Source organism: Pongo abelii, chromosome 15 (genome assembly GCF_028885655.2).
Source record: "Pongo abelii isolate AG06213 chromosome 15, NHGRI_mPonAbe1-v2.0_pri, whole genome shotgun sequence".
In the NCBI taxonomy this organism is placed as follows: Eukaryota; Metazoa; Chordata; class Mammalia; order Primates; family Hominidae; genus Pongo; species Pongo abelii.
Window position 1 is genome coordinate 31,271,634 of NC_072000.2, and position 72,089 is coordinate 31,343,722.

A 72,089-nucleotide genomic window follows, 5' to 3' on the forward strand; every position below is an offset into this window, starting at 1 on the left:
TGTTTCATTGCACATATTCTGCTTTTTGTACTCTACAATATTTATCATACTTGGTGCTGCGTTCTCACATTGGGGAGTGTTAACTGACCTGGGACAGAACAGCTGGAAATATCCCGAAATCTGGAGCTAGATTTGAGATAATATGAGAGAAGACAGTGAATTGCAGATAGGATGCATCGATTCTCAGGGAAGTTGCTCAAAAGCTTTACATTTTATGGGTGTTCATGCATTTACATGTTTAATCTCTGTGTCTTTAGCAGCCCTGTAAAGCTTTGAAATGTGTTTCTAATAGGGTTAATATGTGAAGCAGAAGACAGTGTCCAACTAACACTTGAGATTTCTGGGTGGACACTGGTCTGGGCACTAGTTTCTGCCCAAGGAAACAGAAAAGGCAGAGAAAGGTTGACCAGCTGCTTCAATGGAGGAACCTGCAGATTGCTGCTTAATATCAGTTGTACTTCCAATGTTTGGGGGATAAAGAATACATGATGGTTTCTTGTGGAGTAGATGTGGGCCCTGTGGCAGAGAGAGCCAGTGTAGAATTACCTTGAGTCTTTACTAGCAGACTTATCCAGATGGATAAAGAAATCTTCACAGAAAGTTCTTGGATTTGAGGTGCCTGGACTAAGGGAATTTTAAGAGAGAGAACCCCAGTAGGGACCTGTGCTGAGTTCAAAAAAAACTTCCCACAAGAAATGGAACTCCATTTTTAAATACCTACCATCACCAGAAAGGGCAAAATCATCTCAGAAACATTTAGGTCAAGTATAATCTGTTCTCCTTATTCCTTACTCTGCTCCCCAAATGCTGGCACTGAAAAGAGTTAGCAATCTGGGAGAAGCAAGGCTAGAGACTGAAAAAGAAACATATATGTCCCTTTTCCACAACAAACTTCCAGTCTGAAGCACGTCCGTCAAAGCAGGTAAAATATGCTATTCCTGGTCATTTCAAGTTGTAATTATTGTTTGAGACTAGGCTCTCTAAATTTTTACTTAGGTCTTTCTGGTTTACTGTAATGGTAGGATTGTCTGTTACCTAAGAGTGAAGAGAAAACGTATGGGTTTGTCAGAATATAGATTTAATGGCAGGGAAGGATTATTTCCACCGAATGAAATTTAATAGTATGGCAGACAAAAAATAAAATTGCATTTTGATGTCAGTTCTTGTGTCATATTTATTCAATATACCAGTTACATAGGCTTTTCCACTGTCTTTCTATACTACCCAGTAGAAAATGTACCATAAAATGTATTGCTAATTTACTTGTCTGCCTCACTTAGAAGATGAATGATAAAATAGAAACTCATTCTAAAGAAAAGCCAGTTATAAGAAAATAGTTATGCTTCATAGGAAGTTTTCTACCAGGAATTAGGCTTGCTTGAAAACAGGAAAGAAACTCTGATCTGCAGACATCTTTAGTTAGGAAAAAGATTACTTGTCTTTGTCAGAATATAACAAAAAAGAAATTTTGAAACCACTGACAAAAATATTTGTGTAGTTTGTAGTGTAAACTTTTCCTAATACATAGGTTTAGCCTCAAGCATTCTTCTAGCGGTTTTCTACTGCTCTTCTTAAGAAGATGCTCGGATCAACTTGTATTCATTACTTGATCTTATATTTAAGTTGTAGAGATAGACTTATGAGACTGGTTTGCCTGGAAAGTTTTATGATCCATATCAAACTTACTTTGAGTTTTAATACTACTAACAACAACAAATAGGAAAATGTAAAAATCAATGACATGAAGTCTTCAACATTATAAGCAAGCAAGTTGTTACATATCTAAATATTATGAACACTTGAAAATGATACTATTTGTTAAAAACAAATAAGATTTTCAAGTACTAGTTTACCCTTCTTATTCTAAGATGAATTACCACACAGATTTATTTATTGCGATACGATAATATTTTACAAGGGAAAGGTTGATCTCAAGCAGAGTCATCTCTGGTAGGTTGCGTTCTCCAGAATTAGACATTCTGAGATGGAGATGGGAATGTCAGTTGTTTATCAAGATTAACACTTGTGAAGAGAAGGGAAGAATTAAGATTTGGTAGAGTAAAAAGTTCTGACAAAGGCAACCCTGTGGGAAGTTCTAGAGCATGTAATAACCATCAGATTGTCTCAACTTAGGCCAAAGCGATCAGACAATTATATTCCCATCTTGCTTAGTCAACAGATGAGGGGTGCCTTGGGAAGAGTATAATGTTTGTTGAGGTAATCCTCTGAAGCTGTGGCTGATGCTAACATTACTGACAGCTAAAAGGCTACCTACTGATTACCCTCTTTTCAGATGGGCATTTCTTGATCTTTATCCTGATCCTCAGAGGAACCTGGGCAATACATTTATAATCTACTGCCTATCTGTTACAAGTTTTAGATGCAGGAAGTTTAACCAGGACAGATATATGTTTATTGAAGATATTTCTGTGCGTTCAATACTCAAGATAACTGAGTATCAAATTCTTTGAGAATTAGGAGTCTTATTATTTAGAAGTGTTTACTTGAGGTTATTCAAGGAAATGCATAGATAAATCAATCTCTAAATTTAAAGCATTCATGACTTCATGATGTATCTGTTCAATGAAAAAATCAATAAATTGCAAAGACAGAAGAAACTGGAAAAACACTGAACCTGAGACTATGTGTAAAAACTATGGGTCATTACAGTCAGTTCTGCTACACCATAATATACACATTCTAAAATCATTGTGTTGTGCAAAATAGCACAATAAACACTAGATACATTATGGAGAGAGAATGGGATGATTTAATACTCACAAACATCATCAGTGAAACATAAGATATAATCAACAAAGTTTTACACGTATCAAATGATTAGGAAATACACAAATACTAAAATGAATATGGAACTTTACCTTGAAAAAGATTAAAATTTCCTTGCAGAAGTGGCCTAAGGAAGGGTGCAGCTTGTGAGTACTAATAAGTGTTAGAAAAAGGGTTATCTAAGATCAGACAGAAAGTCTTAATACCAGGTGTGGATGGGTGTGCTGTACGTGTGTTTGCCCCTGTGTGTGCGAGCACGCACACACACACACACACACACAGTGTGTTTGAGCTGAAACTCTGAATTTCAGTGCAGCTTGATTTAGCTAGAGTGCAATTTTCTGCATTCACCTACTATTTCTGGTGCCCAGAATTATGTATAAGCAAGCTGTAAATTTGCTTTATGCTCCAATTGTTCCAAGTACCAATTTCGTTAGCATAAATTTGCATTTACAAAACAAGTGCAGTAGCAGAAGGGACTGTACTTTTAAGACATGTTTGTTCTTTCTTCTTTGATGTGAAAACATAGTTAGTAATGTGCTAGGTGTTTTTAGTTAACAATCATTTAATCATTTTATCTCATTCAATTTTCTGGATAGTCCTGAGAGGTAGCTGTTATTGTCTTCGCTTTTATACATGTGGGAATAAACTGACAGTGGTGAAGGAAATTTCCAAAGGTATTAAAACCAATCAATGGTGGGAAGAAACAAACTTGTCTATCAGATTACAAAGCTTATGTTCATTTGTCCATACTGCTAGACTAAGTCTCCATTACTTAAATAAAGAGAAGTGTGAAGCAAACAGGGTAAAACATTTTTCATTTTCCACTTGGATGGATCTACATTTTAATGTAATAGGTTACTGTCCTTTTATACACTACAAACATTAGCACACTGTTATAATTTTTATGTTATTTTCATTTTTAGCCATTTCCAAAGAAGCTATTTCCCCAAATGACATTAAAAATTTTTCTGCTGAAAATGCTTTTCCTTATCTATTCAATTTACATAACTCTCAAAAGTAAATGAAATAATAATATATAATGTATGAGATTGTGAAAAAGGAAGACCTTTCCACCACATATATACATTTTGCTCAATTTTTAGACATTATAAATAAGTTGTATTTTACACTGAGGAAAGAAATGCTACGAAGAGAGGACTTAAAAACCCATTATTAATACAGCTCAAATGACTTGAAAATTTCTAAATTCCTCACTTCCCATAATCTAGTCTATAAAATATAATGACACTGTCTTACAGCTACCATCATTCTTTATGTGCCTATGTGCAGGATTTTAAGACATTTTAAAGCACCTTTTTTATGTAATTTGATTCCCTAAGTGATTGAGTCCATGATTACAGCTACTGTTTTGCTGCAAGACCGTGTCAAAATCTCAGAAAACATTGCTTTTTTAATATATATGAAAGTGCTTACCTGAACATATATTACTTCTATAAGTCCTCCTCCAGACAGAAATCACAATTGGACAAAGTTTGGGGACATTACCGTACAAGTATCTGGAATGCAACTGGGTTTTTTTAATCTCAAAAAGAAACTTTAAACAACTGCCAATTACAGTATCCTAATTGAGAAATTCACCTGAACAAATACACTTAAAAAATACACTGCAGCCTGGGGACGCTCGCTCATGCCTGTAATCCCAGCACTTTGGGAGGCCAAGGAGGGAAGATAATCTGAGGTCAGGAGTTCGAGACCAGCTTGGCCAACATGGTGAAACCTCGTCTCTACCAAAAACACAAAAATTAGCTGGGCATGGTGGCAGGCGCCTGTAATCTCAGCTACTCGGGAGGCTGAGGCAGGAGAATCGCTTGAATCCAGAAGGCAGAGGTTACAGTGAGCCGAGATCGTGTCACTGAACTCCAGCCTGGGCAACAAGAGTGAAACTCCATCTCAAAGAAAAAAACAAAAAAACACTGCAAATTATAATGCATTAAGTGGCTATAAACCATAGCTATCTTCATACTACTAACTTTCTCATTTGTACTATGAACTTATATTTCTGTATTAACATGCATATATGTAAAATATAATAATTATATTAAAACGCACTGTTTTGAAACTGTTCTTTATCCATCTTTATAATTTATGCCAATAAATATTCAACACTTTCTAAAAATGGAATATTATTTCATTATATGGAAACATAATTTTGTAAGCAAGTCTCTATTCCGATGTTGCCACTATTTTCTAATTTCTAAATGTTCTGTACCACACTATGAACAAGCAAAAATATCAATATTTGCACAAATGAATTCATACTTGTTTTTTACTAAATACCAAGAATAGAATTGCTAGGTCAAAGAGGGCACATTTCCTTGTGGTTTTTGAATAATTTCTGAAAATGTTTACCACAATTTGACCAAATGCATTCCTATAAATATGAGACTATTCATTCTCTCACATCATCAACAATAATGGGTAGCGCAATTTTAGAAATTAGATACATTGCTTTGGTTGCTGATTTAATTTGATGCCTATTTTTGCATGTTGCCTATTTTTATCTAAAAATTTCACCAATTTTTTTCATCACTCTTTCCAAATAGATTTTTTTCTTAGTTTGTCTTTATGGATTTGCCTACAAATTAGAAATGCAAATTCCATTTACATTTCATGTAAATAGAATAATAGAGTATGTGGTTTTTTGTGACTGGCTTTTTTCACTTAACATAATGTTTTCAAGGTTCATTCATTCTGTAGCATCAGCAGGACTTCATTTCTATTTTTTTGTTTTCTTTTTGAGACGGAGTTTCAGACTGTCTCCCCAGATGGAGTGCAATGGCACGATCTCAGCTCACTGCAACCTCCATCTCCCGGGTTAAAGAGATTCTCCTGCCTCTGCCTCCCGAGTAGCTGGGATTACAGGCGCCTGCCACCATGCCCAGCTAATTTTTTGTATTTTTAGTAGAGATGGAGTTTCACTATGTTGGTCAGGCTGGTTTCGAACTCCTGACCTCGTGATCCACCCGCCTTGGTCTCCCAAAGTGCTGGGATTACAGGCGTGAGCCACCGCGCTTGGCTGGGGCTTCATTTCTTTCTATTGTCACAGAATACTCCATTGTTCAGATATATCACATTTTATTTTTCCAGTCATAAGATGTTAGGCATTTGTTTTCCCCCCACTTTTTAGCTATTATAGGAAATGTTGCTATGAACATTCTCGTACAATTTTTGATTGAAAATATGTTTTAATTTTTCTTGGGCATATGTCTAGGAGTGAAATTGCTGGGTTATAACTATGTTTAACTATTTAAACAATTGCCAAACGGTTTTCCAAAGTAGCAGAGCCATTTTAAAATCCCCTCAGAAATAAATGAATGTTCCAATTTTTTATATTGTCATGAAAATTTGTAATTGTCTGCTTTTTTAAATTTTAGCCATGCTAGTACCTATGAAGTGGTATCTCATTGCAGTTTTAATTTTCATTTCCCTGATGACTAATGATGGTGAGCATCATTTCATGTAGTTCTAGGTTATCTGTATATCTTCTTTGGAGTAAAGACTATTCAAATCTGCCTGTTTTTAAATTGGGTTATTTGTCTTTTGGTAATTAGTTGTAAGTATTGTTTATATTTTGTAGATAGAAGTCCCTTATCATATATGTAACTTGGAAATCTTTTCTCCCATTCAGTAAATTGTCTTTTCATTTTCTTGATGTTGTGTTTGAACCACAATTTAATTTTGACGAATTTCCATTTGCCTATTTTTCTTCTGCTGCTTATGTTTATGGAGTAATATCTAAAAAAACTATTTCCTAACCTGATTATGAAGATTTATTGCTATGTTTTCTTCTGGAATTTTATAGCTTTAGGTCTCAGGTTAATATCTACGATAAATTTTGATATAATCTTTTATTTAAATAATCTAACATTATTTTTTTGCAAGCGGATATCCAGATGTCCCAGCACCATTTATTGAAGAAGTTTTCTTTATTGAAGTATCTCAACACACTTGTCAGAAATCAATTGGCCTTAAATATGTGTTTATCCATGAAATCCAATTTCTATTCCACACTGACTGATTACCATAGGTTTTTAGTAAGTTTTAAAATTGGGAAGTATAAATGTTCCAACGTTTTTCCTTATTAAGATTGTTTAGGCTATTATTGGTTTTTTGCAATTAAATAGAAATTTTAGAATGCATTTGTTAATTTCTGCATAATAGGTGGCTGAGATTTAGAAAGGGATTGTGTCGAATCTGTAGATCAATTAGTGGAATATTGCCATCTTAACAATAGTAAGTCTTTTGATCCATGAGAACCGGCTGTCTTTCCATTTATTTAGGTCTTCTTTAATGACGTGTGTGTGTGTGTGTGTGTGTGTGTGTGTATATAATGACATATATATGGGTGTGTGTATATATATACATATATACATATATATACACACACACATTATATATAAATGTATATTATGAGAACCATATATTTTATAACAATACATATATTAGTTTTCAGTATATAACATCTCCATGTTGCATCAGCTAGAAAATTGTCTTTCCCTGTCACAGACTTAACAAAGAGGTGGCTGGGGCTGGGTATGGGGTCATAATACAGCTTCTCTAAGCTTTAATTAAGAAGTAAAAAAGGTTACTTCTGTCCATAGCCTAATGGCCATAGCCAGTTAGATTACTCTGCCTGACAGCAAGGGGTTGGGAATGTGTATGAGTAGATGGGATATTTGGTTAGAACCTCTGCCATGACACAAAGCTGACATAAGAAGGAAATTTAAAAAGGCTTTATTGCTACAAGCGGAGAAAGAAATGAGAAACCATGTGTTTATTATGCTAACACTTGTGTAAAAATAGATTTGAATGTATTGATATGTTTTAATTTGTGTAAAAATAAATGTCATGATACAAACCAGGCAACTACATTTGCCTCCAGGGAAGTAACCTTGGTAACTGAGGGACAGGCCTAGAGATGAAATTTACTTTTAGCTTTATGTCATATTTTATATTTTGAGTTTTGTGCATTTTATAACAGTTAGTAGTATAAAAATGTTAAAACCTGGTATATTTTCATTAAAGTCCAGAACAGCCATTGATATGCAGCAACTTTCAATATTATTGTAGATATTCTAAGTAATAATATTAGATGAGAAAATATACTAATAGGTGTAAAGGCTGGGAAGAAAAATGTTTTTATTTACTAATGATCTAATAGGTTTTCCCAGAAAAATTCAAGAGTTTTAAAAATAATTATCATAAAATCAATTTTTAAGTGTTGGTAATTTTATTAAGTAAAATGCATAAATTCAAAACCAGCAGACTTTCTCTTCACTGGAATTAATTTGATAAATTAATTAAAAATTTATAAAATAATAACTAAAATTTATTTAAGTCATTAGAAATACATTTAACATAAACGTTATAGAATATGTATGTAAAAGTAATAAAGCCATTGTAAAAGATATAAACAAGATTTCTTTGAAGAATCAACATATTATGCTCCAGAAAAGGAAGAATTATTAAATGTCAAGTTTGAGAACTAAATATAAATTTGAAGCAACTCCACTCAAAATTTTATTTGAATTGCTTTAGTTGGAAATTAAGAAATCTTTTTACTCTTCAATGGTTTTAATATTAATGTAGGTTTGAGAACAGTAAAAATAATGTAAATGGAGGAAAATAATTGGGATTACCAGTTACCACAACTTGATACAATGCTATAGCGACTAAAATTATTTGATTATGATATATAAATGAACAAGTCTAGTAGAAGAACAGCGAAAAAAACCTCTGGAAACATAACCAAATGTTCAATATGTGATAAAGTTTATACTTTCATTTCAGAAAGAAAGGATGGTTTATACAATAAAATCATGAGTATTGTTATTCTTTTGCAAGAGGATAATCAAACTCTATTACAATTTTACATAGATTTGTTTAATTTGAGTGATACTTCATTATACAAGGCAACAAACCCAGATGCCAGTAAAAAATAATACTGAGAAAGAATGAATCAAGAATTAGCCCACACTCAAATAATTCTAGAATCTCTCACAAATATTCTTTACCTGTCGAATTAATGTATAACAACTATGAAGAAAACTTTCTCATGAGACTTCAACTTACATAGCCAAATATATATACATGCCATACTTTAATTTGTAGAGAGAAAAACCTATGGAAAAAAAGCTTCCATGTAGACTACATATGAAATCATAATAAAATATTTATGTATGTTATGTATTTATGTATGTTATATAAAATCTATGTAAATTAATGTATGTTACATAAAATAACACACATAAATTTACATATATATTTGTCTTTATTTTAAATACATATAAATATATACAATTTAAATATATATTACATAAACCTATATATTTCATTTAAAATCTATTTATATTTTTATATATAATTAAAATGCATTTAGTTTTACTTAATAAATTAAAATCAATGCATTATTATATCATAATGCTTCATTTTATCTACAGCAAAAATCGAAATGAGTTCTTTAAAAATATAAAAATAAACTACAAAATCTGTTTAGAAATGTTTATGTTGCATTTAAATTTTGGAATCTTTAATTTTGTAACTAAGTTAATACTTCAGAAAACTACTTCCTAATCATTTTCAGTCTTTAAATTCTGTTTTTAAAATGTTAGAAATTCTGTAACTCCTACTTCCCTGCTATACATAATGACAGAAATATCAATAGTAAATAATAGAGGGTACACAAATAGACTACTACATACATACAGTTACTTTAATTATCACAGAGGTGATACTTAAGGGGAAGAAAAAGTGATCCTTCAATGAACAGAGTTAGGCCAATGGCTTTTCATATGAAAAAAAAAAAACTGATTTCCTATCTCACACCATATGAAAAAATCAACTGCACAGGAATTGTAGTTCTAAATGTGAAGGTTAGAATAATTCATATTTTAAAAGAAAACATGAGAAAATAAATATGTTTATAGCAACACAGTATGTAATAAATTTTTAGCAAATGAGCAAAGCTTTGTCTTTTACCTTCTTTTTTTGTTTTTTTTTATGAGACGAAGTCTCGCTCTTGTTCCCCAGGCTGGAGTGCAATGGCGAGATCTCGGCTCACTGCAACCTCTGCCTCCCGGGTTCAAGCGATTCTTCTGCCTCAGCCTCCCGAGTAGCTGGGATTACAGGCACCTGCCACCAGGCCTGGCTAATTTTTGTATTTTTAGTAGAGATGGGGTTTCACCATGTTGGCCAGGCTGGTCTCAAACTCCTGAACTCAGGTGATTCGCCCGCCTCGGCCTCCCAGAGTGCTGGGATTAGAGGCATGAGCCACTACACTCAGCTGAACAAAGCTTTAATTATAACCAAAACAAAAATAATTTAATGGACTACATTAAGTTCAATTCTCTCCAGAATGGGAGAGATAGGAAGTTTAATTGCAAGAAAAAATGTTTGTCATAGATATATTTGGAAATGACTTGTCAGAATATATATAAAGAAACCCTAGAAATCAAGAAAAGAAATTCAATTTAAAAAAATTAGGTAGAAGACTTGAGCAATCACAGTAACAATCAGTTAAATGATTTACCAAATAACAGATAAACACATGTTCAGATATTTTAATTTATTCATCTTAAAGAAATTGCAAAGTATAACTGTCATATGCTACCACTTTCATTAAACTGAAACGGTACCCACTGCCAAATGTTGCTAAGTTTGTGGGGAATCTAAAGGGACAAAAGGACTTTGAAAACCAATTTGGCACTGTTTAGTAACAATGATCATTTGCATTCAATATGGGTCAGCAATTATACTTCTAAGTATATACCCGATAGAAATGTACATATATGTTCTATAAAATATATTTATTAAAATGTTTATAGAAGCTCTATTTATACAATAGCTAAAAATGGAAACTACATATATTCACATCAGCAATAAAATGAATTTAAAAATGACATTCACACAAGGATAGTAATATACAATGTGAAGGAGCGTACTATAACTGTCCTCACTAAGATGGATGAATTCCACAAATGCAATGTTGCATGAAGGAAGTCATAACTAAAAGGGCTCATATTGTAAGAGTCCAGTTATACATAAAAACAAAAGAAGTGTTAATATCTATTTAAAGCCTGATTGCAGTCCTTTGGAATAAAACCTCCAAAGTAGAACTGCTTGATCATTTAGTCATTCTCTTTTTTATTTTTTGAGAAAGCTCCATACGGTTTTTTGTAGTGACTGCACCATTTTCATTTCCACCAATATTGTGTCAGGTTTCCAATTTCTCCACATGATCACCAACACTTGTCTTTATTTTTTTTTTAATAACGGCTATTCTAACAGGTGTGAGATGATACTCCATTCAGGTTTTCATCTGCATTTCTACGGTGATGAGTGATGGTGATCATTTTTTCATATAACTATTGTTGATTTGTATATCTTCATTGGAGAAATGTCTATTTATTTGTTCATTTTTAAATCAAGTTCTTAGTTGTTTTGCTAATGAGTTGTATGAGTTCCTTACATATTTTGGAGATTAACCCCCTATCAGGTATGCATGTGATTTGCAAAAATTTTCTCCCATTTCATCGGTTGTTTTTTCACTCTATTGAAAGTTTTCTTTGCTGTGCAGAAACTTTTTAGTTTGATGTAATCCTATTTGCTTGATTTTATGTTCTCTGTGTTTTTGGTATTAAATCCAAAAAATTATAGCCAGAAACAATGTCAAGAAGCTTTTCCCTATGTGTTCTAGGAATTTTACAGTTTCAGATCTTTTATTTAAGTCTTTAATTGATTTTGAGTTTGTTTTTGTTTATGGTATAAGGACCCATTTTCATTATTTTGCATGTAGATATCCAGTTTCCCCAACATTATTTGTTGAAGAAACTATCATTTCCCCAACTGTGTGTGTTTAGTACTCTTGTAGATCAGTTTACCATAATATGTGGATTTAGTTCTAGGTTCTCTATTCTTTTCCATTTGTCTACATGTCTGTCTTTTTTCAAGTACCATACTGTTTTGATTACCATAGCTTTGTAATGTATTTTGTTATGAGGAAGTATGATGCTTCCATTTTAGGTATTAAAAACAACAACAACACCACCACCACCACCAGTAAAGAAGTACTCTCACTGTGTTAATAGTCTGAAGTGGTTAATCTTTGTTATGTGATGGCCTGCAGAGGAGTCCTGGGAATATCGTTGTTTGATCTGTATGCCAGCCACATGGGTGTGTTAAGTTTATGAAAAGTCATCTACCTTTACACTTATGATTTGTACACTCTTTTGTATATCTTGTTCTTCAATAAAAAGTCCAAAAAATATTAAAAAGTCTGGCACACAATAATTTTGGAAAAGTATTCTCTGCCTATAACTATTTAGTCATGCAGAAAGACTTGAAGATTCCAAACATAAAAGGAAACAATGGAAACATTTGGAACTACTGTTCTGTTAGCATAATACAAATTTTCACTTCACAGAGTGAAATTAATTGGAAATGTGTATCTCAGATTAGCCCACTGTGTCATTTTTGTACTTAGCATCAGATTTTCTTATTGATTCATAAATCTTTATCTATCTTTTAACTGTTTTGCCATCTTTTCATTAGCTGTACCATACTGCAGCAAATCCATCCATCAGGGCAACAGATGTGCATACTGTTATGCACTGAAACAATGATCAAAATGTGGGAAGGTAAAGCATAAATAAATAGATAAGGCTTGTCATATCAGAGCTCTTACATCAAAACAATTTTTCAATGGAAAGAGTTCTTAATAATAATTCCATCTTCTAATATATGGGAAAAATTCCATTTACTCTACCTGCTATGGATATGAATTTACAATCTGACTTTCACATTAAGGCTGTAGTGAACAAATTCTCTGTGATGAACCTCAGTAATTCATTTCTCAGACCAGTTATAAAAACCCTATCAAACTTGACTGAACTAAAAATAACACTTGGTAATCTGTATTCAAACTTATGTGATATATAGGTTTTTCTAAATCTGATGATCCACTTAGGTCAGTAATCCTGGCTTTATATTTCACTACTAATAATGCTGAGAAACTGGATGGAAATAGACTTTCAGATCCAATCTGGAGTAAATAGATGTACAGATTTTCTGAGTCTCCTTAGGCATTTAAATGCAAGTTAAATAAAAAACTCATCATTATATTCTATTCTAATAGTTTTTAGTGTATAAATAAAGTTTGCCATTAGCCCCTTCATTTTTTAAGAAGAGCTCAGCAAAATAAATTCCTTGAGTTTTCAATTTTCTGTAAAATATTTCTATGTATTTATAATTAAAGAATCGTGATTCATTTTAGAGCTATTGGGAGACTAAACTACTGGAATTTAAAATGCTAATTTCAGCAACTAGAAAACTATACTGACTTCTTCATGTGTTATTTTCAGACAGAATATGATGGGCAAAGGTAATGAACCTATGCCCCCCAAAATTAATAATACATGATAGCCTTTGATGAACAATACCCCATATTTTTCACATTCTACTCAACTATAGGTTATATCTGAACTGTTTGGCAGTTCCAAAGAGTGTCGTGCTTTCTCCATCTCATCGTTTTGCGCATTCAGATCTTTCTGACCAAACAATATTTTTTAGCCCATTTCCTCATTGTCTTTTTCTTTCCTGACTCTCCTCTATTTTAATGAAAAGCATTTTTACTTACTACATATTTAAAAACAAAAGAGGATGAGCATACCTCCTTACAAATCCCTTTTATTCCAAGGGGTAAATAATATTACCTTGTTTTCCTTTCAAAAGTATACCATTTACATGATAAATTATGTGACAGCATTATCACCTATGATTATCCTAGAGCTAATCATCATATCCTATCAATTGCATACCTGTAATGTATCTGGAATCCACCCTCTTCCTTCCATCTCTACTGCCATCATTCCAGAATAGCTACCAGACCACTGAAACAGCTCCTATCCTTGCTTTAACCCTTTCCCTCTTATAACCTACTGTGTACACAGTGGACACAGTAATCTTAAAGCAAAGCAAATGACTGTCTTTAGTCATTTCCATTGTTCTTCCAGTAAAATCTAAGCTTTATATTATAATACCCATTTCACCTGGCTTTTGTCGCTCTCTCTGGCCTCACCCTAGGCAACTGTTTTCTACTGTTTTTTTTTGTTTTGTTTTCATTTTTATACGTTTAGGGGATAAAAGTGCAGTTTTGTTATACGGATATATTGTGTAGTGGCAAAGTCTGGGCTTTTAATGTACACATCACCCAAACAATGTACATTTTACCCCATAAGTAAATTTTATTGTCTCACCCACTGCTTCCTCCCTCCCACCTTTTGGAGTCCCCAGTGTCTATTACTGCCCTCTGTATGTACATGTGTACCCATTGTCTCACTCCCATTTATAAGTAAGAACATGTGGTATTTGCCTTTCTGAGTTATTTTGCATGGGATAATGGTTTCCAGTTCTATCCATACTGCACAGAAAACATGATTTCATTCTTTTTTTATGTCTGAGTAGTATTCCGTGTGTGTGTGTGTGTGTATTCTGCATTTTATCCAATGATCCAATTATGGACACAGATTGATTCGATGACTTAGCTATTGTGACTAGTGCTGCAACAAATATAGGAGTGCAGGTGTTTTTTTATATAATGACTTCTTTGCCTTTGGGTAGATACCTGGCAGCTTGCTCTTTTCTGTGTCGAGTCCCACTACACACTGTTTCCTCTTTCTACAGAGATATTCCCCCATGTTTCTATATGGCTGCAGCCTCTTCCCTAAGGTTTTTGTTTGTGTCACCACCTCACAGGTCTTTGCTAAAAAATCTAGAAACATACTCATCTTATTCATCCCAGAACTATATTCCTTCCTTTCATAATTCCTATAATCATTTGGGGAAAATGTTATTTTGCTCATTTTCTTTTTATCAGTTTCATAGAGCAAGTTGTTCACCAATGCATAATCAGCAGTGAGCATAGTGCCAGGAACACAGTGGTCAGTTAGCAACCTGTAACTAGATTTTGAACATCTAATTTCCACTGGACTCTCTTCTAAGTAATGTAGTATGGTAAGGAGGAAAAGTGTAATCTTTACCCTCAACACACTTGAAATTCAGTATGGTAAAAGTGATATATACTATGAAGGACAACAGTAGAGTATATACTAAAAAAGACAGTGAAGGAAGCTTCTGCTTTCCCTTCTATGCTCAGGGAAGGCTTCAGTGAGAAAGTGTCTTTCAATGTGGGACCTACGCAATGAGTAAGGGGCATCTGGACAAAGAAAACTCCAAGAAGAAGAAAGAACAAAGCTCATGAACCCCGAAGGGACTCAGCCTGTTAAAAACAGAAAGAAGGTGAGTATGACTGTAATATGATGACCAAACAAATAATCCATTCATTCATACAACTGAGTTGACATTTATCAAATACTTACTGTATGCCAGGCACTGGTGTAGAAACTTGAGATACTTCAGTGAACATAATGAAGGAAAATCTCTACCTTTAAACTCTTCACAATTTTAAAGAAGGAAAAGTAAGTTATGACATTTAATAGCAAAATAACTAGGTATTTAATAATAAATAATTTTCAGTGGAGATTTGGATACTCATAAGTTCAAGTTTTTAATTATAACCATTGACTAGTGCTCAGATGTTACCTAATGAGGCAGAGAAAGACGGTAAGCCGAGAACATGGATTTGACTTATTTTATTAGATTATCACCTCATTCTAGAGAAATGAGCAGTTTCTTACATATGAATTATAAATATTTCCTGAATTGTCAAACCAGGTTTATGTTCACCAGTATGCTGAACTAACTTCTTTTTACCAGTCTAGTCATGCTGACATGAAAAGAATTTGAACGTAGACCAGAATGCTGATTTCTGTTTAATTTTCCAAGGGTTCAGAAACCAGAGACAATTCCAAGAATGACCCTTAATGCAGAAGCTGAAAAATAGTGGTGCTTCCCAAAGATCAGATACCATACTGGAATGTCTTCAAAAGTAGGATTCGAAGAGGAATGCGAGAATGTACCTTCAGTCTGTTCTGTTTATGATATTGGTACTACTTTTGTTACTGTCTATTACTTTTGCAAAAGACTAATTGAATATAGCTAAACACTCCATTTATTCTATGAAAAAATAAGACCCTTTTTTTTATTAGTTGTTTCATTGGTGTTAGTTTTGTTTTGTTGTGCTTTGTTTTGTTTGAGGAAGGGGGGAATTTAGTAGTGGGGCCTAAAACCCTTTAGAACAGAAGTCATGACCCAATGATTACAACATATTTTAGCCTGCACAATATAAACACAGGCAATGTTTTGTTATTTTTTATTGCAACCATCTATATTTTCTATTTCAGCCAAAGGAAGCAATTATCTCACAGCAAGTAAAGGGATGTTGTCCTGTATCCTTATTCAAAAAATGTCTAAAATAATCTTTTTGATTAAGCCTGATCTCTATTAGAATCAGCATGATAAAAATGTCTGCTCACCTTTCATAATGTCCTAATTTTACTTTATCTCTTTCTAAAACTCTGTGAATAAGATTGATATTAACATGCTGATTAAACACCTGAAATGTGTGGCCCTGAGAAGGCATAATATACACTGTTAGTGGCTTCTGAAATTATAATTTGAATTTAGGTTTTATTAGTAGAAATACAATCTTTAGAATAAATAATGCAATAATTCTGTTCTATTGTTCACTATTCAGGTTACCATTGGAGCATTAAGTTCAGTTATGGAGAATACTAAGAGTAGCATTGGTAGAGTGTAGATTATTCATAGGATATATTCAAAATGGTTATAATAAATATTAATTATGAAAGTCTAGGCTACCATAATACATAGATCCCAAACGGCAAACATATTTTCACAAAATAGCTTTACTCTAGCTCTCATAAGAGTTTGAGTTGATTTCAAGGTGGGGATTGGATTTGGTTCCATGCATTCATTTAGAGACGCAGTTTCACAGAGGCTGTGATGTTTTCAGTATGTGGGATTCATGGTCAATTTTGGCATTTCCTTCTCAGCTAGCCAGAAAGGATAAAACACAGAGGCATAAGCATAAATTTTTATGAGTCTCATAGTAGAGATAGACTCAAGATGCACAAAGGCACTCAGTGTATGGAATAAGGAAGCTTGGAATTGTGGAATGAATGGAGAACTGACAAAAGCCATACTCTAGAGAATAGAGAGAGAGAGAGAGATTTGGAATAGAAGAGAAAGGAGAGATCACATTACATAATGGAAAGACAATAAGGAGGTGTCTAATTGCACAGGTGGTTTGATTTCTCTGTTTTGCAGTTAGGAAAGGCTCTATTGCTAATATAGAAGTTGAACCTGATAATAATGAAGTAGAATTTTGCTTGATTGAAAAGAGAAGGAGGAAACTGTTAATAAAAAGCAACAGATACAAGGCAGAAAATCTGAACATTAAAATTTTGAAATTTGTTAATTATGGTGGAACCAAATCATATTGTATTCCTTGGTGGGACCTGCTAAGAGCAGATTTAAAGTCAAATACCATGTGATTCTCTAGAGATATGGTGGTATGGATTGGCTGTGTCTCCACCTAAATGTCATCTTGAATTGTAGCTCCCATAATTTCCACATGTTATGGGAAGGACCCAGTGGGAGATAATTGAATCATGGGGTGGTTTCCCCCATCCTGTTCTCATGGTAGTAAGTCTCATGAGATCTGATGGTATTATAAAGAGTTTCCATTGCACAAGCTCTCTGTCTTTGACCACTGCCATCCATGTAAGAGGTGACCTGCTCCTCCTTGCCTTCTGCCATGATTGTGAGGCCTCCCCAAACATGTGGAACTGTAAGTCCATTAAACCTCATTCTTTTGTAAATTTCCCAGTCTTGGGTATGTCTTTATCAGCAGTGTGAAAATGGACTAATACAGTAAATTACTGCTGAAAAGATACCTGAAAATGTAGAAGCAACTTTGGAAATGGGTAACAGGCAAAGGTTGGAACAGACTGGAGGTCTCAGAAGAAGACAGAAAAATGTGGGAAAGTTTGGAACTGCCTAGAGTCTTTTTGAATGACTTTGTCCGAAATGCTGATAATGATATGGAGAGTGAAATCCAAGCTGAGGTGAACTCAGATGAGGATGAGGAACTTACGAACTGAAGCAAAGGTGATGTTATGTTTTAGCAAAGAGACTGGTGGCATCTTGCCTCTGCCCTAGAGATTTGTGGAACTTTGAACTTGAGAGAGATTATTTAGGGTATCTGGCAGAAGAAATTTCTAAGCAGCAAAGCATTCAAGATGTGACTTGTGTGTTGTTAAAGACATGCAGTTTTAAAAGGGAAACAGAGCATAAAAGTTTGGAAAATTTGCAGCCTAACAATGTGAGAGAAAAGAAAATCCCATTTTTTTGAGGAGGAATTCCAGCCAGCTGCATAAATTTGCATAAGTAATGAGGAGCCAAATATTAATCACCAAGACAATGGGGAAAATATCTCCAGGGCACAAGGGTGTGTCAGAGATTTTTGAGGCAGCCCCTCCCATCACAGGCCCTGAGGCCTAGGAGAATAAAATGGTTTTGTGGGTTGGGCCCAGGGCCTCCCTGTTATGTGCAGCCTGGGGACTTCATGCCCTGTGTCCCAGCCACTCTAGCCATGGCTAAAAGGGGCCAAAGTACAGTTTGGGCTGTGGCTTCAGAGGGTGCAAGCCCCAAGCCTTGGCAGCTTTCACATGAGGTTGAGCCTGTCAGTACACAAAAGTCAAGAATTGGGGTTTGGGAACCTCTGCCTAGTTTCAGAGGATGTATGGAAATGCCTGAATGCCCAGGCAGAAGTTTGCTGCAAGGGTGGAGCCCTCACGGGAAACCTCTGCTAGGGCAGTGCAGAAAGGAAATGTGGAGTCAGAGCCCCACTCCGAGTCCCTACTGGGACACTGCTTAGTGAAACTCTGAAAAGAGGTGCACTGTCCTCCAGACTCCAGAATGTTAGATCCACTGAACTTGCACTGTGTGCCTGGAAAAGCCACAGACACTCAACGCCAGCCTGTGAAGGCAGCCAGGAGGGAGGCTGTACCCTGCAAAGCCACAGGGGTGAAGCTGCCTAAGGCCATGAGAACCCACCTCTTGCATCAGCGTGACCCAGGTGTGGGATATGGCATCAAAGGAGATAATTTTGGGGCTTTAAAATTTGACTGCCCTGCTGGATTTTGGACTTGCATGGGGCCTGTAGCCACTTTGCTTTGGACAATTTCTCCTATTTGAAACAGCTATATTTACCCAATGCCTGTACCCCGATTGCATCTAGGAAGTAACTAACTTGATTTTGATTTTATAGGTGCAAGGGACTTGCTTTGTCTCAGATGAGACTTTGGACTGTGTAAATAACTTGCTTTTGATTTTACAGGCTCATAGGTGGAAGGGACTTGTCTCAGATGAGACTTTGGAGTGTGGACTTCTGAGTTAATACTGAAATAAGATTTTGAGGGACTTTTGGGAAGGCATGATTGGTCTTAAAATGGGAGGACATGAGATTTGGGAGGGGCCGTGGGTGGAATGATATGGTTTGGCTGTGTCCCCACCCAAATCTCATCTTGAATTGCAGCTTCTGTAATTCCCATGTGTTATGGGAGGGACCTAGTAGGAGATACTTGAATCATGGGGTGGTTTCCCCCATACTGTTCTCATGGTGAATGAATCTCATGAGATCTGATGGTTCTATAAAGAGGAGTTTCCCCTGCACAAGCTCTCTGTCTTTGGCTACTGCCATCCATGTAAGACGTGACTTGCTCCTCCTTGCCTTCCACCCTGATTGTAAGGTCTCCCCAACCATGTGGAACTGTAAGTCCATTAAACCTCTTTCTTTTGTAAATGGCCCAGTTTTGGGTATGTCCTTATCAGTAGCATGAAAACAGACTAATACATACAGATTCTCATTTCAACAAATGAATTCAACCTACTTAACTTGTGGATTTCTGTCATCAATAAATGACATACTATCCATTCAGATGTTAAGGCTAACAGCCTAAAAATCATCCTTGATTCCTCCCTTTCTATTAAACCTCATGTGCAATTAGGTATATGCCTCCTTATTGGCTTTCCATTACATAATGTAGTCTCTTCTTTCTCTTCTATCCCAAGTCAACGTCTCTCTTTCTTTCTCACTTTCTATCTGTTCTCTAGAGTGTGGATTTTGCCAGTTCTCCAGTCATTCCTCAATTCCAAGCTTTTTTATTCCATGCACTAAGTGCCTCTGTGCATTTGCAAATGCTTTTTGCCTGCTTCTCGACTGCTCTCATCATTTCCATGTGAGCCATGGTGCTATACATTTTCACATTATTTCCTCCTTATCATTCTTCCATCTCAGCTTAAATCAGCATAAATATTGTCTTTTTAGAGAGTATCTCTCTTCACCAATATCTTCTGTCAAAGCATCTTGCTATTTATTTTATTCACTAATAATATCACCCCCTCCTCATTTGTTCTCTATTCCATTAGGATGCTACATCCTTGAACATAGGGCATTTCAAGTTTTAGTGTACTGTTACATATTCTGTTACTATATAGGGCCTAAAACATAGATATTGTAAAGAAATACTTGTTTAGGCTGCCTGATGTCTCACCATCACTCTACACATAGATGCAAAAATTTTGCTCCATTCAGCTCTTGCTACTTAGAATATATTAATCAGAAGCAGATCTTTCCACCTCTTAGATGACATCACCTAAAATTCTTATTCTCTCTCCTTTTTTTTCTTGAGGTGGAGTCTCACTATGTCACACTGGCTGGAGTGCAGTGACACAATCTTGGATCATTGCAACCTCCACCTCCTGGATTCAAGCAATTCTCATGCCTCAGCCTCATGAATAGCTGGAATTACAGACATGTGCCACCGTGTCTGGCTAATTTTTGTATTTTTAGTAGAGATGGGGTTTTGCCATGTTGACCAGACTGGTCTTGAACTCCTGGCCCCTAACGTTCAGCCCACCTGGGCCTCCCAAAGTGCTAGGATTAAAGGCGTCAGCCACTGCACCCAGCCTTAAAATTCTTATTTTCAAAATAAGATATTTTAGTATAAATTAACTAGAATTTAAGTGATCTCTACGAATTTCTTCCTTAAATAAGGTTTTGACAATGAACTTATTCAATTTCTAAATGAAAAAGACAAAAAAATAAAAGAATATAGTGAAAGTTAGTGCTTAGAAGTCTTTGTTTGCCTCTATTCAACTATAAAATGCTTGGTTTATATGAGTATATTATAATATTATATTGTATCACTTCTTTACCAGAGTATGGAACTAAGTTCTCTCATTAGAGAGTGAGGAGAGCAAATACCCAAATACTGTCTTAATCATATATGTGGTAATACATTACATTTGTTAACAGAATTTGAATGTATATATTACAAAATCCCAACAGGATTTGGAACTAATGCAAAGGAGCACAGAGTTAGTAGATGAACAGTAAATGGCAAACTAAAAAGTTCTCCTCTGTTAGGGAAAATGCTACTCTGCAGGGAGCATTTGATCAAACAAATATGTGCTGAATATAAGTTCAAAAAAATTTAAAAGGCATACTGGGGCCATTGAGCTGCTTTTTGCCTCACATTTGTGGAAAGAGTGTGTGAGTTGATTCCAGCCCATTTTTGTATAATGTTTGCAGTTAATTTTCTTCTAGAAAACTTGGAATTTTTTTTCTTTCCTGAGGAAAATTCATAGGTTGTTAGTGAATTTTCTGGTACTAATGGCCTCAAGTTCCCCTGTGTCGCCTGCCTTATAGACATGCTGTCTTTCATTTATGCAGATGGCACAGATGACCCACTATCAGTAGGATATTGAATCAATTAATGACATATAATTGAGGAATAACAGATTGGGGTTAGGGGTGCAGTCTGCAAGTAGAGAACAGAGTTTTCTCAGTCACAAGTATACTGGCTCATATGAAAATTAAATATGTGACCTTGGCTTTAGTAGCACCAGGATCTAATTGAGTTAGCCATCTCTGTCACACAATGTCATATAAATAACTAATATTCTTGTCATTATCACCCCATGATGTCTATTAATGTTATAAATCTCTAAATTTCCTTATTCAAATAATATTGTTTCTAGAATGACATTCCTGATGATATTTTCACTAATTATTGCCCTGGAACTGGTTATAAACTTTTTAAAATTATAATTATTAATTATAACTATAAATTAAAAGTTATAATTTAAACAGCCACCTGCCTGATTAAAAGACAGTCACAGAAAGCATTTATAAATTCGAGCTCATAAGAGGTAATGCATAATGGTTGCTTGTTGTTAGAATAATAGCAATCAGAAGTTGTGCTTTATGGAGACAAGATGTCCTCATCTTCCTCACTGAAGTTCAGAAACCAATGAAGAAATAATACATAGTCATCACCATTAATCTTACCACATACAGGTCATCAAGCCAGAATAGTTTTTTTTCCCCTACAGGAAGGCCAATTCAAAAGAGAGAGAATCTAGAAAGGGCAGAGGCAAAGCAGCTCAGTTTCTTCACTCAGCCTTACCAAGAGCAAAGGACAAGGAACGAATTTGGGAGTTTCTCCTCCTGAATTTTCTTAACAAGGAAACCTGGAGAAGAGAGGATCTTTGTCTGCAAACCTCATACTTCCTTTCTCATAGCAGATGTAGAGCGTGTATGATGATATGCTGAGCAGTTTATATCAGGGGCCTCATTTCATCTCCCAAATGTGTCCTGAGTCAGATACTATCTTCAGGGTGGAAGAGTGATAGGACCTTGAAGAAGCTAGCTAACTTTCTCAAGGTTACAGAGATAGGAAGTGGGAGATCACAATTTTGAATTCAGGGCTCTCTGATTCCAAAGTCTATATTTTTTGTTTCTGTAATTTACCACAAATATGTTATTATACATAATAACAGCAGCTGGATGCCAGCAGATAGAAAAACATCTTTCTCTTTTTTTTTTTAATGGTTTTATAACTCCATATTTGCAGAAATGTTTTATGCTGTTAATAAGCTTTATAAATAGAATTTCCAGCAGGACCAGGAGTCCCTATCCCAAATTCGCTTTCCTTACTGTATTTTCACTTTTTCACATGCAAAAGATCTGGAGAAGGTCTAGGAAGCAGATGTTAGAGAAAATATGTTCCATTTCTCCCACTGCTCAGTACTGCTCCAAATGCATATTCTATATGCATTGTGATATAGTTTGGCTAATTGCCTCTTTGGAATCTCATGTTGAAATTTGATCCCCAACGTTGGAGATGGGGCCTGATGGGAGGTGTTTGGGTCATGGAGACAGATCTCTCATGAAAGGTTTGGTGCCGTCCTCTCAGTGATGAGTGTGTTCTTGCTCTGTTAGTTCCTGGGAGTACTGATTGTTTAAAGAGAGCCTAGCATCTCCCTCTCCTCCCTTTCTTCCTTCCCTCTTGCCATGTGGTCTGTATACTCCAGCTTCCCATCATCTTCTGCCATAAGTGGAAAGAGCCTGAGTCCCTCACCAGAAGTATAAGCAGGTGTCATGCTTCTTGTACAGCCCGCAAGACTATGAGCCAGATAAACCTCTTAAAAAAATACCCAGCCTTAGGAATTCCTTTATAGCAACACAAACAGACTAAGACATATTGCATAAAAGTCTCTCTCTCTGTCTCTCTTGATCTATCCATCTATAGCTTTTAAACATATATTTGGCCAGAGCTTAACTTTTGTAACAAGTAACACTTCTCAACATGTGTGCCATTACTTGTATCCATTTTAGCCGGCAATTTGAGCAATGTAGAGTTCCTTAGATAGCTACAATCTAAAGAGTCTGCCATTAGGTGATCTTGCCATTGGTTTTTCAACTAAAGTTGCACATTTGTATAAGTCTCATATGGTCACTGATCTTGTGTCCTCATGGTAAAAATTAAGTGGAATGCATCATGCAACTTGCTCTTCTGTATCTGAAAATAATGTGTATTTTACCTCTCCCTGCACACTTTCAGATGTTTTCTCTGTCTTAAATACATTTCCCCTTTTGTGGGTCCAGAAAAGCATGAATATTAAGTTTAATTTAATTCTCTTTCCCACTTCACATTGTATTCCTCCTATGAGCTGCAACTATATGTAATACAGTATTCTATTTTTGGACTTCCTTTTATTTTTCCTGTTAACTATCTACTAACTTTAAGGGTTACATCTGAATTATTTCTCTATATCCTGCACATTTATTCTAGAATATTTCTTGATATAAAGTAGATATAATACATATTAACAAAATGAATACCACTGCAAACTTATCCGGATCCATCATTCATTTAAATATTTTAAATACATGATTTTACCAAAAACAAAAAACGTTACACAATAAAAGTCACAATAAATTCACATGAATTTGAAATAATGATATAGTTCTTAAATTACAGTTGTTTATACTTTTTTTCTGTCACAGGCACACAAAATTTAGGTACTGCAATAAAAGGTTCTGATTTTTTAAATAATTGTACCCTATGTTCTATCATCAGCTAAATAATATTTGATCAAATTTCTTTCTTTTCCTTGAGCAGGTGCACACTCTGCATCTGCACTGTTTTATTACCATCTTTTTGAGGAAGTGCTCTTTCAACATTAAGTCTTTTTAGTCTATGGAAAATGAGCTATTAAATCACATAGGTGTCTTTCCATCTCTCCAAGTTAGAGTTAACCATTTTCAACAAGCTGCCTCATCTTCCATGATACCCTCAATATTTTATTTTGGCAACATATAATTATTTACTATGTTTCTCCGTGTATCATTATCATTTTATCTCCTACTCATTTATAATGTTGACATTGCCTAAATAGCATAATCTTTATCCATGTGTTGTTTATCCTTAACAAATAATATTTTAATCAATTTTAGTGTGCTTTATTCCAATATAGCCTACTGACAATCTTCCTCACCATAATTATATAGTGATATCATATGATAATCTGATAGAAAAAAAAATACAACATAACATGACTAACCTATGTATTTTCACTGACTTCTAGAAGAAACTTGCCAAAATGATTTCTTTGCTTTATCTTCGTTTGTCAATACTCTTCCTGTTTTAGGGTGATGATTCACAAATTTCCGCTACTTAATTATTCTGCATTCTACATCATTGCACCCTGAAAGTTTCCCTTTGAAGAAGACTGAAGTCAAGTTCAGCAATATGTATTTGTGTTATTCACCTCTGGTGATACTGCTCTTGTAAGAACGTTAACCAAGCTTTAAAAAGTGAAGCTTAAAGCAAATTATGGATTATAATTCATAATTTAGATGAAGTTGTTGTAATTTGATGATTGATTTTACCCCAAAACAAGATGTTTGCTGTTCCCCCACCAAACACTGTGGTAGTCCTAGCCAGCAATCATTCCTTGTTAAAAAGTTACAGCAAATTGAATTCTGTACCATTCTGCCTGTATAACCACAAAGCAATTCTGCATAGTCGCAAAATCAAGAGTACTGAAATATTTCTCTGGGTTGTGGAAGTGAAATTGTATTTTAAAGGACTCTCCAAAAGATAGTATAGCATTCACTAGGTAGCAAGTGGGACATTTTATTTTCCATCTGCTAAATATATTTGCACACATGTGTGCCTGTGTGTGTAGTACATATAAATTTAATATATGTAAATTACATAGCACTACTTCGCTAGTGCATAGTAGTTATGAGTGAGTACTCTCAGATAAGACTCCCTATATTTCTCTTTGTTCCACTGCTTATTAAATTTATAACCTTGAGCAAATTATTTTATATCTATCTATCCTATTTTCTTCATATTTAAAATGCAGAAAATAATTCTTCCTATCATTTTTATAACATTTCACAAGGTAACACAGTTAAAGCAAACCTTTAAACACTGCTAGCTCTTACTAAGGCAGAGGGGATATAAAGATTAAAGCATACAATTTCTAGCCTCCATGACTTAAAAATCTAGATCTGCTTGTTTAAACTGAAAATAAAAATTTAGAGGTATATCCTCAAAAAATGAATAATATAATTGATACAAAATGGCAATATTAAACCCCTTTTCATGCCCTATCTGCTAATAGTCTTTCTTCCAAATACTTTTCTTTTAAACCAAGCACTATGGCAAAGCCATGTGAAATCCTGAAGTATTCACAATATAAAAGCTTGAAGGGTGGTTTCATCAGTCTATTAGCACCACTGGCTAATAGGTTCACATGTAAGTTTTTGTTTTTTCTGTGTTAGGTAACATGTAACACGTTGGGTTTTAATGTCTTATATTATGGTCTGTATAAATATATTTATTCCATGAAGAAATGGGCCAATATCATTATATGAAAGAACAAATTCCAGGCTGGCTATCCTCAAAGGCAGAACCTGATGAGAAACGAGAGAGCTATAAGAATAAGTATTTTGTTGTCTTAACTAGCTTGCTAAGTCAGATGAGGAAAGGTGGGAAGAAAAATGAGAACATGACTTTATGCCCAAGCCTGGCTCAGTCACAAGGAGGGAAACTTTGTCAATGTCAAAAAACAGAAAGAAATTATGGTGTTTCTGAAGGAAGAAGACTGGTATTTTCCAGGATATTTTTCTGACAGTTTATGACAAGTTCAGCATGCTTTCTTGTAAAAATTATAACCTGTCTTGCTCATTATTAAACTAGCTCTTTTCTTGTAGGTTTAGGAAATCTATATACAGATATCACCATTTTAAAGCTAAGGAAACACAAGGGACAGTCTGGTAACTTTCTGGCATTTTCAAATTCCCATGAATTTCATACTTTTGAGCATGATTTTTCTTTTCAGAAGAATATGACACAGAACAGTTGTGCATTGTTTCACATTGGTCTCTGGCCTTTTCTTTTCCTTTGTGGAATTCCAAATCCCTGTGTTGAGGGTGCTTATCATGCAATGGGAACTTTGGTTAACAGGAAGTACTTTACTGGCAGGGTACCTTAGCTCACAACTGTAATCCCATCCCGGGCATGGTGGCATGTGCCTGTAGTCCCAGCTACTAGGGCAGCTGAGGGGTAGTATCAATTGAGCCCAGGAGATTGAGGCTGCAGTGAGCCATGATGGTTTCACTGCATTCCAGCCTGGGCAATAGAACGAGCCCCTCTCCAAAAACAAACAAGCAAACAAACAAAAAAGTACTCTGCCCTCTGCCTACCGGCTTGTTACCTATAATCATCTAAGATTTGGGTATGTGTTTCTAATGATCTTGCTCTGTAATAATTAATATGATTTTTCTACTGACTATTGTGAAATGAATAAGCACATCTGCTTTAGTACATCTTTTTTGTTATGTCAGAATGAAACTCTTAGGATCAAAGACTTGGAACCAACCCAAATGTCCAACAATGATAGACTGGATTAAGAAAATGTGGCACATATACACCATGGAATACTATGCAGCCATAAAAAATGATGAGTTCACGTCCTTTGTAGGGACATGGATGAAACTGGAAATCATCATTCTCAGTAAACTATCACAAGAACAAAAAACCAAACACCGCATATTCTCACTCGTAGGTGGGATTTGAACAATGAGAACACATGGACACAGGAAGGGGAACATCACACTTCGGGCACTGTTGTGGGGTGGGGGGAGGGGGGAGGGATAGCATTGGGAGATATACCTAATGCTAGATGACAAGTTGGTGGGTGCAGCGCACCAGCACGGCACATGTATACATATGTAACTTACCTGCACATTGCGCACATGTACCATAAAACCTAAAGTATAATAATGATAATAATAATAATAATAATAAAAGAAAAAAACAAAAAAAAAAAAAGGATCTTAGCTTTATAGCATTAAAAGAGATGATTCTTCTGAGTCTCATCACTTTCTTAGTGACAAAAGTAAATTCCTTTGAGTTTAAAAAATTACAGTGTCTTATCAGTTGGTGATATGAAAGAAAAACCAAAGAAGTCCTGGTTTGTTGCAAAGAATGATCTGATAATATTATTCATTTCTTAGAATCTGCAATGCATTATTGGAAAGTTAGGAATTTATGACCATTGCCAGATGAGAAAGAAGAAGCTAGAGACAAGACATAATTCCTACGACATGGGAGAAGAGTTATTAATTAGCTGCAGAGGTAACATCAGGGTGTAATTGCTAGGTAGACCAATAATACAGGGTACAATAGGTATTCATATTTAAAACATAGTTCAGGACTTTGTCAATAAATGGCATTTTCCCAGCAATCATAGACTCTATGGTCTCAAGGTAAGAAACGGACAGAAATTCATGTCTTGAAGGTCCTTAGGAGTTTTGACTAATTCACATTTACATTAAAAGAACAGTTGGTGTGACATATAAAATATTTTACAAAAGATCACAACAAAGAACGTAGGTTTTTATTGTAAAGTTAAACAACAATCAAAACTATATTATTCAGACAAAATGGTAGACTTCTGTTTCTTGTTGTAAATGGCAAAGATAACTGTGTTATTTTTGTATCCCTCTTTTTAAGTCAAGCTAACACATAATATTTTGTTTGAGGCAGAAAGAATGCTTTCATTAGCGTTCTAAGTGCAATTATTAGTCATTCCAAACATGGAGAAACCATTAAGTGCGTGGTATTACAAAGAACAGAAGATAGATATGGAAAATATTATGATGATTATTCTCTAGTTCGTGAATGTCCAAGTTATTAGCAGAGAATTCTAAGAGAATGTTAGAGTAATAAGTATATTAACAGAATAACAATGTGGGATGATTTGATGCAGACATTTCAGGAGGTATATGCGTACCAAATGGTTGTCATTGAGCCACATAATCTGATTGTCAATGAGTTTTATTCATTTTAAATTTGTGTAGATGCTAAGCAGAAACTTATCATCTGTTTAGGGCTCAAGAATTATGATTGTAGAGAATTCTAAACTTTGTGTGGGTTTTGTATTAGATTTGCTTGAGGGGAAATGATAAAGTTCCATAAATTTTATATATGTCAGCATAATAAAAAGTCATTCATTTTCAGATGAATTATAAAAATATGAAAAATGCCAAATTATAATAAGCACCCCTAGCTTTTCTCAGCATGCATGCCCACTCATTCAAGGGCATCTTTCTATCTATCATATATGTGACCTTATTTGCAAAGAGGAGGAGGTTTTGTTGGCTGGCCTCGCTCTTTACCTGGTACAATATTACATTGGGGTAATACTTATTCTCCCCTAAGTGGAAACTTTTAGTGTAAACTAGCTCTCAGACATGGTAGAAGATTAACTCCCTTTTTGTTTGCTTTCGGGTACGGGTGTTAAAATGAATCCCTTCTTGTTTATGTCAATTTGTACATGTCTTTTTGCAGAATCAAAACACAAAAAGTATGACACAAGACCTCAAAGTTACAATTCCATCTCTTCAGTTACTTGTTATGCAAATTTAGTAAATGATTTGTTCATGAAATCTTTCTCATCTTAGAAGAAATAACTGTCACTTCTCTACATTCTTACTGACATTGTAAAGAATTAGCTACTAATGACTACAAAGCACTTCCCAAACATAAAGCAATAGACATTCTTTAAAATGAAAAGCCTTTTTTTGTAATGCAATTTATGCTGCCTATTTGTATTTGGTGAAAATGTTCATTTATTTGTTATATATTTTAAAGAAAGTGAAATATTTTACCGGGGAAAAATAAACATCACCAACAAAGAAATAGTTAAAAGCTCCCAAGTAGATTGCTCTCCTTTATCCATTTGTGTACAGACTGAATGCAAAAGTCCATACTTTCAGTTAGTGATTTTCATAACATTGACACATAAATGAAAGTAGTTAGAACTCACATCTTGTGCGTATTTGACAAGCTCTAACAGAACTGTTTGCAAAATTTTATTGAAATCTCTGCTTTCATTTATCTTTGTTAGCACAAGACTCAGAAATCAGTGGTATGGAATTCTTGTATAATTTAACTCTAAGATAATTAAGTGTGCAGGTGTTCAGAGAATAGCCTATTTTTCTATGTAAATAAAATATTGTGGTAGAAAATATATTATTTTATTACCTTATGGAAGAATATTCAGTTGGTTTGATTTGTTTCTAAGAGAATAAACAAAACAATATATTGCAAAGAAGGGGATGATAAACCAAGAAACAAAAATGCAATTAGTTACTAGTTGTCTCTTGAAGTTGATTAAGTAAACAAGCTAAAATTGCTTAAGCAGATACAATAAGGACTTTTAGAATTATAGCATTTGTTAAGGTTGCTATATTAAACAAAGAAATGTGCACTTAAATTATATTTTAAAAATTTTCATTTGTGGGCATATCCCTCCTTGCTATGCACCACAATAAACCCGCAATACACATATTCACAATTCAGAAAGTAAGAGTAATTTAGGAAAGTTAGTCTGTATAAAAATTTCCAGTTTTTCACTTTCCTCTCCACTCTTTAGGCTGGGCTTCATGTAAACTTTCCTAGACAAACGAGTTTCCAGTGCATTTTGAAAGGTCTATAGAGGAATAAATTAAGTACTTTCCATTTTAATGCCTTGCAGTCCTGATGGAAGTTCTTTCTTTTAGCTAACCTAAATGCTTTATACAACATTTCAAGCTCACTTATTCTTGTTCTGCCCTCTGTGGCATCAGAGTACCGATCAGCACCTTCTAAGTAATAATCCTTCATGTAATTGAAAACCAACTTGTTTCCCCAGCCTATTTTCCAACTTAAATAATATTAGTTCCCTTAACCTTTCCTCTGAGATTCTATTTTCCAAGCTATTAATCATGTTTATTGCTTGTCCTTAAACTTTCTTCAAGTTTTCCAAGGTCTTTTTAACTTAGTGAGTCCAGGTCTGTGCACAGCACTGTGATTATGCTTGGAGAATTACTTCTCACAGTGTATGCATTGTTCTTCTGTTTATGTGTTCAGGAAGTTGGAATTGTTAATTCACCTTTAAAATGTGACTCTTAGACTACTGTAGTTGTTATTGTTGTCTTACTCCTACCAAATCCACCCTCTCCCGTATTATAATCATATGGTTCACTTCACTTCTAAGTACACTGTGTCTGCAGTTTAAAAATCCTGAACATTTCCAACTTGTGAAAAAATACTATACATCTTATGTTTTTTTGTTCAAAATGAAGTCATCCTAATCACCCCATTTAACTTAGTATCCGTTTGTTTTTTCTCAAATTATAAGTGTGTTTGAGAGTTTAAAGTACATATACAATTTTTATATCAAGAGGCAGTGGTATCAAATTAAAACTAGATCATAACATCTGTTAGAGGCTTTCTATTTCATGCGTTATTCAGATTTTATGTGTGATTCATTTTAAAATGAAATAAAATATAAAACATGTACATTCATTTCTTGTACATCTTTAATCACCAAAATGTTTTTTACTCACAATTTCATCATTGCCACCTTCCATAAAATTGCTTTCTACAAATTGTAGTTGTATTTTAGATTTTCCTCACTCCCGCAGTGTAACATATTTAGCTTCCATTAATAGAACACTGTAACACCCTGATTCCAATCTTTCTTACATTCTTCTTTCCATTTTTTTAACATAAGAACAATAGGAAACATAATTTAATTTCATTTTCATTTCCTTCATCTGATTCTGCAGACATTTTTACTATGGCTCACTTGTTACTTTTCATTCAATTCCATATGCCACAATAAAATTCACATGCATTAAACCAATATAAGGAAAACAATTTTTTTCTATCAATCTATTTTAAAATATAAATAGGCTATCTGTGCATTTTTACATACACATCTACATAATGCAATACATCATTTAAAAATGAGTCACACATTGTTCATTTTTTCTATAATGCCTAATTCTGAAACTACTTAAAAGCCCATTTGCTTTGTGAAAAAGAAAAGTTATCATCTTTTAACAATTTAGAGGTATTAAAATGATTAGGTATTGTCCCTTTCTTGCCATTGACAAAAATCTACTGTCATTCTGATTCCTTAAGTTAACATCCTATACTATTTTCCTGAAAAAGAAATAGGTTAATTGAAGACTTGTTACAATGTATATCCCTCCCTTTACTTTCCTTATTCTAAACAGTGCAAACATATTGGAATTTATATGGACTAGAGTTTCCTCTGAATTTCTCTCCAGTTATGCTGAATCCTCCAATTTTGCTTTGGCTTTCAATTATAAATTGATCTCATCTTTGTTTGCCTGTTGTTTGGAGCATTTTCTCTTAACATGGTTTCAAACCTATAAGGAATATGAAATGCTTCAAACCGAAATATAAATGCATGAAATCACAAGCTAGGAGCCACAATTCACAAGTTCATTTCATCTTTACAATAATTGCTGATATCATTAAATTAATCATGATGTTTAAATTGATTATCTTATGGCATATTTACATCACCATGATTACCTTTATCATCATCCTTGTTTTACCCAGGCATTAAGTACAGGTGATCCCCAACCTATGATGGTTTGACTTAATAATTTTTTGACTTAACAATCATGAGAAAGCAATACAAAATTCAGTAGAAACCATATTTTGAGTACTCAGTCATTGCATTTTTTACTTTCAGTATAGTATACAATATATCACATTAGATATTTAATAGTTTATTACAAAATAGGCTTTGTGTCAAATGATTATTGCCCAACTGCAGGGCAATGTAAATATTCTCTGAGCACCTTCAAGGTAGGCTAGGCTAAGCTATGTTTGTTAGGTTAGGTGTATCAAATATGTTTTCAATTTAAGATATTTTCCAGTTATAATGTGTTTATCAGGAGGTAACCCCATTGTCAGTCAAGGAGCATCTGTAATTCCATCTCTTGACTATTTACAAAGGTGACAAAGTGAAGCTGGGATTTCATCCCAGGTACTGAAACACCACAGCCCATGTATTTCCAGTTAAACCACCCAGCAAGTCAGATTTGGTGTTTAAAATGCAATTGATATCAGAATGCATGACTAACTGTTCCAAGGCAAGTCATTCAATACATTGCTTATTTATTCTCTTTGGGGAGAAAATGAGAATAAGACTTAATTAATGTTTTTCTGGTACAGTTATTTGTTAGTTTTCTAAATGATTTAGTATGCCAATAATTTACAGAACACGGCCACATTTGGTGTTAATATTCCTTTTGAATTTGTCCCACAATAATGATGCATTAGAAAGGTGTGACCTCCATTTAAATATTGACTAATTAATGTACTTGGTTTTAAACTACATATCATTTGATAAAATAATATTATTTCTTATCTCCAACCATGAGTGTGAAAAAAATTATAAAATATCCAGCTTTCAAAATAATGAAATACACATGTACATTATCTATAATTTTAAGGATTTATCAAAAACTTTAAAATACAATATATTCCATTGAATATTTTAATAAACCATTTTATAGTTTAGAACCCCTGACAATATTCTAATATGGTAGTCCCAAAACTTTCAATCTCACTTTTATCAAAAATGGAATTCCTCTATTTCCCAATCCAAATCTAAAACCAGACTAAACCACTCATGACACACATATTTAAATTCCCATTCTTCATGTCCCAATGAATTATTTTTTGGGAAGAAATTCACGACCTTTTAGTCAATCTTTTAATTTAGAGTATTAGTGTAAGGACTGCTTTGGGATTTGATGTGCATTGGCAAACCTATAGTGAGGCAAACAGAGGTAAATAATGTAATCACAGCAGCAGCTGGGTTTCAGGCATGCCAACAGTAAACCTAGAGCTTCCTAGGCAGCTGGGGCAGGTGTTAGTGATCTAAACGAGGTTGGTGGAAAGACTTTTATTACTTTACAATAATTCTGGCAACTAGACCTATGTTCCTGCCATTCCAGTCCTGGTTCCCACTTTGTTTTCTGCAGTTTTTCAGCAGGTTTTTAAAGGTTTTATATCACCCCCAATAGTTTGACTATCACCTCTCTCTCCAGGCCAGATGAAGGAGTAAGGAACAAAATTGTAGTACTTCATTTTGAAGTGTATGTTAGAAGCATAACCATAATTTAAACATCCTGCCAGTGTTTTTTTTTAATTAACAAAGTGACCCCAGCTATAACTGCAAACTCTACTCTGTTTTGTAATAAAAGGGATGCATTATCGTTTTCACAAACGCTAAATCAAAAAATTGATGGAGTGCCTATAATATAGAAGACATTTTTATAATAACTATTTAGAAGTAGTCTCCCTGTCTTTAAGGAGCTAAAGACAGTTGGGGAAGCAGGCTATAAATTATACAATAACACTAACAATAGATGTTAGCATTTGACCAGTGCCAAATTAATGATATAGATATCAAGTGCTATTGGGTTTTCAAGGTGACAGAAAGTACATAGAAAAATCACATAAACAGACTGTGTGAATGTGGTAAGGCATGAAGATAATTAGAATTTAGATAAAGTCAAAATATGTATAAACATATGATTCTATATTATAAACATAATGTGGATTCTTATACTATGTTTACCTTATAGTTCACCTGTAGCAGATGGCCTGTATATGAGAAAAGTAGGATATATTATGGGGGAAAGTAATTCAGCAGTTTTGATGCCAGATAACAATAATTACAATCATTATAGTAATGCTATTAAAATAGCTAAAATGTAGGTGCTTGCTATGAGCTAAATACCACGTGCTTTCTCCGTGCTAAACAGCATCTAGTTTAATTCTCAGAACAAAAGCATACAGCAGGTAGTACGATTATCTAAATCTTATGAGATTTTTTTATCTAAATCTTATGAGAAAATTGAGGCATTAAAATAAAGAATAAATAGAAAGAATAAGTGCTTGCATATTTGTCCTTAGCAGTGAAGCTAGGGCTAGAATGCAAATCTCTATGTTGTTATAGTCTCTGTATTTTGACTTCATTATCAGAGAAACAAGTTAAGAGAGGAAAGGCAAGAGGATGGCTAAGAAATATCCTGGGAAAGAAATATCAGGTATAGCTTAGTGTAGGAAGAGGTAAAAAGTCATTTGAAATACCTTACATTGTTTCATCTCTCTCCTCCTCTTCTGACACTCTCTCCTTATAGCTCACTCTCGTCTCCTTGTTCTTCCCCAAATATGATAGTCACCTTAGGGCCACTGTGACAGTAGTTTTTTTCTGCCTAGGAAATTCTTCCTCTGGATGTATGGTTCATATATATATACAACATCTTCTCTCCACCTATTAGAAGATTTAAGTCAATTGTCACTTCTCATTGGGTTCTCCCTTGACAGCTCCATTACATTGTAACCATTTTTTTTCCCCCAGGCACTGCTGAACTCTCTTACGGTACTCTGATTTTTCCTTTCACAAAACTGTTACTCTTTTAATATATTATATTATATTATATTATATTATTATATTATATGATTTATTTTGAGACAGAGTCTTGCCCTGTCTCCCATGCTGGTGCACAGTGGTGGGATCTCGGCTCACTGCAACCTCCACCTCCCAGGTTCAAGGGACTCTTGCGCCTCAGCCTCCCGAGTAGCTGGGATTACAGGCATGTGCCAGCACACCCAACTGATATTTTGTATTTTTAGCAGAAATGGGTTTTCACCATGTTGGCCAGGCTGGTCTCGAATTCCTGGCCTCAAGTGATCTGCCTTCCTCGGCCTCCCAAAGTGCTGGGGTTACAAGCGTGAGCCACTGCGCTTAGCCTATATAATTTGTTTACTTATTATGTGTATTGATTATTGTCTTTCTCCTTCCTAAAAAATAAACTGAATGGAAATAATATTTTCTATTTTATTCACTTATGTAACCAAGAGCCTAAAAGACTCAAGTATAGAGTAGCTGTTCAATAAATGTTTTGAATTAATAACTGTATTACTGAAGATTTATTACACAAATGACAGATGCTCATTCCATAAAAATGAAAAAATGTACAAAGTATAATACAAACATTTAAAACAAGCATAATACCGCCAGTGACAAGCATTAGTATTTATGATTATAATTTTATGCCTTAATATATTTTGATTATTAAAATAGATTCTGAATCTATTCAATTTCAAAAATATAACACAATAAAAATAACTTCTTATCAAGATTGTTTTTGAGACTATTTCATTAGGAAGGTATATTTATTAATGTGCATCTTAGCTATTCAATGGTCAATATGACTTTTACACAATTTACAAGGTATTTTATAATATTTATGTCTTTAATTTTGAATACAGAATACAATTAAAGGTATGATGATCGGTAAGGCTTTTACATTGAAGATGAAAGCACTGTTTATAAAATTTATCCACAGTTTTATAAACCCAAATGTGAGTTCGAAGTTAAAGCTTTCAGTGGATGAGGCAAGAAAGAGGAATGTGGAAATGATTCTACTGCTAAAACACTCTAAATGTCCAGATTAGTAAGCTACTGAAATGATAGCCTTTCAATGTTTCCATAACAATATTCATTTACCTTTAATAATGCATTCATCACCTTGAGTGAAATTTATTATTTATACATCTCTCTGGCTTGTTATTATTTATCTTTAAATCATTAAATCATTTTCCATACTGAAGGGAGTGATATATCGTAAACTCAAAGTTGATTATGTGCCATATATTAAGTTGGTGCAAACGTAATTGCGGTTTTTGCCATTAAGAGTAATGGCAAAACTGCATTACTCTTAACGGCAAAAACCGCAATTACGTTTGCACCAACCTAATATATACACAGACACATACATACAAAATCGTTTGCAATTTAAACTAAAAGCTGAACTAATAGTAATAAAACACAAAACAATGTAGTTTTTTGGAGAAAAAACTCAAATATTACACATGTTAATGTTTGCTAATTTAAGATGTTTAATATTACACATGTTAATGTTTGTTAATTGTTAATACTATTTGTTAAGAAAAGCTAAAATAGGCTTGTGGAATGAAACACCGAGAAAATGTTTTAGATTTTGTGATCAGGTAAAGCCTCTCTGAGCAGATAAAATTGTAGCTGAGAATTGAAGGATGAGAAGAAATCAAACAAAAAGTCTATGGAATAGAGTCCCAAGCCAATGGATCTTACTGAAGGACCTTAGGGTGGAAAATACAGTCCACAAAATACAACTGGAGCTCAATAACAAAGAAGGGACCAGAGTGAATTGAATTTGATGAGATAGATGGATGCAGGATGATAGGGATTCAGGATCTCTGACAAGAAGTTTGAATTTTATTTTTCATGCCATTAGAAGTCCTTGGATTGGTGTTAGTCATGGATGTTACATAATCTAATTTAGGTTTTAAAAATCAATCTAGCTGCTGTGTGCTACTAGATTTGGGGAGAGGGATGGCTGGGATTGGATATACAAGATTGGAAGCACAAACTGATTAAGTATGAATGAGCCAGTCATTGGTTCTAGTCAAGATTTTGAATCTTGAGATTAAAATTGAAAAAATTAGCATACCTCACCATGTGTTTACATGATTTGGGAACTGCTATATTGTTTTCACATTCTGAAAAATATAATGTTGACAATTGTATATAAAGTGAATAATAATCTTTTAGGAGCCTTTTAGATCAATTACGTGTTTCTAGAGAATTAAGTGGCAGAGTTTTCTTAAAATGACTTTCTCATTTGTGAGTTAAATAAATCATCTTTTTCTTGGAAAAATAACATCTTCAAATAAACTTTTCAGTAAGTTTGTATCACTATATTACTGAGTCATTAAATGGTTTAAAAATATTTTCTACGTCCATTGCACTAAAAATTAACTTATTCAGGTACAGGGTCATTAGCATGTATCTTTTCCCCCACAGTTATCTGTTAAAGTTGATCTGTAGACTTCTGTTTCCTGGTATTGTTGAGATACTGGGAACTAAAGTAATAGCACCTATTTGTTTTCTTTATAGGCAATTTATGTTTCTACCTAGGCTTTTGTAGTTTTTATTTCTCTTTTTCCTTGAAATTTAGTAACTTTACCAGGATATGTCCTACTGTCTTCTTATATACTAAAGTTTTGTAGGTCAATGAGTTGTTTTCTTTTGCAGACTAAGAACGGCTTGCTACTCTAAAGTTTCTTTTATTACATAAGAGAAGAATTTTGCTGGAGTTGAAGTTTGACTGAACTAAGCAATGACAGCTACTTAAATAATTCCAGTGTTTTGCAGGTATACTGCTTATTTTGTCAGGATCCAAAATAACACTTCCAATTATACATTTGTTCCTAATTTTAAAATGTAAATTTAGAAATAAATGTAAAAACTTATTTCTCAATTTACATTTTAAAATTAGGAAAATTAATGTATAATTGGAAGTGCTATTTTTGATCCTTATAAAATAGCCCACATGCCTGTAATCCCAGCACTTTGGGAGGCTGATGCAGGTGAATTGCTTGAGGTCAGGAGTTTGAGACCAGCCTGGCCAACATGGTGAAACCCCATCTCTAATAAAAATTCAAAAAATTAGCTGGTCACAGTGGCACATGCCTGTAGTCCTAGCTACTCAGGAGGCTGGGGCAGGAGAAACACTTGAACCGGGAGGCAGAGGTTGCAGTGAGCCGAGATCATGCCACTGCACTCCAGCCTGGGTGACAGAGCGAGACTCCTCCAAAAAAAAAAAAAAGAAAGAAAGAAAGATACAAATTAAATATCTTTTATATGTTTAAAAAATAAAGAACAACAATGTGCAAATTATTCTATGAGTAAACTATTTCAAATGGGTTGAAGAAAATTTATAAAATGGTAAAATGAGGCCGGGCACGGTGGCTCACGCCTGTAATCCCAGCACTTTGGGAGGCTGAGGCGGGTGGATCACAAGGTCAGGAGTTCAGGACCAGCCTGGCCAACTTCGTGAAACCTCGTCTCTACTAAAAATAGAAAAATTAGCTGGGCACGGTGGCAGTCACCTGTGATCTCAGCTGCTTGGGAGGCTGAGGCAGGAGAATCGCTCAAACCCAGATGGCAGAGGTTGCAGTGAGCCGAGATAGTGCCACTGCACTCCAGCCTGGGTGACAGAGTGAAACTCCGTCTCAAAAAAAGTAAAATGAAAAATAGCTAAGAAGGTAGAAGTCATTGTGCATATATATCTGTCCAAATATTTTCAGGGTTATGCTATATCTTATATTTTTAAAAAAATTATTACTATGCATTTTATTTATAATTAAAAAATGTAAAAATCAACTTCAGGAATATCATAGTATTGTCTTTGAGAAAATCTGGCTATCTATAATTTTTGGTAACACTGTGTCTATTTTTTAAAACCCTGTTTTGTGGAAGTCATGAAATTAAGCACTAAGTCACTAATCCTATGTGTAAGTCATAAAAATTAGGCAATTGCTCAAAATGAAATGAAATAAACCGGTGTTTTCTAATTCCTTTTTTGTTATGTTGCCATGGAAATCAGTGGCTCAGTCTATTTGAATGTTTAAAAATAAACTAGATCAGTGAGTTGATGCTTAAAACATTTACTGGATATCAATTATTTACTGATAATTACAGTAAAAAGTGTACATTTCCCTTTGTTCTAGTGTGCTGAAAAAAAACCCTGGTTAGCTAATGACTACAACTGATAGGTAAGAGATTATACATCCTTTTGTAAAGGTCTTAACTGGAACCCTAGAAGTCAAGTTCACTTGCTCAAAGATTAAATAACAAACAAATTTTTATTATTAAAATGTCCATTTGTAGTTACGAACACACTTCTGCTGTTATGATTATTCACAAAATGTTTTACCAAAATATTTGTAATAGTAGCTCCCATGTTCTTAACTCATATGTACTGGCAGAAGTTTTCTTTGGCTAAGGTTTCAGGTGGATGCTTTAATTTATTTGCTAAATTATAACAGTTAGGAATATATTCAGCTGTGGGTGAAAGTAACTCAAAATAACTATAACTGTAAGTAGATAGAGAAGTTTCTTTCTTTCTCAGATGAAAGTCCAGAGGCAGGTAGCCCAGGGCTGCTGTAGTTTTCTGCGGCGGCAAGTACTGAGGATTCTTTTATCTTTGCTCTACTGAGCTATGTTAGGCCATTTCATGGTCCAAGATGGTAGTCTCAGCTTTGACATCTGTGAATTTCATGAACAAGAAGCATAACACTTACCATCTTTCCAGAATTTAACCACCTTTCCATATCTACATGCAAAGTAAAGGGGAAATGCAATCTTTAGGCTAAACTGAATCTATTCTACCACGTATATAGGACTATATTTCTTTCTCTTTTTTTTGGCTTATAAACAATAGAAATTTATTTCTCATGGTTCTAGAGGCTGGAAAGTCCAAGATCAAGGTGCTGGCAGATGAGGTGTCTGTTGAGGGCTCGCTTCCTGGCCACTCATAGCATGGAAGGAGAGCTCTCTGGGATCTCATCTATGAGTACTAATCCCATTCCCGAGGGCTCCACCTCATGAGAATCACCTCCCAAAGGCCCTACCTCCTAATCCCATCACCTCGGAGGTTAGGATTTTAACACAGGAATTTTAGGGGGACATAGACATTCAGCCCATTGAAGATGAGTCTGTAAGTTCCACCCATGGCCTCTTGAGTAGCTGTCTATTTCTTTTTTTTTTTTTTTAATTTTACTTTAAGTTCTGGGATACATGTGCAGAATGTGCAGGTTTGTTACACAGGTATACATGTGCCATGGTGGTTTGCTGCACCTATCTGTAGGCTGCATTTCTAAAAAAAAATAAATAATGTCGAGCAATCGATATTGAGGAGCAAATACTCTCTGGAATAAACCATTGTGAGGCACTAAATATAATTTGGCATCAATCTATTTCTATACATTGCATCCTTCTCAAATGAAAACATCTGTATGATGAAAGTTTACCCTGTTTCTCTCCTTATGCTTCTATGTCTTGTTTTCAACATCAGTGAACAATCATACTAAAACATATGGTAGATAATACATTTCACTACCTTAAGCTTCCAGTGGCTCCCATCTCATTCAGAATAAAATCCATTCTTTACCATGGTTCTTAAGGCCTGGGTGTTGGCCCTTACTATTTCGCTGACATCCTACCTCTGAATCTCTTGCTCATTTTTATTTTTATTTATTTATTTATTTTTTACTTTAGCTATTGTGATTCCTTGCTACTTTCTAAATAAGTCAAGAGTGCTTCCAAATCAGCGTATTTCCACTCCTTGAGAGTCAACTTTTTGATCGCCCAGTCATTCTTGATCTTTAACCTGCTTCATGTTTTTCTTCAAAAAAATATTACCACCTGAAATACAACTATGAATTTATTTTACTGGAATGCAAACTTCATGAGGGCAGGGTTTTGGTTTTATGTATTGTTTTACACCCAGGATTAGAAGAGTACCAGGCACATAATATTCAGCAATTGGTACATAAAAACTTCAAATAACTGGTCTAATAAACTTCAACATACCATTATTTAATTTCCATAGATTGGTTTGGTCCATGTCTGCTGGTTTGTCAAGTGTACAGTCATAGGCTGTTTTTGTAATTGTTTATGACCCATGTGTATTTTTTATTTGTCTTATGCTCACAGACTTATTCTTATACTATATCATTAGATTTGCAAAACTACTATTTAGTCTTTTTTTATATTTAACTTTTGATTTACTTGTACTTTCTAAAATTTTTGTGTTTATCTTACTTATGTCAGCTTTTATTTTAATTTCTTCCTCTGATTTGTGTTGGCTTAATTATTTGTTCTTACAGTAATTTTATATCAATTCTTAATTCTAATATATTTCATTTTTATATAATTAAGATAACATATATGCAGTAAAATTACACAAATCTTAAGTGTATCACTTGTCAAGTATTTCCCGTGTGTGTGTGTGTAACCACCACCAAGGTCAAAATATGAATCTTTGTTAAAGTCTTAGATGTTACATTCAAAACTCCATGTCACAGAAGTAAACAGTATTCTAACTTCTATTACCACAGATTGCTTTTGTCTATTCTCCAACTTCATAAAAAGAGAATCCTTTCACATGTATATATCTGGCATTTTTTGTCCATTGCAATTTCTGTAAGAATCATCTAGGTTGTCACGATATGAGGAGTTCCTTCTATTTTATTGATGGGTAGTATTAAATTGTCTGAATATGCTAGCATTTTTATTTATCTGCTCTTCTGTACATGAACATTTACAGGCATACCTCATTTTATTGTGCTTCATTTTCCTGCATTTTGCAGATTTGTTTTTAAAAATTAAAGATTTGTGGCAACCCTGAATACAGCAAATGTTTCAACAGCATTTTTCCAACAGCATGTGCTCACTTTACATTCTTCCGTTACATTTTGGGAATTCTCACAATAATTCAATTTTTTGATTGTCATTACATCTGTTAGGGTGCCCTGGGATTACTGAATTTTAATCTTACTATTGTAATTCTTTGGGGGCACCATGAATAGTGCCCATATGAGATGGTGAAGTTAATTGATAAATGCTGGGTGTGTTCTATCTGCTCCACCAACTGCCTGTTCCCCAGTCTCCATTCTCCTCAGTCCTCCTTATTCCCTGAGACACAAAAATATTCAAATAAGGCCAATTAATAACCCTACAATAAGGTCTCTAAGACTCCAAGTGAAAGGAAGAGGTGCACGTCTCTCGCTTTAAATAAAAATCTAGAAATTATTATGCTTCGTGAGGAAGTCATGTTGGAAGCTGAGATAGGCCAAAAACTATGTATCTTGCACCGAACAGTTAGCCAAGTTGTGAATGCAAAGGAAAAGTTCTGAGGGAAACTGAAAGTTCTACTCCAGTGAACATGTGAGTGATAAGAAAGCAAAACAGCCTTATTTTACCGATAAACGGAGAAAAATTTAGTGGTCCAGATAGAAAAAAAATCAACCACAAAGCCTCACATTAAGCCAAAGCCTAAACCAAAGCAAGACCCTACTCTTCAATTCTATGAAGGCTGAGAGAGGTGAGGAAGCTGCAGAAGAAAAGTTAGAAGCTAACAGAGGCTGGTTCATGAGGTTTATGGGAAGAGCTATCTCCATCATATTAAAGTGCAAGGTGAAGCAGCAAGTGCTGATATAGGAGCTGCAGCAAGTTATCCAGAAAATCTAGCTAAGATCATTATTGAAGGTGGTTACATTAAACAGATTTTCAGTGGTGATAAAACAGCCTTTTATTGGGAAAAGATACCATCTAGGACTTACATAGTAGAGAGAAGTCAATGCCTGGCTTCAGTGCTTCAAAGGACAGGCTGACTCTCTAGTTAGAGGCTAAAGCAGCTAGCTGGTGACTGCTTTAGCAGTTGAGGCCAACACTTCAATTGTTTTAAGACATAATATTAGTACACACTTAATAGGCTAGAGTACAGTGCAAACATAACTTCTATATGCACGGGGAAACCAAAAAATTTATGTCACTCACTTTATTGTGATATTTGCTTTCTTGTTGTCGTCTGAAACTGAACCCAAAATATCTCTGAGGTATGCCTGTGTGCTGTTTCAATTTTGGGTGGTTATTAATAAAGCTGAGAGTCTCGTGTATGTCTTTTGTTGGAGTTGTTTACTCATTTCTCTTGGGTACATACATAGGAGGAGAATTTCAAGGTTATTGGGGAAGTATATACTTATTTTAGGCGATCTTGCCGAACCATTTTTCTAAGTAATTGTTTCAATTTGCACTCCCACTAGCAATGTCGGAGAGTTCCAGCTGTTCCACATACTTCTCAACACCTCCTATTTTCAGTCTTTTCTAAATTTTAGCAGTTCCAGTTGGTATATAGTAATATCTCATTGTGATTTTAATTTTCATTTTTCTGATGCATAATTATGTTGGCCAATTTTTCAAATGTTTATTTTCAAAGAACAGTTTTAAGGCCACACATTATCTTAAAGTATTTTTGCTGTGTCTAACAGGTTTTGATAGTGAAGCATTTAGTTTTCATTGACTTCAAGTAGCTAGTGACCTTTAATTTATTCTTTGACCTAAAAGTTAACATTGTCTCAATGTATAGATAAGCATTTGGACTTAATTTTTAATTATTTATTTTCAATTGTATTGGCTTATGATAAGATACATTGATGGTAAATTGTCTAAAAAAATTAAAGTTTTGATGTAGCCAAGCACATAACTTTTTTGTATGTGTTTCTTAGATATAGGAAAATATTTAATTGAGGGGCATAAGGCTCTCCATACAGCTATTATATAACATGTCTATTGATGGTAATTTTAATCTACTAGACTAATTCTGAAAAATATGTATTATAATATTTCATTGAGTATAATTTTATTTTTGTTTCCCTCACATTTCTTTTTTTTTTTTTTTTCTTGTTTTGAGACAAGGCCTTGCAGTGGCGCAAACACAGCTCACTGCAGCCTTGACTTCCTGGGCTCAAGCGACCTCCCTGCCTCAGCTTCACATATAGTTGGGACCACAGGCATGTGCCACCATGCCCAGCTAATTTTTTAGAATTATTTTTCTAGAGGTAAGATTTCACTCTGTTGTCCAGTCTGGTCTTGAACTCCTAGTCTCAAGTTATTCTCCCGTGTAGGCCTCTTGAAGTGTTGTGATTACAGTCATGAGCCACTACACCCAGCCCACATTTCTAATAGTTTCCCTTTAATATGCTTAGCTCATATAAGCCATACAAATTCATGATTATAATATCTTTCATCAATTTTGCTTTTTATTATTATATAATTACTCAATTACCCTGTTTCATTCTGCTTACCTCAAATCCCACTTTCTCTAATGTGATTAATGATACTCTGATTTCTTTTGATTTGATTTTTCTTGATACTCCTTGCACATATCACTTTATTCAACTTTCTCTGATACTTTAAGTATGTATCTTATAATCAGAAAATTGCAAACTTTTACTTTTTTGCTACTATATTATCTGTGGCTAATAATCTGTTTTACTTCTTCCCTTTTACTCTATGTATGCTTATCAAGTTAAATTATTTTGCCTCTTTTTCTTCATCTCCAATTTTGTTAGCATGATGGGGTTGACATTTTTTGCTTTTTTCACTGGTTTGTGTCTACTCCAGTTTTCTGTTCCTTTAAATAATTAGCATCTTTTTCTTATTCTCCTAATTAGATATGAATCACTAATGTTATTTATTTTAAAATAGATAATTGTCTTGTAACTGAAATGCACTTTTCCTCAATCATGGGATTTTAATTCATTTCCTCCCCAAGAGAAGGACATGATCTTTAGAATCATTTTATTTTCTCTTCTATAATACACTACTTTTTGTCCGTTTTCCCGTAGTACATTTAGAATATTACATTTACTTTACTTCATCCTACTTAACTTTAATTTTCTAGCATTTCTTTCCTTTCCTAATCATTAGAGAATTTGTCTTAATCTATGACCCTTCTGATTTAGGAATCCTTTAATATTCGTGTTTCATGGTCCTAAGGAGGCTGTCTATCTTTATCCATTGTACAGCTGCATATCAAGGTTAACTTTCAACCACTATTTTCTCTGCTGTTTATCTTTCCCCATATTTAGTTTCTGTTTTAGTTTCTTCACTATTTTAGGAGGAGATTTTCGTCAAGTTTGTGACTGATAATGTTTCTCAGTTTTTCAGTATCCTCATGTATCTTTTTTCTCCCATGATAGATATGGTATTATTGAGGTGAAGTCTTCATATTTCATTTCTCTGGAAATGTTGGTTTATTATTGTCTACCTTCTACTTTTCCAAATGAGAAGCTCAATGCTAGTCTATTAATTATTTCATGACTTCTTGAATTTCAGACCTACGTTTTAAAAATCAGTAAGGTTGGAATTTACTATTTCGTTAAAATCAAGAAAAAAAAAAAACCCTAAAGTCTCTGTGCTCCTATAGGTTGAGGGTAGGGCATCAGATACCTCAAGCAATACCCAGAGAAGTCATCTCTTATCTTTAACATAATGTACTAACCCATTCAGGTAATTTTTAAAACTCACCCATTCAGTTATTTCCTGACCTATTTTAAATTGAGGTTCAGCAACATATTCATTCATGTTGAAGTTTTCTTTGGACTTAAGTACTTAGACCTTTGACTACTATAAGCTCTTTCTTGGCTCTGCTGCCCTCAGTTCTGCCCCTACTTTCTACATATATGTTTTTCCAAGACTACTGCTATGATTTGGATATCGTTTGTTTGTCCCTACCCAAAGCTCATGTTGAAATTTAGTCCCCAGTGTGCAGATGTTGGAAACTTGGACCTAGTTGAATGTGTTTGAATCATGGGGATGAATCCTTTAGGAATTGCTTGGTGCTGTTCTTTCAGTAGTGAGTTTTCACTATGGAAAAACTGAAGTAGTTCTCAGGAGAATGGATTAGTACCCTTGTAAGTGAGTTGTTACAGAGTCAGGGTGCCCTTTGGGTTTTGACTCTATTTGCAAATGTCTGCATCCCCTTTGACTTTCTCCACCATGTTATGATGAAGCATGAAAGCCATTGCCAGAAGCCAGGGCCATGGCCTTGAACTTCCCAGCCTGCAGAACTGGCTTTTTCCTGGTAAATTATCCAGTCTCGGGTATTCTATTGCAGCAACAAAAAATGAACAAAGACAACTACTGAGGAGAAACCTCTCTGGAAATGTAATCACGGTATTACCACTCTCAAGTTATCTATCAGGATTAGAAGATCCTGGCTACACTGAGGGAAGCAGGTTATACTTGGAATTGGAGGGTAAAGAAGGGATACCCAGATTATTGTATTATCAGAATTCCCCATCAAAAACTGATCTTTTGTTAACAGCAAGATGATGGGGTTAAACTAGCTATGGCTTTTCCTTCCTCATACAGATTTGTAAACAAAATAATAAATTATAAAATTGTTTATATTGAAAATATTTACTTTAAATTGATTGAAGTTATATGAAAATAATTTATTCCACACAATAAACCTCCTCATTGAATAATGAAAATGATTAAATTTTAGTTGAATGTGTGGATATAAAAATAAAAATAAATTTAATTGTTAAACATTGAGAGGGTACACTGATGTTATAAATCACAATGACTTTTACAAGTGAACTTTTGAGCAAAGAAAGGTTAACCTAATTATTCTGTTCTAGAAGGTTTATTTATTTATTTATCTAAAAAATAAAGTAGTTTGCTAGGAAACCTAATTAAGAAAAATTTATGGATTTCATGAAAAGATAGTAGTGTTAAGAATAGACTTACAAAGATATATTTGAAAATATGACCTAAAAGATGAAAAAAAGACAAATATGGCTGAAATTATTTCAGCAACATAGAAGTGATTTTTTTAACTATATGATGGAATCTCATGAATTGTCTATAATTCAATCATTTTTGACCTTCAAAGATGGCAACTTCACTTGGTTCAACTTAATATAAAATACATCCTTAGGGAGAATTCTACCAGACACACTACAGCTTGATTATATATGATGGAAGAGACACGAAATTCACAGAGAAAACTACATATTTTGAGGAGGTTAACAAAATATAATACGTATTATCAGATATTTCGTAACACAAAAGCTCTTTTGTAATTTCTTAATTTAAATGTATTAGCATCATTACCTGTTCAAAACCATTTTTAAGAAAATTCTATCTTTTCATAATTCTTGGGTTTTTGAGAATATATTTCTTATATTTTACTCTTAAAACATGAAGAATATCATTTTCCTCAAAAATACGTAGATAATGTCTTCTTAAAATTTCCTGTGAGGCTAATTTTACAGACAAGATGACGTTTTATAGGATTTTTTAAATCCCTATACATCAGTATTTTGTTAGAATATATTTTAATCAATATACTCTGTAATTTTTTCTTATATATTGAATTATTTTATCTAAAGTGTCAAGAGTCCTATGATTTCAGGAATGTTGACATTTTTGAGTCTTTTATTCTGTACCATTTTTTCCTATTTCCTTCAGAGATACTAATTATCTTTCACTGAATCTTAGCTGTCTCTATGCCATAATTATCATCTTCTTACTAAATCCCTTTAATGAAGATGTAAATTTACTGTGATTTTCTCAAGCTTTTTCAAGTATTACCTTAAAGAATATCCTACCATAGAGAATATTTTCTGATGTACCTTGTAACAGAGGGAATCAATATTATTCAACCAATGAATATATATAATTACAAACTCTGAAGAAAAACACCTGAGACGTTAAAGAGTATGAGAAGAATATTATAATTTTTAGCCAATATACGAAGTTGATTGTTGGAATTGACTAAGCAGAGGTAGGAAGAAAGAAAGTAAATTCCATACAGTGAGGGGTTGAGTCAAAGACTCAGAAATGGGAAGGATTATTTCACATTCACAAGTTCTACCTATGGAATCCTATGTAGCCATGAAGAAGAATGAGATCATGTCCTTTACAGGGACATGGATGGAGCTGGAGGCCGTTATCCTTAGCAAACACAGGAACAGAAAACCAAATACCACATGTTCTCACTTATCAGTGGGAGCTAAATGATGAGAATGCATGGATACACGAGAAACAACACACACTGGGACCTTTTGGAGGGTGAAGGGTGGGAGGAGGGAGAGGATTCGGAAAAATAACTAAGGGATACTAGGCTTAATACCTGGGTGATGAAATAATCTGTACAACACAACCCCATGACACAAGTTTACTTATGTAACAAACCTGCACTTGTACCCCTGAACTTAAAAGTAAACTAAAAAAAAGAAAGAAGAAAAAAAGGAAGAAAAAAAGAAAGAGAAAGAAGGAAAGAAGAGAGGAGAGGAGAGGAGAGAAGAGAAGAGAAGATTCACCATGAGGCTAGTGTAGCTAGAATATAGAGATTAAGTGGGAGAGTAACAATTAAGGAGCTGGAAAAAAAGAGATATTTGGGGCCATCATCACAAGCTTAAATTTTATTCTAAAACTAATGAGAAACAATTATTATTGGTGGTGGGGAGGTGATCTAATTTTTTAAAATATATCACTCAAGCTGAAGTGTTAAAAATAATGTTGATATAGGTGGACAACTAGAGTATTTAGGAGTCTATTGAAGCAGTGTAATAAGAATCAGCAGAATATAGACATAAAATATAGCACAGAATAGCACGATAACATTAACGCTATTTTCCAGCAGACATCAGATATCCAAAGTCATAGTAAAACATATATTTGATTTCATTCATGTATGAGATATTGATACATAATTATAATGATAAAACTTATAGAAAGGTTGGTCCATAGGATCTACTTAGGAAAATGAAAGTATATTGAGAAAAAGGTACAAACTGATATAAAAATGGAAAGAATAAAACAAACTGGAGTTCTCAAAATTTTGAAAATAAGTCACTTAACCATCACCACAACACTGTAAGGTAAGTACAATTTTTGTCTTCAATATATAAATGAGGAAATCAGAAAGAAGCTAAGTCATTTTTTCTAGTTTGTAAGTGTTGAGATGTATGAACCAGGCAGAGGACACATAAAACAGAAGCGAGAGGAAGCAGGATTGAGCATCAAAACCTTTCTGGAGGAGGTATACAGGAAACACATAGCCATGTCAGACATAAACCACAATGGAATACTCTTGGAGAAGTTTTATTTTCTCATTTCAATTCTAGTAACTTCCCTTTAATTTCCTTTTGTTTTACTACTATTCGTTTTAATTCATAGTTTCATAAGGGCCATGAATTCTAAAATTTATCTCATAGAGTAAATCAGTAGAATATTTTTCCTTCTGTTTTCTAAGGTAAGTTATTTCTTAAGGTATTCTTTTCGTGGCTTTTTAAAAATACACTATGTTCCTCTTCCATTTTTGTAGAAGTTCCATATTGTGGCTTTCTCTCTGCTCATCTTGACATAAGACTATTTTCCTTAGCATGACTGATACATCCATGAGGAGACATTCATGTAGACCATAAAGTATACAAACATCAGATATCAATATTTGTAAAGATCAAAAATTAATTTATAATGAAATTGCTTTCTTAGATATTAATGGTAACTATATCATCTTCATATAGCCTTATAACTTATTTATGCTATTCCATTTTCCTCTGTTCCTTTTATTTTCACTTCCCTTGTAATGTTAGTCTCTTTGTACTGATTTCTGAAGAGTTCATTTATGATTAAAGATGTTAACATTTTGTTTATAATTTCAAATACGTGTTTTCTCATTCGTTTTACTGTGGTGTTTTATTTTTTGGTTATACAGAAGCTGTCTATTGAAATGTAATCTTGTTCTGTTTTATGGCTTTGGAAAACAAAAATTAGCTTAACTTACTGTAATTTTTTGACTATAAACTTTCTAAGCTTACAGTCAAAACTATAACATGGTAGCCATTCTTTCCCATGTTCTCTTTCCCCCCATTTCTGGCTATGAAGACATAAACTTGTTACGTTTATATTAAAAAAAATTACAGTAAGCCAAGTTAACCTATTATTAAAGAAATTAATAATCCTGACCTCATGTAGACATAGGTCTACATTTTGTAGTATCGCTTAACTTGAAAACATATACAGCTATACAAATAAATTAAATGTATATCTTTATCATATAAGCTTTCCATATTTTACATTTTCTTTTATGTTGTAAACCTTTCTTGTAAAAATAAACAAAGAACAAAAAAATGACAAACAAACACATTAGACTATGTCAACAGGAGGTCAGGATAATCAATATTACTGTCTGAACCTCCGCATCTTGTCCCACTGAAAAGGCTTCAGAGGTAATTACACTCATGGAGTTGTTATTTCCTATGGTAATGATGCTTCTTTCTGTAATACTTCCTGAAAGATCTGCTTGAGGCTATTATACGGTTTTAACTTTTTTTCCATAAGTAGAAGGGGTAATTCTAATGATAAAAAATGTAGTATATAAAACACATAAACCAGTAACAGAGTTTATCATTATCTAATACTATGTACTGCACACAATTGCATGTGTACTTTAATATCACTGAAAGAAGAGCAAATTTGTTTACACCATCATCACCACAAACACTAGCAAAACATTTTGCTACAATGTTAGGTGGCTTACAATATCACTGGATGATAGAAATTTTTCAGGTCCATTAGAATCTTATGAGGCCAACATCATACATATACGGTCTGTCATTGACCAAAACATAATTATGTGGCACATGAGTGTATGTATCAGATACATCAATCAATATATTCAACATTTCTCTCCTGCTTATCCTAATGATAAAGATGATATAAAATATAATTTTAAAAATATAAGAAGAAATGGTGTAATCGTCTCTATATTAAAAACTAGTTAAATTGTTTAAAAAATTATAAGTAGATGCTAAATACACAGATTGAAATACATTAAATACATTAAGAATGTTTGTTCTGTTTCCCATATGTTGCTGGTTTTCTGTCATTGAAAGTTTTAGACCTCCTTATTTCATGTAATCACCCCAATAATTTGTATTACAAACAATTAACAGAAGTTAACACTATATAACATAGTTGTATAGCATCTTACTCTTACAATGGGATACTTTACTTTTCATGAGGGAAACAGTAAGCTAATTCTAGGAATGTATCCTAAAGTTTACACAGTCTGAGATGTAGATAAAGATTGATGTGCAAGATTGTTTCTAGATATATCACTTTATAATGGTAACATAAAAAAAGGAAAGTAATGTGTAAAATATCTTCTAATGCAACTCTTTCCACTCTTCCTGACTCTCTTTGGACTTTTTTTTTTTTTTTTTGACTTCTGACGAATACATCAGGAGGCTCCCTCACCCCCTCGCTTCAGGTTAGGTTCAGCCTGTGAAGAACCCTGGAAGAAGATAGAAAGGAAGAGGAGAGAAGGGTCACGGTGTTTATTCTGCTGGTCCCTTCCCCATGAGGTTGTCTTCCTTACATGTGTCTCTTTACATAAGGTCACTGTTGTTCGCCAGGTGGTCTGATCTTCTACTCCTTCTTTTTCCAGGTTTTGTTTTTATCCTCATTGAACGCCAGTTCCAGATTTATTGCTTACAATTCTTTCATGCTTCTTCCTTTGTATGGAAGCATTCCTCAAATTATTGTTAGTTGTATTTACCATCTGTTTTCTGTTGAAACTCTGACTAATCCAGAATATAAAACCTTTTAGAGTCCAGTCATTCTTTGCCATGTTCTCTTTCCCCCCATCTCTGTGGCTATGAAAACATGTATCAAATATTTTACCTGACTCTCAGGAAGGGGAAGTCCCACTGCTTGGCCTGTTTTGGATATGTAGCATCAGTTAAACTAAACATTTCATAAACCACTGATACATCAGTGGTTTCTTGTTACGTAGAATGAACAGTATTCACCAGAATAATATCCTGACTAGCAAACACATCAATTGCCACTGGATGTTCTAAGTGTTATGAGTAAAATAAAAGCTGAATAAAGATTTTGCCCTCAGGATGTATATGTTCTCCTACGCAAGAAAGATAATTAAAAATACAAAATATAATATCATTTTATGAATCATAACTGTTATGCAAAAAGTAAATTAGGGTACATTTCCATGTTTGTACTTCTGCTTATGGTTTACTATTTGTATTTATTTTCTAGGACTGTCATACAAAATACCATAAACTGGGCAGCTTAAAAGATCAAAAGTTTATTCTCTCAGTTTTGGAGGTCAGAAATTCAAAATCAAGATGTTAGCAATACCATGCTCCCTCTGAAACCCGAAGGAGAGAACCTTTCTTTACCTCTTGTCTTCAGGTGCCAGTCACCAATTTTTGGCACATTCTTTGGCATGCAACTGCATCAGTTTGTGACTCTGTCATCACAGGACATTCTCCCTATACGTCTGTGTCTCTGTGCCCAGTTCTTATGAGGACAGCAGTCACCTGACCTCATCTTAACTAGCGACGTCTGCAATAGCTCTATTGTCAACTAAGTTCACCTTTTAAGGTACTGGAGTTTAGCACTTATTGTGTCTTTTGAAGAGACACAATTAAGCTCATATGTAATAAATATTATTATTCAAATTAAGTATATCCTACACTTAAAATATAGTGATAAAATAATTTATAATTTCTAAAGACGTCATAATCATACAATCAATATTTATAACAGATTGCCTTTCACTCTGTTATCTATAAATCTGTATTTTTGTTTTTAGTTACAACCACGATATCCCCAGAAAGCTTTTCTATACAGAGAAGGGGCTCTGAAACTGTTATCAACATCTAAACTTTGGTAAAAATTGAAACTATTGCAATTTCAATTCACCTGAAGACTGTTTTCTTTTGATGTATTTGAACTGAGTATCCCTGTGATTGGCAGGATGAAATGTTTAATTATGAAATAGATCAATATTGCTCATTGTGATATTCATCACTGAATAATTATATTTTTATTTTGTCAATTCTGAGTTATTTGGAAGCAAAAATCCACAGAATATTACCTTATATAAATATGTTAATACATTCTTGATTATTAATAAATCTCTGTTACTGCAATGTCATAACCTCTCAGTAATAAAAGGATATTTAATTTATGCTTTTATCCATTAGAAAACAGTGAAGCTAGAAATTATTTAAAATTTTACCCTAAGAAATATGTGGAAAAAATAAGAAAATTTATGTTTTAAAATAAGATTTCATGTTATCATGATAATATGCTTGCCTTGGAGTATGATTTTCATTTGTTTGTTTTTTTGTATTAATTAGTAAGCTTTTTATTATAAAATATACAGCTTTACGGAAAAATTAAGCAGAAATTATGGAGAGTCTCTTCATACTCCCTCTCTACTTCCCCGACAGTTTTCTTATTTTAATATAATAAATTTCTGTAGTCATTTTTTAAACAATTAAGAAGCCATCATTGATGCATTTATTGACTAAAGACCAGAGTTTACGTTAGGGTTCACTCTTTGTATTATACAGTTCTATGGGCTTTGCTAAACGCATGATGTCATGTATCCACCATTACAGAATCATACATAATAATTTCACTGCCCTAAAAATTCCCTGTGATTCACTTACTTATCCACCAAATGCCCAACTCCTGGTAATGACTAAACTTTGCACTAACTCTATAGTTTCTCCTTTTCTAGAAGATTATATACTTGAACTCATACAATATTTAGACTTTTCAGACTGGCTTCTTTCACATAGAAGTATGCATTCAAATTTCCTCCATGTCTAATCATGACTGGATGGCTTATTTTTTTACCCCTGATAATTATGTCATTGTACGGATGTAGCAGAGTTTGTTTATCTAATTAAGGAATGTTTACCTATTAAAGGATATGCTGGGTGCTTCTAAGTTTTAGTAATTAAGAAAAAGGCTGCACATGCAATAAACATTTGCATGTAAGTTTTTGTGTGGTACAGTATACTGTTTCTTTGTTCTTAAATACTTCTCATTGGTGCGAACCAATGAGACGCTAACATTGCATTCTGATATTTGGTTGGTTTCTAAACTTAAAAAAACTTACTTTTACAATTTTTAAAGAGAAGTTTCTACTGCCAGTTGTTTAAAGTGATATGCTCTGCTGGCCTTGATATAACAATACACCATCATTAGCTTTTAAGTCCTGATATGCTCGAAAAATGAGAGAGCAACTATATGAGAGAGCAACTATATCCATGAACCACCATCTAGATTGCAGGAAGTAAAGGGAGAACAAATGTTCACTGAATAGATGAAATTTACCAGGACATATGCTAAGCATTACAGACCTATAATCTCTTTATATATATATATATATATATATATATATAAAAAATAAGAAAATTAAGGTGAGAAAGTAATAAACTGTTAGCTTTGTTTTTAAAAGTAACAATCCAAACTTAAACTGAAGTTATTTTTACTGTAAAACCACTGTAGAAAAATAAAAGCTCGATGAAATTCAGAGTTCTATATTGCATACTAACTGTAAACCATATGAATCATAGTTCAGATTGATTTTTTTTAACAGATCAAATCATAATTAACCCATTGCACTGAATTTAAATGCATTGTGTTGTTGCTCTTTATTTTATTTTATTTTACTCAATTTTATATTTTATTTTCTTTCTGGTAGAATATTAGCTGGTACATTTGAATACCAGAATGTAAAGAAAGGATGAACAGATCCAAATAAATATTTAAAGTAATAATGGCTAAGAATTTTCCTAAATTAACAGCAGATACTGAATACAGATCCAAGAAGTGCAGAGAATACCAAGCAGAATAAATGCCAAAAATCTATACTTAGGCATATTTTTTTAAACTAAATGAAACCAAAGACAGAGAGACATATTGAAAGGAGCCGGGGTAAACAAGAAAACTGCACATGTATACATATGTAACAAACCTGCACGTTGTGCACATGTACCCTAAAATTTAAGTATAATAATAATGATAAAAAAGAATTTATGGACTATTTAAAGCTGGATAAAAGAGGAGGCATTTTCAGGAAAACCATGGTTAAAAAAAAAAAAGACTATTTCTCTTAATGTAAAAAATAATAATAATAATAAATAAATAAATAAGTCTAAGAATTACAGTTGGTTTCTCATTAGATGAAAGCAAGAAGACAGTGGGGGGGGGGAATATTTAAAGTGCTGAAAGTGAAACACACACACACCATCTACATTTCTTTCTTTTTTTTTTTTTTTTTTTAAACTGGAGTGCAGTGGTGTAATCTCGGGTCACTGCAACCCCCACCTCCTGGGTTCAAGCAATTTCTCCTGCCTCAGCCTCCTGAGTAGCTGGGACTACAGGCCATCACATCAGGCTAAACTTTTTTGTATTTTTAGTAGAGACAGGGTTTCACCGTGTTAGCCAGGATGGTCTCGATCTTCTGACCTCATGATCTGCTCTCCTCGGCCTCCCAAAGTGCTGGGATTACAGGTGTGAGCCACCGCCTCCGGCCTACATTTCTATATCTAATAAAATTATCCTGCAATAGTGTAGAAGAAATAAAGACTTTCTCAGACAAACAAAAACTGAGAAAGTTTATGGCCAGTAGATCAGCCTCGCAAAGAATGTTCAAAAAAGTTCCTAGGGAGAAGAAAAAGGGTATAGGTCAGAAATTGGCCTATATAAAGAAAGAAAGAATATCATAGAAGGAATGAATGAAACTAAAATAAAATGTTTTATTTTATTTTCTTATTATCTTAATTGACCTAAAAGATAATATTTTGTTTAAACGGAATAACTGTAACAATGTATTGAATGAATATAGTATATAAATGAATACAATAAATGGCAGTAGTGTCATAAATAATGGTAGGAATTGGGATTACTTGTATCTCAGTTTGCTCAGGCTTTTATAACAGGATACCATACACTAGGTGGCTAATAATCAACAAAAACGCAGTTTTCAGTTCTGAGACTGGAAAATCCAAGGTCAAGCCATGTGCATATTAGGTGTCTGGCAAGGGCTTGTTCATAGAGGATGGTCCAGTCACTGGGTTTTCACATGGCAGAAGAGCAAATTAGCTCTCTAGGGTTTCTTGTGTAAAGGCACTAATTCTATCCATAACAGTTTTGCCCTCATGACCTAATCACTTCCCACACACCCATCTCCAAATACTCTTACCATAGGGATTAGATTCAACATACACATTTTGGGGGAATACAAATATTGAGTCTGTAATACTCTTGTAAAGTGATATTTGTGTTGAGTTACTCAAAGTCTTATTTAAAGGTAGATTGAGATTAGTTAAAAATGTGTATTGCAAACTCACATAAATCACTAAAACTGTTCTAAAGTGTAACTGACATGCTAGGAGAGGAAATGTAATGGGATTATTTTAAGTGTCAATTAAAACAATAGAAATAAGAAAAAGAGTGTTTGTTGGGAGGCAAAGAATAAATGATATGAATAGAAAATAGTTATAAACATAATAAATACCAGCCCAACTAATATCAATAATTACTTTAAATGTGCATGATCTAAATATACCAATTTACAAGACAGCTGTTGTCAAAGAAAAATGAAATAAGACATCTAGTTAACAATCTTTTTCTTTCTTTATTTAATAAACCTGAACAACATTTCACATCTAATTTAATGCCAGCACTTTGGGAGGCCGAGGCAGGCAGATCACGAGGTCAGGAGATCAAGACCATCCTGGCTAACATGGTGAAACCCCATCTCTACTAAAAATACAAAAAACTTAGCCAGGCGTGGTGGCGGGCACCTGTAGTCCCAGCTACTCAGAGAGGCTGAGGAAGGAGAATGGCGTGAACCCAGGAGACAGAGGTTGCAGTGAGCCGAGATTGCGCCACTGCACTCCAGCCTGGGCGACAGAGCGAGACTCTGGTTCAAAAAAAAAAAAAAAAACGAAAAGAAAAGTTGATAAGTAATTTTTGTCATATGGAGTTCAGTGATATTTATAATAAAAATTGCATACCATGCAACTGATCAAAGCACAGCATATCCGTGCCAGTGTAGTCTTACTTATGGCTACCTGTCCAGAACTCACTTTGAAAAGTCACTTCCCTACTGAAATTCATGACACTTATGGAATTGTCAGAATCTATAAAGAATGCATAAGGAATTTTTATAAATTATGAATTACTCAAAGTAATATATTTTGTTAAAGCAGCAGGAATGGACTAAGACCCCATGTGATGGGAATAAGAAATGACATCCTTAGTTATAAGCAAAAGTTGTTGAAGAAATGGCTAAAAAATAAATATGCCCAACTCAGCATCATTAACAAGGGAAATCTCATAGGTGATAAGGAACAGAACCTGGCCCGAAGGTTTCTAATAGTGCCAAAAGCTCCCATTTCATATTTTACTCATTTGGGTGTCTCTATGGAGTAAACTCACTAGTTTATGTACTAGGGAACAGTTGGTTTAAAAAGGTCATGCCAAAAGGTCAATATAAATTTCTTCACTGGCCTTCTTTTCGAGTAATGAGAACTTTCTGTAAAATACAGATGGTTTTGTTGCATATCCATACAGCAACTTATCATTTATAGGAGCTATTCTTTCTGCAACATCCATATTAATACCCAGGTGAAAAGTGAACCAAAATAAAAAGAAGACAAAAAGATGAATGAATTTTTTTTCTTAATTTCGGCAAAATTACTTCAAAATGTTTACAGTATATACAACATCTCAAAATATGTAATTGGAAAGAAAATTTTACAAACCAAAAATATTTACATTGTGCATGTTTTCTTTTTTTACTTAGAAATAAAAGCCAAACAGATACCCAGAGAAGCCAGATACAAGATAATAATTACTTTGAACACTTTTTCATTCAAGCAAATTTCTAACTGTGAATGTAGGGTTACAAGTACATTCCAGAAAGTGAAGGTACATTCGGTCTACTAAATTTCTTGGTCATAATTTTCTCAATTTTACTGAACTTGGAATCACAGGACTGGGGAATATTCATTGGGGAATATAAAAAGTAGCTTTCTCATTTTTGCAGTGATTTCATATAAAAGACATTATTTATATAAAATATTTTCTTCACATGAAAATTTGGTTGGTATATCTGTGCTATTTTACCTTTTGCTAAATATATATTAATAACTTCAGAAAATATAATACATGACACATTTTGACTTATCTTCTGTCCTCATATATCCCAAAGCTTGAGTTAAAATGAAGATAAATCATAAAACACTCAATGATTTTGTATGTTACATTCAAAATAAGGCCACATTGATCCAAAATCGCTCTGTAGTATTCAGTTACTTAGAGGAGCATGTTAAAGTTTTCATACCCATACAGGATAATCAATTGTAAGAATTTCTGTCAGTTGCCTCAATGGTGGTAACAATGTTTATTTATTAGTAGAATAAAAAGAATTTATTTCCAAGAAATGCAAGAGTTTTATGTATTTTGCATTTAAAAATTAAGTACAGTTCAATGAGTGCTTTGATTTAAAAAAATAAAAATGAACACAATTCTAAACTACACTTCTGACGTAGTCACGTGGCCAAAATACTAACAATCTGACTTAAAATACATCTTCATCTAATTATTCCTTCTGTGCAAAAGATGAATTGGATTTGTGGGGAAGGATGCTTTGAAAGTATGAATTTAATTTTCCTTCTTCCAGGGTATCTATTTCTTCCATCATTGTAAGTAGGAATTGCTTGCTCATATGCAAAAATGCAAACACTGGTTTTTAAGTGCTATCTGGAAGAAATATTAGAATATATATATTCTACATACATATATTCATACATATAATATTTATAATACATATTCAAGATATCTATAGATATATAAAAATAAACATTTAATGAAAATTGAAAATATTAGTCAAAGGTCTAAGGTACTTCAGGTATGTAATCTCATTTATTTTTACAGGAAAAGGATATTTCCCAATAACATTAAAGCTTATATAAAATTTGATAATTGATTAAGTCAAGCCTCTAATAAGTGATAAATGAAGATTTACTTGTTAGTATCCATTGTATGAGTATTAGTTCATTCTCAAACTGCCATGAAGACATACCCAAGACTGGAGACTGAGTAATCTATAAAGAAAATGGGTTTAATTGACTCACAGTTCTGGGGAGGTCTCAGGAAACTTACAATCATGGCAGAATGCAAGAGAAGCAGGTATCTTCTCCACAAGGTGGCAAGACTCAATGAGTCCAAGCAGGGGAAATGTCAGATGCTTATAAAACCATCAAATCTCAAGATAACTCACTCACTATAATAAGAACAGCATGGGGGAAACTACCTCCATGATCTACTTACTTCCATCTAGTCCTGCTCTCGACACATGAGGATTATGGAGATTACAATTCAAGGTGATATTTGGGTGGGGACACAGAGCCAAACCCTACAGTATGTATGGTATGCTACTATGTATTGCTTGAATCTACCCAATAAATACAGTTCTGTCTCTTCAAATGGATTCCAGCTGAGGATAGTAAGGAACAAAATTGACACATAATATGTAGAAAATAATGTATCAACAAAATGTACTATATAATAATTTTCTTTATTAAATAATATTTTTTAGTAAGAATTATGTTAGGTGCTGTAGGAATAAGGGAATAAAACAAGTGTGTATTTTACTCTTTGGAGAAAAGTAATACAAAGAAGAAAGCCAAAACAATGCAGAATCAAAGTTTTACCTCCATATACATATGCACGTAAATATATATGCATTCATGGACTTTCAAAAAATTGAAAAACATTTTTATTAGAGAAATGATAAAACTTTATGATAAAATTGCATTCAATTTGGATTTAGAAAGGGTAAAATTATGTGTCTTAGCCCATTTTGTGCTTCTAAAACAGAATACCATGGATTGAGTAATTTATAAGGAACAGAAATTTATTTCTTACCATTCTGGTGGCTAGGAAGTCCAAGATCAAGATACCAGGCTCTGAGGTCTTCTTGATGCATCCTCACACGGTGGAAGGTGGAAAGGGCAAGAGAGAACCAACTCTCTCTGTCAAGACCCTTTATAAGGTCACCTCATCCCATTTATGAGGGAGGATCTCTCATAGCCTGAACACCTCTTAAAGGCCTGACCTCAATACTATCACATTGGCAACACTTGAATTTTGGAGGAGACTCATTAAAGCCACGTCAGTATCCATTTCTTAGTAAAGGTATAAAATAATTTGAAGTATGAAGGGAACACAAAATGAATAATACCTCCAAGAAATATTCATTCATTTGTCCACTCACTCACTAAATAAATATTGAGAGACTGACTTGTAAAAGCTAATTTACTCTCTTCTAAGCTCCATCATACCGGGCTGGGAAACTCCCAGTAGATAAATATGGGCACTAAGATCCAACCTAATATAAACTCAGATCAATTTACTCCAGATATCAGGATAAAAAGCTCTGCATCATTGTGAGCCATGGTTCTTCCAGACAGCAATACAAGGAAGTAGAAGAGACAGAGTCGATCCAAAAAGCACTGAGCTTGGGAAGTTTTTATGGCAGATAATTTCAAATAAATCATTTTCTATACAACCGAGATTCTTCTATTCATGAATAGAACCTTCTTAAATGCACTCCAGCATTTCTCCAAAGTGGGGCATTGTAAACAACTAAAAAGAGGGCCAGAAATGGCTATTTATCTCACTTGAGCGTAATAGAGCATCCAATACCAGCATCCAGTCTGGGTCAATGGAAATCTGGTGCCAGACTTTGGTTTTGCCTTTGAAGATAAAATTTTTTTTCTTTAAACTGAATTTGAAGTGAGATTCTATATGGACTGCTATGTAAGGGAAGGGATCCTTTGAAAATGGGTCCAACCCACTAGAAGAAGAGATAGCAAATGGAGATAAGCTGAACCCTGATTACTTTACTTGGAGCCTGAAATCACCTTTAGCTTAAATCATACTACCCTTGGGCTTAGTTACTTTAGTCTACTTTTTTTTTCCATTTATGTTACTTGCCCCCAAATGAGTCTTAATGGGGACAAATGGTCATTCAGGTACAGGCCTCAGAAGAGTATTCCTGATGAGAGGAACCATTTCCAAGGAATGTTAATGAGATTGTTCTGGGACAGGATAAATAAAAGAAATGCATTTAGAGGAGTTCTACATTTAACGAACAGCACAGAAAGAGAAACGTACAAAATCTCTAGTGGTGGAACAGTAATAGAATGAAAGGGAAAACCAATTTCGTTGAAACGTATACAGTCGTGCCCCACATAATAATGCTTTGGTCAATGACAGACTGCATTTAAAATAGTGGTCCCATAAGATTCTAATGGAGCTGAAAAATATCTTCCATGTAGTGACATAATAGCCATTATAACTTCAAAGCTCAATGCATTACTCAAGTGCATTTGGTGATGCTGATATAAACAAACCTATCGTGCTGCCAATCATAGACAAGTATAGCGCATATAATTATGTACAACACATAATACTTGATAATGATAATAAATTACTATGTTACTCATTTATGTATATACTTTATTATTTAATGTTATCTTAGGGTATACTCTTATTTATTTAAAAAAATTATCTGTAAGGCTGTCTCAGGCAGGTCCTTCAGGAGATATTTTAGAAGAAGGCATTGTTATCACAGCAGACTACAGTTCCATGCATGTTATTGCCCCTGAAGACCTTCCAGTGGGACAAGGTGTGAAGGTAAAACACAATCATATTGATGATCCTGATTGTGTGTAGGCCTAGGCTAAAGTGTGTGTTTGCATTTTACTTTTTAACAAAAAGGTGTACAAAGCTGAAAAAAAAAGGAAAAAATCTTATAAAACAGAGGTATAAAAGAAGACGATATTTTTGTATAGCTGCACAATGTGTTTGTCTTTTAAGCTAAATGTTATTATAAAAAATCAAAGCGTTAAAATATATAAAAGTGTTAAAATATATTAGATTAAAAGGTATAGTAAGATAATGTTAATTTAGTGGTCCTTAAGTGTATCATTTTTATAAAATCCACAATCATATACAGTAATGTCCTAGGGTTTCACATTCACTCGCTATTCATTCACTGACTTATCCAGAGTAACTTTTAGTCTTCAAGCTCCATTTATGGTAAGTTCCCAATACAGATGTAACATTTTCCATCTTTTATGCTGTACTTTTACTATACCTATTCTATGTTTAGATATGTTTAAATACACAAATACTTGCCGTTATGTTACAATTGCCTACAGTGTTCAGTACAGTCACATGTTGTACAGGTGTGTAGCCTAGGAGCAATAGACTATATCTCATACAGCTTAGATGTGTAGCAGACTATGTTGTCAAGGTTTTGTAAACATCTATGATGTTTGCATAATGACAAAACTGCCTAACAACGCATTTCTCAGAACATGTCAGTATTACTAAGGAGCACATCACTATACATATTTAATTTTTACTGGTGAAATATTATTATTCATATTGAACAGAATTGAAACTCTAGCTCTATTACTTATCTCTCCTAGTTGAAGCCAAGCTTTTTCCAACAGGTTGGAAAACTATATGCTACTGAGAAAGCTACTGGTATTGGAGTTCTAAAATACATATGTATGTTTCTTAGCTCTCAAAATTATTTTGTAATATCATATGCCCAAATACAAAAATATAAGTGCCCAAATATTTAGACTTGCATAGTCAAAGATTATAATTAAGTCTTGACACTAAGTAATATTCAAAGAGGGAAGTTTGCTCTTTATTTTCCTAATTGCCATGGGCAACCGTCAGTTATTTACTTTATTTCCTTTCAATAGTTCTTGCTCTCAGCAAGTCGCAATCTCTCAGAGAGAAAGATTCATAGAGGCCTGAGAAAAACAGAAGAATCTAGGGACAAATGTAAAACCACCTTCATAATCACAATCCATTTATAGATACACCATCCTAAATTTTGTCCTAAAGAATAAGCAGGGCTCATATTCTATTTCTTATATTTTTTGAGGGATGATTTCAGTGTAAGCAACAAAGCAGTGGAAATAATTTCAAATGCTAGAATAGTTTTTTGAGTAAAATCTGGTCCTACTAATGATTTAAGAGCTGGAACACAACTTGCAGGTCTAGAGCTGGATCCTAGTCCAAGTGTTCCTGGAAGGGATGGGGTAGGGGTGAATGGAGTGTGGGAATGCAGTCCTGCCGAGTATGGGCAGCTGTTCTGGAGCCAAGCAATTCACAGTTTCACTTTGCCAAAATAAATCCACTTGAATGTTTTTTTTTTCAGGGATGAAAATGAGAAATCGATGATGAGTAGTTCTGCTTAGGGAACTTTTTGACATTTCAGAATAAATGACAAATATTACACTTTTTCTGAGACTATCTTAAAAATCTTTAATATATCTAATTCTCATTATTTTGCTAAACTTTCTATACTTGCTATTCACTTATTCACATTTAAATTTTTATTGTGACTATTAATTATATAAATGGAAATAGCTGTATCTTTTAAGTATAGAATCCCTGTATTTTTCTTCTTGCTAGCCATATCTATCTTATTTATAGTGAATATCCAACTTTCATGAATTCTGAAAGTGTTCAATGACCTCAAAAAGCAATACAATTGTGTGGTATACAGAATATTAGATGGTCATGACCTTAGCCTCCCAGTGTTACTTTGATGATTATATTGTATTACATGGCAAAATGGGTTGCACGGATGTAATTAATGTTAATAATCAGTTGATGTGAACATTGGAAGATTATCCAAGTGTACCTAATCTAATACAATAAGCTCTTTAAAATTTTATTTATTTTTGCCCGACTGTCTTATTTCTGACAGCCAGTTTTCAAGCTCTGAGGTCCTTTCCTCAACTTAGTCCATTTGGCTGTTAATACATGCGATTGCATTGTGAAATTCTTGTGGTGTGTTTTCCAAGTCTAGCCAGTCAATTTGGTTCTGTTTTACACTGGCTACTTCACCTATCAGCACCTGAATTATTTTTTGTGTTTGTTTCTTAGTGATATGGTTTGCCTCTGTGCTCCCATTCAAATCTTATTTCGAACTGTAATCCCCATGTGTTGAGAGAGGAAGCTGGTGGGAGGTGATTGGATCATGGGGGCGGTTTCCCCCATGCTGTTCTCATGATAGTGAGTGAGTTCTCATGAGATCTGATGGTTTAAAAGTGACCCTCCCCCTTCACTCTCTCTCTTCTGCCACCTTGTGAAGAAGGTACTTGCTTCTCCCTCACCTTCAGCTATGATTGTAAGTTTTCTGAGGCCTCCCCAGCAATGCAGAACTGTGAGTCAATTAAATCTTTTTCCTTTATAAATTATCCAGTCTCAGAAGTTCTTTATAACAGGGTGATAACAGACAAATACACTTAGCTTCCTTGAATTAGGTTTCCAAGTTCCCCTGAATTTCAACGATCTTTGTTCCTATCTATATTCTGAAATCCATTTATGTCATTTCAGCCATCTCAGCCTAGTTAAGAACCCTTGCTGGGGAACTAGTGTGATCTTTGGGAGGAAAGAAGACATGTTGGCCTTTTGAGTTGTCAGAGATCTTGCATAGGTTCTTTCTCATCTGTGTGTGTGTGTGGGTGTTCCTTTAACTGCAGTGTAAATTGAGTACAGTCACCAGACTTCTTTCCTACATGTTTTCAGAGTCCCGAGGCTTTGTCCAGGGCCTTTATTTGTAGCTAAATTCTTGTCTTTCTTTTCACAGTGGGGTATGATAGCAAAGTATTTTTGGCGTTGAAGTTTTGGGGTGTGATCTAGTAACTGGTGCTTAAGTGTAATGGTCACTGTGTAGGCTCCTGCTCAGTCAGGTGGCTCCTCTGTATTTCCTCATGGGTTGCAGCTATGCTTCCTCTCAATGAGAGCACTCCCACTTGAGTGCTTGCTGCAGATCTAGACTTGGTGCATCCAGGCTGCACAGCATGGTTCTGAAATGATCATAGGCTTTATATTACTTCCCCAGCTTGGAAGCAGCAGAGAAGGAGACCCTGTGGCTCAATGTCGTTTCTTGTCACTTGGCGCTCCATTGCAGAAAGATGCAGAACGGCAATCAATTAGCATGATCAGCCTGGCATGGGGCAGCTGCACTGTGAGCCCAAGCTGGAGGGATCCTGTCTGGTGACTAGCAGAGGGTGTGGGTAGGACCCATGGGAGACAGACTGGCCATCTCTCCTTAGAGCAACTACAGCTTGCTGGATAAAGCACTCAGAGTCTTTGCTCCTTCCCTAGTTCAAGGGTAAACAGGGAAGTCAAACTGGAGAGGCAGCGGCAGAGGGGCTTTTGGTTGCCCCTGGGAGCTCCATCTCTGAGAAATGTGGAGCTGTTGCTACTGGGAGTGTTCAGCCAGAGGGTGAGGCAGCTGCACTGCTTGCCTGAGCTAGGGGCTGTGCTTGTTGGGGAACAGGGTGTCAAAGGCCCATAGCAGCAAGAAATGGGGCTTTTCTCTAAATGGTGGCTGTGGTGTGCTGTACGCATGGGGAGAAAGCAACCAACTTAGAAAACATATTTCAGGATATCATCTATGAAAACTTCCTCAAACTCTCTAGAAAGGCCAACATTCAAATTAAAAAAATATAGGGAACCTTTACAAGATGCTAAAAAAGAAGTCCATCCCCAAGACACATAATCATCAGATTCTCCAAGGCCAAAATGAATGAAAAAGTGACAAAGTAAGCTAACAAAAACAGGCAGATCACCTACAAGGGGCACCCCATCAGGCTAAAAGCAGAACTTTCAGCAGAAATCCTACAAGCCAGAAGAGATTGGGGGTCTATATTCAACATTATTAAAGAAAAAAATCTTCATCCAAGAGTTTCAGATGGAGCTAAACTAAGCTTTATAAGTGAAGGAGAAATAAGATCCTTTTCAAACAAACACATGCAGAGGGAATTCATTACCACCAGACTGCCTCACACGAGTTCCTGAAAGGAGTAGTAAATATGGAAAGGAAAGACTGTTATCAGCCACTACAAAAACACCTTTAAGTACACAGACCAGTGACACTAACCAGTCGGCATAATAATCAGCTAAGAATAGGATGAGAGGATCAAATCCACATATATCAATAATAACCTTGAATGTAAATGGCCTAAATGCCTCAATGAAAAGGCAGAGTGGCAAGCTGGATAAAGAAAAAGACCCAATGGTATACTGAATTTAAGAGCCCCATCCTACATGCAATGACACCCATAGGCTCAAAATGAATGGATGGAAAAAAAATCTACCATGCGAAAGGAAAACATAAAAAAGCAGAGGTGGCAATCCTAATTTCAGACAAAACAGACTTTGAACCAACAAAACTCAAAAAAGACAAGGAAGGTCATTACATAATGGTAAAAGGTTGAATTAAACAAAAAGACCTAATTATCCTAAATATACATGCACCCAACACAGGAGCACATAGATTCATAAAACAAGTTCTTAGAGACCTACAAAGAGAATTAGATTTCTACAAAATAATAGTGGAAGACTTCAACACCCTACTAACAGTATTAGACAGATCATTAAGGAAGAAAATTAATAAAGATATTCAGGACTTGAACTCAATACTTGATCAAATGGACCTAATAGACATCTACAGAACACTCTATCCAAAAATGACAAAATATACATTCTTCTCATTACCACATGACACATACTGTAAAATGGAACACACAATCAGACATAAACCAATCTTCAGCAAATTAAAAAAAAAAACACTGAAATCATACAAACAATACTCTCAGACAACAGTGCAATAAAAACAGAATTCAGGACAAAGAAAATCACTCATAACCATACAATTACATGGAAATTAAACAACCTGCTCTTAAGTGACTTTTGGGTGAACAATAAAATTAAGGAAGAAATCAAGACATTCTTTGAAAATAACAAAAAGATAAAACAAGCAAGAATCTCTGGGACAAGCTAAAGTGGTATTCAGAGGGATATTTGTAGCCCTAAATGCTCACATCAAAATGATAGATATCAAAATAAAAACCCAGCATTACAACTAGAAGTACCAGAGAAGCAAGAGCAAACAAACTTCAAAGCTAGCAGAAGAAAAGAAATAACAAAAATCAGAGCTGAAATGAAGGAGTTTGAGATGTAAAAAAAATAAATAAATAAAAGACGAACAAATCCAAGAGTTGGATCATTGAGAAAATCAATAAATAGATATATGGATACCTAGACTTGTAAGAAAAGAGAGAAGCTCCATATAAATACTATCAGAAATTACAAGGAAGATGTTACCACTGATCCCACAGAAAAAAAAAATAACCACTGTAAACTACTTTAAACACCTCTATGTACACAAACTAGAAAATGTAGGAAAAATTGATGAATTCCTGGACACATACATCCACCCAAGATGGAAGCAGGAAGAAATTGATCCTTGAACAGACCAATAATGAGCTTCAAAACTGAATCAGTAATAAATAGCCTACCAAACAAAAATGCCAAGGACTAGATGGATTCACAGCCGAATTCTAGTAGATATTCAAAGAATAGCTGGTACAAATCCTACTGAAACTATTCCAAAAAATTGAAGAAGAGGGACTCCTCTCCATCTCATTCTATGAGACCAGCATCATCCTCTATGAGACCAGCATCATCTTCATACAAAAACCTGGCAGGCAAACAGCAAAATTAAAAAAAATTTTAAAAAATTTAAAAACTTCAGGCCAATATCCTTGATGAACATAGATGCAATAATCCTCAACAAAATACTAGCGAACAGAATGCAGCAAGACATCAAAGAGCTAATTCATCATGATCAAGTAGACCTTATCCCAGAGATGCAAGGTTGGTTCAATATATGCAAATAAATAAATGTGATTAATCACGTAAACTAAAGACAAAAACCACGATTATCTCAATAGATGCATAAAAAGCAAAAACCACACGATTATCACAATAGATGCATTCAACAGTGCTACATGTTAAATACCTTCAATAAATTAGGCATTCAAATGACCATACTGCCCAAAGCAATTTACAGATTCAATGCTATTGCTATCGAACTACCAACAACATTCTTCACAGAACTAGAAAAAAACTATTTTTAAAATTCACCTAGCCCTCAAAAAAGACCCTGGATAGCCAAGGCAATCTTAAGCAAAAAGAACAAAACTGAAACCATCACATTATGTGACTTCAAACTCTTCTACAGAGCTACAGCAACCCAAGTAGCACAACACTAGTACAAAAACAGACATATAGAACAATGGAACAGAATAGAGAGCCCAGAAATAATGCCACACATCTACAGCCATCTAATTTTCAACAAAGCCAACAAAAACAAGCAATAAAGAAAGAACTTCCCATTCAATAAATGGTGCTGGGATATCTGGTTAGTCATATGCAAGAAGATTGAAACTGGACTCCTTCCTTATACCATACATAAAGATCAACTCAACATGAATTAAATACTTAAATGTAAAACCAAAACTATAAAAACTCTGGAAGATATCCTAGGAAATGCCATTCTGGATATAGGAACTGGCAAAGATTCCATGATGAAGGTGCTAAAAGAAATTGCAACAAAAGCAAAAACTGACAAATGGGATCTAATGAAACTAAAGAGTTTCTGCACAGCAAAAGAAATTGTCAACAGAGTAAACAGACAACCTAAAGAATGGGGGAAAATTTTTGCAAAGTAGGCTTCTGAAAAAAGTCTAATATCCAGAATCTATAAGGAACTTAAACCAATTAACAAGCCAAAAATAAATAAATAAAAACAACCTAATTAAAAAGTGGATAAAGGATATGCACAGACACTTTTCAAAAGAAGACATACATGCTGCCAATGAGCATATGTAAAAACCTTAATATCCACTCATTAGATAAATGCAAATCAAAACCACAGCGAGATACCATTTCACACCAGTCAGAATGGCTATTATTAAAAAATCAGAAAGCAACAGATTTTGGAGAGGTTGTGGAGAAAAGGGAACACTTATATACTGCTGGTGGGTGTGTAAATTAGTTCAGCTATTGTGGAAAGCAGTGTAGTGATTCCTCAAAGAACTAAAAACACAATTACCATTTGACCCAATATCATTACTGGATATATATTCAAAAGAAAACAAATTGTTCTACCATAAAGATACATGCACATATATGTCCATTGCAGCACTATTCAAAATAACAAATACATGGATCAACCTAAAGGCCCATCAACAGTAGACTGGATAAGGAAAATGGGGTACATATACACCATGGAATACTATGCAGCCGTAAAAAGAATGGAATTATGTTCTTTGCAGCAAGATGGATGGAACTGGAGACCATTATTCTTAGGAAACTAATGTGGGAACAGAAAACCAAAGACTGCATGTTCTCACTTATAAGTGGCAGCTAAATAATGAGAACATGTGGACAGGAACAACCAACACTGGGGCCTACTAGAAGGTGGAAGGCAGAAGGAGAGAGAGGATTTAGAAAGAATACATACTGGGTACTATGCTTAGTACCTCGGTGATGAAATATTCTGTATACCACAGCCTCATGACATGAGTTTACCTATATAACAAATCTGCACATGTACCACTGAACCCGAAATAAAAGTTAAAAGAAGGAAAAAAGGAGTCTTACCTGGCTTGCAGCCCAAGAAGTCAAAGTGATTTGAATCACAAGAAGGGTTCAGTGTATCGTTTCTGCCTTTGAAGACAGAAAGGGGCCACATGCAAGAACCAAAGGGTGTCTTCTAGCAGCTTGTGCAATCCCAAGTGGACATCCAGAGGAAATGTGAGCCTCAGTGCTACAGCCACAAGAAACTGAATTCTTCCAATAACCTGAATGAGCTTAGATGTGACTTTTCCCCTAGTTTCCAGATAAAAACTTAACGTTAGCCATATCTTCAGTATCACCCTGTGAATTCCTAAGTAAAAAAGCCGGTGGAATCTGCCTGGACTTTAGATGTACAAAACTGTTAGAAAATAATTGAGTTTAATGTTAAGTAAAAAATATGAGAAATCAAACCTACGTAATAATTTTGTTAATTTCTACAAGTCTTTCAAATCAAATAGGTAGGATTTTTAAATTATATATTTTGTTGTAAGGTTGTGTATTATCATTCTCTATATAAATATATTCAAATTTTAAAAAACATTATTCCAAGGATTGGTAAAAACATATATTATTATATTGTGAAAAATGATTATAATTTCAGTTATAGCTCTCAGTTGTGGTTTTATATTTTCTTTCATATTTTTCTTGCGTGTTTTCTATGTGGTTTTCAATTGTTTTTAAAGTTTTCCTCCAACCTGGATTTTCTTTCTCTCAATCTACGTATCCTCCAATTTTTTCAAATATCCCCATCAAATTGCCTCCCTCTCCACTTCCTAATCTATTCCTTTCCACTTTTTAGTTGTTTCACCTTTCGTTTTTAGTTCATATTTTAGTATTTTAGTCTATTTATATTTTATCTTCCTAAATAAAAAAGTTCTTCCTGGAGCATTTACTGACATTCTCAAAGGATGAACCACTTCTATAGAGCTTCACCAACACATTTACTTACAGTTATATTGCCATATTATCAAAATTTTATATTACTCTAAACTTCTTTTTCTATAAGTAAAAGCCAATTGGTATCTATAATTTGAATTTTCATGTAAAATGACTTGTAAAATTTTTTTGTGCAAATGTTATTTTCCTTTTTCTTGTTGAACAATAGGACCAAAACATAAAAACAACCAAATGGCAAACATTTCTTTGACATATTTACTCTGTAAGTGGGCTATAAACAGGTCTTATAAAACTATTTTTTCTTTAAAAAAATTCCTTCTTTTCTGTATCTTCCATTTGATATTAAAATATAACATTAAGCTACTTGGTGGTTGTTGTTTTTTTTTTTAGATGAAGTCTCCTTCTGTCTCCTGGCTGGGGTGCAGTGGCACAATCTCGGCTCACTGCAACCTCAGACTCCACTCCCTAGTTCAAGTGATTCTCCTGCCTCAGCCTCCGGAGTAGTTGGGATTACAGGCTTGTGCCACCATGCCCGACTAACTTTTGTATTTTTAGTAGAGATGCGGTTTCACCATGTTGGCCAGGCTGGTCTCGAACTCCCGAACTCATGATATGCCCGCCTCGGGCTCCCAAAGTGCTGGGATTAGAAGCGTGAGCCATTGCGACCGGCCTTGTGCCTGTTTTATCTGTTATTACTTACATTCTGTTCTCTTTACTATTTAATTCTATTCCATTTACATAGACTCAATGCCTAAATTTTATTTCACTTTGAATCATAATTTTCTTTAATTATCCTAAATTTTCTCTGCTTTCTTTCTTGACTTATTCCTTCTGGTACTTCATTTCAATTACTAAAATTTACTTGGTTGGTTATTGTTAACTGAACTTCTAATTCAATATAAAGTAGTTCGAAATTATGAGTCTTTACTTTTCAAAAGGTTTTCTTTTCCAGTCATCATCCAGTAATGTGATTTTAAAATTTCATTAAATTTAGTCTATCTTTTAATTATCTTGGTTTAATGAAGGATTGTTTTAGATATATGTATTTCTTCCTCAATTTCCTTCCTTAATACTACTGCATTGCTTTGTGCATGTGCCCAGCTCTATTTCTTGGTATATAATTTTTTGAGAAGTGTGATGTAGTAACAAAAAGAAATAATATTCATGAAAGGATTTTAGAAAAACTTTAAAAATAGGTAATTTAAACAGAGGTTTCAGCAGCATGCTGATGCTCTTCAGCAAGAACTAGATGGCATACGTAAAGTCAAAAGAGGTTTGACTTTGACTTCAAAAACAATTCAACTAGATAGAAAGGAAATAATAGGTGATTTAAAAATTACTATAGCCATCCCACCGAAATTGAAATGCAGAAATATGTAGAATTAGAAAGTAAAGTATTTATCAAAATATAACAGTGAATCCAAATTATTGCTTTTCTTGTCAGAAATATTCAGGAACTAGGAAATAATAGTCATTACTGTCCCAAGTCAGTTATTCTTTATGTTCATAAGTAATTGCTTATTTGCTATAGCCAATACTCATGGAAGCCTTTGTCTTCTGCGACATTGCAGGTTTACAGTTCTGCTTCAAATTTTTGAAGTTTTCATTGTTATATTCACTGGCTCATTTTATTTCATTATTTTGAGTCTGGGAGACATTCCCTTGGCTCAGTGTTTTCGTCTATTGTAAATTCACTTCACCCACAAAGTTGCACCTTTTCTTCATTTTTCATTATAATAAATAACACTTTCTTTGGTTTGGAAATCTAGAGTCAACTTTAAGTTTACATTCATATTATCTTAATTTGTCTTTATCTCATTCCTGCTCTCATAACCCCTACCTAATCAATGTCTAAATTGTGAAGAATAAGCATTGCA